At 38.3% G+C, this 72,089-nt stretch overlaps 2 protein-coding genes and 1 non-coding gene across 3 annotated transcripts; 2 read left to right on the forward strand and 1 right to left on the reverse strand.

Moving 5' to 3' along the window:
* The first annotated feature begins 18,162 nt into the window (after positions 1–18,162).
* On the forward strand, positions 18,163–27,687 carry LOC147942394 (uncharacterized). Its single transcript, XM_087456044.1, has 6 exons — positions 18,163–18,793; positions 19,637–20,500; positions 20,554–20,699; positions 20,898–21,163; positions 21,233–21,591; positions 27,566–27,687. Exons 1-6 carry the CDS (start codon positions 18,163–18,165, stop codon positions 27,685–27,687), a joined length of 2,388 nt encoding a protein of 795 aa, XP_087312170.1.
* Positions 27,688–30,165: 2,478 nt separating this feature from the next.
* LOC147942395 (uncharacterized) lies at positions 30,166–32,267 on the reverse strand. The gene is made up of 2 exons (XM_087454050.1): positions 30,672–32,267; positions 30,166–30,369 (listed from the first exon to the last, which is right to left on the reverse strand). Exons 1-2 carry the CDS (start codon positions 31,672–31,674, stop codon positions 30,362–30,364), a joined length of 1,011 nt encoding a protein of 336 aa, XP_087310176.1. The 5' UTR covers positions 31,675–32,267; the 3' UTR covers positions 30,166–30,361.
* Positions 32,268–67,405: 35,138 nt separating this feature from the next.
* Positions 67,406–67,512, forward strand: LOC147942396 (small nucleolar RNA R71). Its single transcript, XR_015560528.1, has one exon. It is a non-coding gene; the product is annotated as a small nucleolar RNA R71 (small nucleolar RNA).
* Positions 67,513–72,089: the final 4,577 nt, after the last annotated feature.

Genomic DNA, 72,089 nt, shown 5'->3' on the forward strand with positions numbered 1-72,089 from the left:
ACTTAGCCGGTTTGAGATGAGGGTGAAGGATCCAGCACTTGTCCTTCATGTGTCCCTTCTTCTTGCAATGGTCGCACACCATTGTTTTCCGGTCATCTTGCTTGTAGACTCCTTTGTTCGCGGTAGCCAAGTCGTCCTTTCCACAAAAGAGACCAAGTGAACCTTGTTCCTTTTGCACTTGAGAACACACGTCTTCAAGAGTAGGTAGCTTGTCTCCACGGAGGATGTGCTTAATCAGGTCATTGAACGCCGGATTGAGAGTGAGCAGGAGACCAAACACCTTGTCTTGCTCCTTTCGTTCATTGAGGATGGCCGGATCGATAGTACTTGGCCGGAGCATCTCCAACTCGGCCCACAATGACCGGAACTTCCCAAAATGCTTGGTAAACTCCAAGTCTTCTTGATGGAGACCGTTGATAGCCTTCTTGACCTCAAATACCCGAGTCAAGTTGGTCACGTTCCCATACACATTCGCTAGCGTCTCCCATAGTTCTTTGGCCGTCTCGCAGTACGAGTAGGCTTCAAGAATCGGTGCGTCTAGCGAGTTTTGGAGAATGGCAAGCACGGTCTGATCTTCTTGGAACCACTTGACTTCCTTCTCGAGATCAGCCTCCTTGTCTTCTTCCGTTCCTTCTTTACCGTCCTCCTTAGTGGCTTTCTTGGGGAGTTGGTCCGTTTCTACATGGATCCAAAGTCCTCGGCCACTGAGAGCGGTCTTTGTGGTTCTTTTCCACAACAGGTAGTTTGCTCCTTTGAGCACCACCGGGGTAACAATAGGCTTGTTGTTGTCCATTGTTAGGTAGAGTAGCGAGAAAAACGATAGAGTAGCGGATAGAATGAAGCGCGAATGAGTGAGTAGAATGAAGAATAGAGTAAAGGAGTAGTATACGAGTAGAGAATGCAAAGTAGAATCAAATAAGAACAAGAAAAAGAAGAGGAGAAAGTTTATAGAACCATGGATCAATAAACTTGCTCTGATACCATGTTGGTTTAAATTGAGTATGCGGAAGCAAATTAGAGAGAATGTGAGGTAAAATGAGAGCTTGTATTAGAATAGCTTTTACAATGTCGGCCAAAGGCCTTAAATAGAATGAAAACTAGGTTAACACTCCCACCAACTCGACAACTTGTAGATAGAGACATGAAGAGAGAGAAGGGAGCGATCCCAAGATAGAAAGCGACGTGACCTTGTCTCCCTAAGGGAAGCTATCTCGTGACTCTTATCCTCCAACGGTCACATTCTTCTTCGAGATCCTTCTAATGGGCTTGGTATTGTTTCCAACCCCAAGCCTTCTCATTTCTCTCAATAGGCCTCAACCTTAAGGGTGGCCATTAGGACGATCGTACGGACGTCCGTACGGACAACCTCCAAGTCTTAAGTAACATGGTCAATAGAAAGAGTAACATAGCTGTTTACTGCTTCAAATCAAAGTTTTCTCTCGGTTTTAGCATGTTTTCTTGGTTTAAGCTTGTTTTGGGATAAAACGGGTTTAATTTTTGTCTAAACACTACAAATTCATCCTGAGCTCTTACAATTAGTCAAATGCATTGAATGGTCACACATTCTGACCATAGAAACAGTAACAAAGCTGTTTACTTCTTCGAATCAATGTTTTCTCAGATTTAGCCTATTTCGGGACAAAATGGGTAAAAGTGGTATCTAAACACTCCGAATTCAACCCGAACTCCTATAATTAGTCAAATTCATTGGATTGTTACATATTTTGACCCTAGAAAGAGTAATATAGCTGTTTACTGCTTCGAATCAATGTTTTCTCTCGGTTTTAGCCTGTTTTCTCGGTTTAAGCGTGTTTTGGGATAAAACAGGTTTAAGTGTTGTCTAAACACTCCAACTTCAACCGGAACTCTTACAATTAGTCAAATTCATTGGATTGTCACACATTTTGACCCTAGAAACAGTAACAAAGCTGTTCACTCCTTTGAATCAGTGTTTTTTCGGTTTTAGCCTGTTTCGGGACAAAATGGGTAAAAGTGGTGTTTAAACACTCCAAATTCAACCCGAACTCTTATAATTAGTCAAATGCATTGTATTGTTACATATTTTGACCCTACAAAGAGTAACATAGCTGTTTACTGCTTCAAATCAATGTTTTCTCTCGGTTTTAGCATGTTTTCTTGGTTTAAGCTTGTTTTGGGATAAAACGGGCTTAAGTGTTGTCTAAACACTCCAAATTGATCCAGAACTCTTACAATTAGTCGAATGCATTGCATGGTCACACATTCTGACCATAGAAACAGTAACAAAGCTGTTTACTTCTTCGAATCAATGTTTTCTCAGATTTAGCCTGTTTCGGGACAAAATGGATAAAAGTGGTGTCTAAACACTCCAAATTCAACCCGAACTCTTATAATTAGTCAAATTCATTCGATTGTTATATATTTTGACCCTAGAAAGAGTAATATAGCTGTTTACTGCTTCGAATCAATGTTTTCTCTCGGTTTTAGCCTGTTTTCTTGGTTGAAGCGTGTTTTGGGATAAAACGGGTTTAAGTGTTGTCTAAACACTCCAAATTCATCCAGAACTCTTACAATTAGTCAAATTCATTGGATTGTCACACAATTTGACCCTAGAAACAGTAACAAAGCTGTTCACTCCTTTGAATCAGTGTTTTTTCGGTTTTAGCCTGTTTCGGGACAAAATGGGTAAAAGTGGTGTTTAAACACTCCAAATTCAACCCGAACTCTTATAATTAGTCAAATGCATTGGATTATTACATATTTTGACCCTAGAAAGAGTAACATAGCTGTTTACTGCTTCAAATCAATGTTTTCTATCGGTTTTAGCATGTTTTCTTGGTTTAAGCTTGTTTTGGGATAAAACGGGTTTAAGTGTTGTCTAAACACTAAAAATTCATCCCGAGCACTTAGAATTAGTCAAATGCATTGTTAGCATTGCTGTTTACTGCTTCGAATCAATGTTTCTCTCAGTTTTAGCCTGTTTTCTCGGTTTAAGCCTGTTTGGGATAAAACGGGCTTAATTTTTGTCTTAACACTACAAATTCATCCTGAGCTCTTACAATTAGTCAAATGCATTGAATGGTCACACATTCTGACCATAGAAACAGTAACAAAGCTGTTTACTTCTTCGAATCAATGTTTTCTCAGATTTAGCCTGTTTCGGGACAAAATGGGTAAAAATGGTATCTAAACACTCCGAATTCAACCCGAACTCTTATAATTAGTCAAATTCATTGGATTGTTACATATTTTGACCCTAGAAAGAGTAATATAGCTGTTTACTGCTTCGAATCAATGTTTTCTATCGATTTTAGCATGTTTTCTTGGTTTAAGCTTGTTTTGGGATAAAACGGGTTTAAGTGTTGTCTAAACACTACAAATTCATCCCAAGCTCTTACAATTAGTCAAATGCATTGGTAACATAGCTGTTTACTGCTTCGAATAAATGCTTCTTTCGGTTTTAGCCTGCTTTCTTGGTTTAAGCCTGTTTGGGATAACACGGGCTTAATTTTTGTCTAAACACTACAAATTCATCCTGAGCTCTTACAATTAGTCAAATGCATTGGATTGTCACACATTTTGACCCTAGAAACAGTAACAAAGCTGTTCACTGCTTCGAATCAATGTTTTCTCGGTTTTAGCCTGTTTCGGGACAAAATGGGTAAAAGTGGTGTTTAAACACTCAAAATTCAACCTGAACTCTTATAATTAGTTAAATGCATTGGATTGTTACATATTTTGACCCTAGAAAGAGTAACATAGCTGTTACTGCTTCAAATCAATGTTTTCTCTCGGTTTTAGCATGTTTTCTTGGTTTAAGCTTGTTTTGGGATAAAACGGGTTTAATTTTTGTCTAAACACTACAAATTCATCCTGAGCTCTTACAATTAGTCAAATGCGTTGAATGGTCACACATTCTGACCATAGAAACAGTAACAAAGCTGTTTACTTCTTCGAATCAATGTTTTCTCAGATTTAGCCTGTTTCGGGACAAAATGGGTAAAAGTGGTATCTAAACACTCCGAATTCAACCCGAACTCTTATAATTAGTCAAATTCATTGGATTGTTACATATTTTGACCCTAGAAAGAGTAATATAGCTGTTTACTGCTTCGAATCAATGTTTTCTCGGTTTTAGCGTGTTTTGGGATAAAACGGGTTTAAGTGTTGTCTAAACACTCCAACTTCAACCGGAACTCTTACAATTAGTCAAATTCATTGGATTGTCACACATTTTGACCCTAGAAACAGTAACAAAGCTGTTCACTCCTTTGAATCAGTGTTTTTTCGGTTTTAGCCTGTTTCGGGACAAAATGGGTAAAAGTGGTGTTTAAACACTCCAAATTCAACCCGAACTCTTATAATTAGTCAAATGCATTGTATTGTTACTTATTTTGACCCTAGAAAGAGTAACATAGCTGTTTACTGCTTCAAATCAATGTTTTCTCTCGGTTTTAGAATGTTTTCTTGGTTTAAGCTTGTTTTGGGATAAAACGGGCTTAAGTGTTGTCTAAACACTCCAAATTCATCCGGAACTCTTACAATTAGTCGAATGCATTGCATGGTTACACATTCTGACCGTAGAAACAGTAACAAAGCTGTTTACTTCTTCGAATCAATGTTTTCTCAGATTTAGCCTGTTTCGGGACAAAATGGATAAAAGTGGTGTCTAAACACTCCAAATTCAACCCGAACTCTTATAATTAGTCAAATTCATTCGATTGCTATATTTTTTGACCCTAGAAAGAGTAATATAGCTGTTTACTGCTTCGAATCAATGTTTTCTCTCGGTTTTAGCCTGTTTTCTTGGTTTAAGCTTGTTTTGGGATAAAACGGGTTTAAGTGTTGTCTAAACACTACAAATTCATCCCAAGCTCTTACAATTAGTCAAATGCATTGGTAACATAGCTGTTTACTGCTTCGAATCAATGTTTCTCTCGGTTTTAGCCTGCTTTCTTGGTTTAAGCCTGTTTGGGATAACACGGGCTTAATTTTTGTCTAAACACTACAAATTCATCCTGAGCACTTACAATTAGTCAAATGCATTGGATTGTCACACATTTTGACCCTAGAAACAGTAACAAAGCTGTTCACTGCTTCGAATCAATGTTTTCTCGGTTTTAGCCTGTTTCGGGACAAAATGGGTAAAAGTGGTGTTTAAACACTCAAAATTCAACCTGAACTCTTATAATTAGTTAAATGCATTGGATTGTTACATATTTTGACCCTAGAAAGAGTAACATAGCTGTTTACTGCTTCAAATCAAAGTTTTCTCTCGGTTTTAGCATGTTTTCTTGGTTTAAGCTTGTTTTGGGATAAAACGGGTTTAATTTTTGTCTAAACACTACAAATTCATCCTGAGCTCTTACAATTAGTCAAATGCATTGAATGGTCACACATTCTGACCATAGAAACAGTAACAAAGCTGTTTACTTCTTCGAATCAATGTTTTCTCAGATTTAGCCTATTTCGGGACAAAATGGGTAAAAGTGGTATCTAAACACTCCGAATTCAACCCGAACTCCTATAATTAGTCAAATTCATTGGATTGTTACATATTTTGACCCTAGAAAGAGTAATATAGCTGTTTACTGCTTCGAATCAATGTTTTCTCTCGGTTTTAGCCTGTTTTCTCGGTTTAAGCGTGTTTTGGGATAAAACAGGTTTAAGTGTTGTCTAAACACTCCAACTTCAACCGGAACTCTTACAATTAGTCAAATTCATTGGATTGTCACACATTTTGACCCTAGAAACAGTAACAAAGCTGTTCACTCCTTTGAATCAGTGTTTTTTCGGTTTTAGCCTGTTTCGGGACAAAATGGGTAAAAGTGGTGTTTAAACACTCCAAATTCAACCCGAACTCTTATAATTAGTCAAATGCATTGTATTGTTACATATTTTGACCCTACAAAGAGTAACATAGCTGTTTACTGCTTCAAATCAATGTTTTCTCTCGGTTTTAGCATGTTTTCTTGGTTTAAGCTTGTTTTGGGATAAAACGGGCTTAAGTGTTGTCTAAACACTCCAAATTGATCCAGAACTCTTACAATTAGTCGAATGCATTGCATGGTCACACATTCTGACCATAGAAACAGTAACAAAGCTGTTTACTTCTTCGAATCAATGTTTTCTCAGATTTAGCCTGTTTCGGGACAAAATGGATAAAAGTGGTGTCTAAACACTCCAAATTCAACCCGAACTCTTATAATTAGTCAAATTCATTCGATTGTTATATATTTTGACCCTAGAAAGAGTAATATAGCTGTTTACTGCTTCGAATCAATGTTTTCTCTCGGTTTTAGCCTGTTTTCTTGGTTGAAGCGTGTTTTGGGATAAAACGGGTTTAAGTGTTGTCTAAACACTCCAAATTCATCCAGAACTCTTACAATTAGTCAAATTCATTGGATTGTCACACAATTTGACCCTAGAAACAGTAACAAAGCTGTTCACTCCTTTGAATCAGTGTTTTTTCGGTTTTAGCCTGTTTCGGGACAAAATGGGTAAAAGTGGTGTTTAAACACTCCAAATTCAACCCGAACTCTTATAATTAGTCAAATGCATTGGATTATTACATATTTTGACCCTAGAAAGAGTAACATAGCTGTTTACTGCTTCAAATCAATGTTTTCTATCGGTTTTAGCATGTTTTCTTGGTTTAAGCTTGTTTTGGGATAAAACGGGTTTAAGTGTTGTCTAAACACTAAAAATTCATCCCGAGCACTTAGAATTAGTCAAATGCATTGTTAGCATTGCTGTTTACTGCTTCGAATCAATGTTTCTCTCAGTTTTAGCCTGTTTTCTCGGTTTAAGCCTGTTTGGGATAAAACGGGCTTAATTTTTGTCTTAACACTACAAATTCATCCTGAGCTCTTACAATTAGTCAAATGCATTGAATGGTCACACATTCTGACCATAGAAACAGTAACAAAGCTGTTTACTTCTTCGAATCAATGTTTTCTCAGATTTAGCCTGTTTCGGGACAAAATGGGTAAAAATGGTATCTAAACACTCCGAATTCAACCCGAACTCTTATAATTAGTCAAATTCATTGGATTGTTACATATTTTGACCCTAGAAAGAGTAATATAGCTGTTTACTGCTTCGAATCAATGTTTTCTATCGATTTTAGCATGTTTTCTTGGTTTAAGCTTGTTTTGGGATAAAACGGGTTTAAGTGTTGTCTAAACACTACAAATTCATCCCAAGCTCTTACAATTAGTCAAATGCATTGGTAACATAGCTGTTTACTGCTTCGAATAAATGCTTCTTTCGGTTTTAGCCTGCTTTCTTGGTTTAAGCCTGTTTGGGATAACACGGGCTTAATTTTTGTCTAAACACTACAAATTCATCCTGAGCTCTTACAATTAGTCAAATGCATTGGATTGTCACACATTTTGACCCTAGAAACAGTAACAAAGCTGTTCACTGCTTCGAATCAATGTTTTCTCGGTTTTAGCCTGTTTCGGGACAAAATGGGTAAAAGTGGTGTTTAAACACTCAAAATTCAACCTGAACTCTTATAATTAGTTAAATGCATTGGATTGTTACATATTTTGACCCTAGAAAGAGTAACATAGCTGTTACTGCTTCAAATCAATGTTTTCTCTCGGTTTTAGCATGTTTTCTTGGTTTAAGCTTGTTTTGGGATAAAACGGGTTTAATTTTTGTCTAAACACTACAAATTCATCCTGAGCTCTTACAATTAGTCAAATGCGTTGAATGGTCACACATTCTGACCATAGAAACAGTAACAAAGCTGTTTACTTCTTCGAATCAATGTTTTCTCAGATTTAGCCTGTTTCGGGACAAAATGGGTAAAAGTGGTATCTAAACACTCCGAATTCAACCCGAACTCTTATAATTAGTCAAATTCATTGGATTGTTACATATTTTGACCCTAGAAAGAGTAATATAGCTGTTTACTGCTTCGAATCAATGTTTTCTCGGTTTTAGCGTGTTTTGGGATAAAACGGGTTTAAGTGTTGTCTAAACACTCCAACTTCAACCGGAACTCTTACAATTAGTCAAATTCATTGGATTGTCACACATTTTGACCCTAGAAACAGTAACAAAGCTGTTCACTCCTTTGAATCAGTGTTTTTTCGGTTTTAGCCTGTTTCGGGACAAAATGGGTAAAAGTGGTGTTTAAACACTCCAAATTCAACCCGAACTCTTATAATTAGTCAAATGCATTGTATTGTTACTTATTTTGACCCTAGAAAGAGTAACATAGCTGTTTACTGCTTCAAATCAATGTTTTCTCTCGGTTTTAGAATGTTTTCTTGGTTTAAGCTTGTTTTGGGATAAAACGGGCTTAAGTGTTGTCTAAACACTCCAAATTCATCCGGAACTCTTACAATTAGTCGAATGCATTGCATGGTCACACATTCTGACCGTAGAAACAGTAACAAAGCTGTTTACTTCTTCGAATCAATGTTTTCTCAGATTTAGCCTGTTTCGGGACAAAATGGATAAAAGTGGTGTCTAAACACTCCAAATTCAACCCGAACTCTTATAATTAGTCAAATTCATTCGATTGCTATATTTTTTGACCCTAGAAAGAGTAATATAGCTGTTTACTGCTTCGAATCAATGTTTTCTCTCGGTTTTAGCCTGTTTTCTTGGTTTAAGCGTGTTTTGGGATAAAACGGGTTTAAGTGTTGTCTAAACACTCCAAATTCATCCAGAACTCTTACAATTAGTCAAATTCATTGGATTGTCACACAATTTGACCCTAGAAACAGTAACAAAGCTGTTCACTCCTTTGAATCAGTGTTTTTTCGGTTTTAGCCTGTTTCGGGACAAAATGGGTAAAAGTGGTGTTTAAACACTCCAAATTCAACCCGAACTCTTATAATTAGTTAAATGCATTGGATTATTACATATTTTGACCCTAGAAAGAGTAACATAGCTGTTTACTGCTTCAAATCAATGTTTTCTCTCGGTTTTAGCATGTTTTCTTGGTTTAAGCTTGTTTTGGGATAAAACGGGTTTAATTTTTGTCTAAACACTACAAATTCATCCTGAGCTCTTACAATTAGTCAAATGCATTGAATGGTCACAAATTCTGACCATAGAAACAGTAACAAAGCTGTTTACTTCTTCGAATCAATGTTTTCTCAGATTTAGCCTGTTTCGGGACAAAATGGGTAAAAGTGGTATCTAAACACTCCGAATTCAACCCGAACTCTTATAATTAGTCAAATTCATTGGATTGTTACATATTTTGACCCTAGAAAGAGTAATATAGCTGTTTACTGCTTCGAATCAATGTTTTTTCTCGGTTTTAGCCTGTTTTCTCGGTTTAAGCGTGTTTTGGGATAAAACAGGTTTAAGTGTTGTCTAAACACTCCAACTTCAACCGGAACTCTTACAATTAGTCAAATTCATTGGATTGTCACACATTTTGACCCTAGAAACAGTAACAAAGCTGTTCACTCCTTTGAATCAGTGTTTTTTCGGTTTTAGCCTGTTTCGGGACAAAATGGGTAAAAGTGGTGTTTAAACACTCCAAATTCAACCCGAACTCTTATAATTAGTCAAATGCATTGTATTGTTACATATTTTGACCCTACAAAGAGTAACATAGCTGTTTACTGCTTCAAATCAATGTTTTCTCTCGGTTTTAGCATGTTTTCTTGGTTTAAGCTTGTTTTGGGATAAAACGGGCTTAAGTGTTGTCTAAACACTCCAAATTGATCCAGAACTCTTACAATTAGTCGAATGCATTGCATGGTCACACATTCTGACCATAGAAACAGTAACAAAGCTGTTTACTTCTTCGAATCAATGTTTTCTCAGATTTAGCCTGTTTCGGGACAAAATGGATAAAAGTGGTGTCTAAACACTCCAAATTCAACCCGAACTCTTATAATTAGTCAAATTCATTCGATTGTTATATATTTTGACCCTAGAAAGAGTAATATAGCTGTTTACTGCTTCGAATCAATGTTTTCTCTCGGTTTTAGCCTGTTTTCTTGGTTGAAGCGTGTTTTGGGATAAAACGGGTTTAAGTGTTGTCTAAACACTCCAAATTCATCCAGAACTCTTACAATTAGTCAAATTCATTGGATTGTCACACAATTTGACCCTAGAAACAGTAACAAAGCTGTTCACTCCTTTGAATCAGTGTTTTTTCGGTTTTAGCCTGTTTCGGGACAAAATGGGTAAAAGTGGTGTTTAAACACTCCAAATTCAACCCGAACTCTTATAATTAGTCAAATGCATTGGATTATTACATATTTTGACCCTAGAAAGAGTAACATAGCTGTTTACTGCTTCAAATCAATGTTTTCTATCGGTTTTAGCATGTTTTCTTGGTTTAAGCTTGTTTTGGGATAAAACGGGTTTAAGTGTTGTCTAAACACTAAAAATTCATCCCGAGCACTTAGAATTAGTCAAATGCATTGTTAGCATTGCTGTTTACTGCTTCGAATCAATGTTTCTCTCAGTTTTAGCCTGTTTTCTCGGTTTAAGCCTGTTTGGGATAAAACGGGCTTAATTTTTGTCTTAACACTACAAATTCATCCTGAGCTCTTACAATTAGTCAAATGCATTGAATGGTCACACATTCTGACCATAGAAACAGTAACAAAGCTGTTTACTTCTTCGAATCAATGTTTTCTCAGATTTAGCCTGTTTCGGGACAAAATGGGTAAAAATGGTATCTAAACACTCCGAATTCAACCCGAACTCTTATAATTAGTCAAATTCATTGGATTGTTACATATTTTGACCCTAGAAAGAGTAATATAGCTGTTTACTGCTTCGAATCAATGTTTTCTATCGATTTTAGCATGTTTTCTTGGTTTAAGCTTGTTTTGGGATAAAACGGGTTTAAGTGTTGTCTAAACACTACAAATTCATCCCAAGCTCTTACAATTAGTCAAATGCATTGGTAACATAGCTGTTTACTGCTTCGAATAAATGCTTCTTTCGGTTTTAGCCTGCTTTCTTGGTTTAAGCCTGTTTGGGATAACACGGGCTTAATTTTTGTCTAAACACTACAAATTCATCCTGAGCTCTTACAATTAGTCAAATGCATTGGATTGTCACACATTTTGACCCTAGAAACAGTAACAAAGCTGTTCACTGCTTCGAATCAATGTTTTCTCGGTTTTAGCCTGTTTCGGGACAAAATGGGTAAAAGTGGTGTTTAAACACTCAAAATTCAACCTGAACTCTTATAATTAGTTAAATGCATTGGATTGTTACATATTTTGACCCTAGAAAGAGTAACATAGCTGTTACTGCTTCAAATCAATGTTTTCTCTCGGTTTTAGCATGTTTTCTTGGTTTAAGCTTGTTTTGGGATAAAACGGGTTTAATTTTTGTCTAAACACTACAAATTCATCCTGAGCTCTTACAATTAGTCAAATGCGTTGAATGGTCACACATTCTGACCATAGAAACAGTAACAAAGCTGTTTACTTCTTCGAATCAATGTTTTCTCAGATTTAGCCTGTTTCGGGACAAAATGGGTAAAAGTGGTATCTAAACACTCCGAATTCAACCCGAACTCTTATAATTAGTCAAATTCATTGGATTGTTACATATTTTGACCCTAGAAAGAGTAATATAGCTGTTTACTGCTTCGAATCAATGTTTTCTCGGTTTTAGCGTGTTTTGGGATAAAACGGGTTTAAGTGTTGTCTAAACACTCCAACTTCAACCGGAACTCTTACAATTAGTCAAATTCATTGGATTGTCACACATTTTGACCCTAGAAACAGTAACAAAGCTGTTCACTCCTTTGAATCAGTGTTTTTTCGGTTTTAGCCTGTTTCGGGACAAAATGGGTAAAAGTGGTGTTTAAACACTCCAAATTCAACCCGAACTCTTATAATTAGTCAAATGCATTGTATTGTTACTTATTTTGACCCTAGAAAGAGTAACATAGCTGTTTACTGCTTCAAATCAATGTTTTCTCTCGGTTTTAGAATGTTTTCTTGGTTTAAGCTTGTTTTGGGATAAAACGGGCTTAAGTGTTGTCTAAACACTCCAAATTCATCCGGAACTCTTACAATTAGTCGAATGCATTGCATGGTCACACATTCTGACCGTAGAAACAGTAACAAAGCTGTTTACTTCTTCGAATCAATGTTTTCTCAGATTTAGCCTGTTTCGGGACAAAATGGATAAAAGTGGTGTCTAAACACTCCAAATTCAACCCGAACTCTTATAATTAGTCAAATTCATTCGATTGCTATATTTTTTGACCCTAGAAAGAGTAATATAGCTGTTTACTGCTTCGAATCAATGTTTTCTCTCGGTTTTAGCCTGTTTTCTTGGTTTAAGCGTGTTTTGGGATAAAACGGGTTTAAGTGTTGTCTAAACACTCCAAATTCATCCAGAACTCTTACAATTAGTCAAATTCATTGGATTGTCACACAATTTGACCCTAGAAACAGTAACAAAGCTGTTCACTCCTTTGAATCAGTGTTTTTTCGGTTTTAGCCTGTTTCGGGACAAAATGGGTAAAAGTGGTGTTTAAACACTCCAAATTCAACCCGAACTCTTATAATTAGTTAAATGCATTGGATTATTACATATTTTGACCCTAGAAAGAGTAACATAGCTGTTTACTGCTTCAAATCAATGTTTTCTCTCGGTTTTAGCATGTTTTCTTGGTTTAAGCTTGTTTTGGGATAAAACGGGTTTAATTTTTGTCTAAACACTACAAATTCATCCTGAGCTCTTACAATTAGTCAAATGCATTGAATGGTCACAAATTCTGACCATAGAAACAGTAACAAAGCTGTTTACTTCTTCGAATCAATGTTTTCTCAGATTTAGCCTGTTTCGGGACAAAATGGGTAAAAGTGGTATCTAAACACTCCGAATTCAACCCGAACTCTTATAATTAGTCAAATTCATTGGATTGTTACATATTTTGACCCTAGAAAGAGTAATATAGCTGTTTACTGCTTCGAATCAATGTTTTTTCTCGGTTTTAGCCTGTTTTCTCGGTTTAAGCGTGTTTTGGGATAAAACGGGTTTAAGTGTTGTCTAAACACTCCAACTTCAACCGGAACTCTTACAATTAGTCAAATTCATTGGATTGTCACACATTTTGACCCTAGAAACAGTAACAAAGCTGTTCACTCCTTTGAATCAGTGTTTTTTCGGTTTTAGCCTGTTTCAGGACAAAATGGGTAAAAGTGGTGTTTAAACACTCCAAATTCAACCCGAACTCTTATAATTACATATTTTGACCCTAGAAAGAGTAACATAGCTGTTTACTGCTTCAAGTCAATGTTTTCTATCGGTTTTAGCATGTTTTCTTGGTTTAAGCTTGTTTTGGGATAAAACGGGTTTAAGTGTTGTCTTAACACTACAAATTCATCCCAAGCTCTTACAGTTAGTCAAATGCATTGGTAACATAGCTGTTTACTGCTTCGAATCAATGTTTCTCTCGGTTTTAGCCTGCTTTCTTGGTTTAAGCCTGTTTGGGATAACACGGGCTTAATTTTTGTCTAAACACTACAAATTCATCCTGAGCACTTACAATTAGTCAAATGCATTGGATTGTCACACATTTTGACCCTAGAAACAGTAACAAAGCTGTTCACTGCTTCGAATCAATGTTTTCTCGGTTTTAGCCTGTTTCGGGACAAAATGGGTAAAAGTGGTGTTTAAACACTCAAAATTCAACCTGAACTCTTATAATTAGTTAAATGCATTGGATTGTTACATATTTTGACCCTAGAAAGAGTAACATAGCTGTTTACTGCTTCAAATCAAAGTTTTCTCTCGGTTTTAGCATGTTTTCTTGGTTTAAGCTTGTTTTGGGATAAAACGGGTTTAATTTTTGTCTAAACACTACAAATTCATCCTGAGCTCTTACAATTAGTCAAATGCATTGAATGGTCACACATTCTGACCATAGAAACAGTAACAAAGCTGTTTACTTCTTCGAATCAATGTTTTCTCAGATTTAGCCTATTTCGGGACAAAATGGGTAAAAGTGGTATCTAAACACTCCGACTTCAACCCGAACTCTTATAATTAGTCAAATTCATTGGATTGTTACATATTTTGACCCTAGAAAGAGTAATATAGCTGTTTACTGCTTCGAATCAATGTTTTCTCTCGGTTTTAGCCTGTTTTCTCGGTTTAAGCGTGTTTTGGGATAAAACAGGTTTAAGTGTTGTCTAAACACTCCAACTTCAACCGGAACTCTTACAATTAGTCAAATTCATTGGATTGTCACACATTTTGACCCTAGAAACAGTAACAAAGCTGTTCACTCCTTTGAATCAGTGTTTTTTCGGTTTTAGCCTGTTTCGGGACAAAATGGGTAAAAGTGGTGTTTAAACACTCCAAATTCAACCCGAACTCTTATAATTAGTCAAATGCATTGTATTGTTACATATTTTGACCCTACAAAGAGTAACATAGCTGTTTACTGCTTCAAATCAATGTTTTCTCTCGGTTTTAGCATGTTTTCTTGGTTTAAGCTTGTTTTGGGATAAAACGGGCTTAAGTGTTGTCTAAACACTCCAAATTGATCCGGAACTCTTACAATTAGTCGAATGCATTGCATGGTCACACATTCTGACCATAGAAACAGTAACAAAGCTGTTTACTTCTTCGAATCAATGTTTTCTCAGATTTAGCCTGTTTCGGGACAAAATGGATAAAAGTGGTGTCTAAACACTCCAAATTCAACCCGAACTCTTATAATTAGTCAAATTCATTCGATTGTTATATATTTTGACCCTAGAAAGAGTAATATAGCTGTTTACTGCTTCGAATCAATGTTTTCTCTCGGTTTTAGCCTGTTTTCTTGGTTGAAGCGTGTTTTGGGATAAAACGGGTTTAAGTGTTGTCTAAACACTCCAAATTCATCCAGAACTCTTACAATTAGTCAAATTCATTGGATTGTCACACAATTTGACCCTAGAAACAGTAACAAAGCTGTTCACTCCTTTGAATCAGTGTTTTTTCGGTTTTAGCCTGTTTCGGGACAAAATGGGTAAAAGTGGTGTTTAAACACTCCAAATTCAACCCAAACTCTTATAATTAGTCAAATGCATTCTATTGTTACATATTTTGACCCTAGAAAGAGTAACATAGCTGTTTACTGCTTCAAATCAATGTTTTCTATCGGTTTTAGCATGTTTTCTTGGTTTAAGCTTGTTTTGGGATAAAACGGGTTTAAGTGTTGTCTAAACACTAGAAATTCATCCCGAGCTCTTAGAATTAGTCAAATGCATTGGTAGCATAGCTGTTTACTGCTTCGAATCAATGTTTCTCTCGGTTTTAGCTTGTTTTCTCGGTTTAAGCCTGTTTGGGATAAAACGGGCTTAATTTTTGTCTAAACACTACAAATTCATCTGAGCTATTACAATTAGTCAAATGCATTGAATGGTCACACATTCTGACCATAGAAACAGTAACAAAGCTGTTTACTTCTTCGAATCAATGTTTTCTTAGATTTAGCCTGTTTCGGGACAAAATGGGTAAAAGTGGTGTTTAAACACTCCAAATTCAACCCGAACTCTTATAATTAGTCAAATGCATTGGATTGTTACATATTTTGACCCTAGAAAGAGTAACATAGCTGTTTACTGCTTCAAATCAATGTTTTCTCTCGGTTTTAGCATGTTTTCTTGGTTTAAGCTTGTTTTGGGATAAAACGGGGTTAAGTGTTGTCTAAACACTCCAAATTGATCCGGAACTCTTACAATTAGTCGAATGCATTGCATGGTCACACATTCTGACCATAGAAACAGTAACAAAGCTGTTTACTTCTTCGAATCAATGTTTTCTCAGATTTAGCCTGTTTCGGGACAAAATGGATAAAAGTGGTGTCTAAACACACCAAATTCAACCCGAACTCTTATAATTAGTCAAATTCATTCGATTGTTATATATTTTGACCCTAGAAAGAGTAATATAGCTGTTTACTGCTTCGAATCAATGTTTTCTCTCGGTTTTAGCCTGTTTTCTTGGTTTAAGCGTGTTTTGGGATAAAACGGATTTAAGTGTTGTCTAAACACTCCAAATTCATCCAGAACTCTTACAATTAGTCAAATTCATTGGATTGTCACACAATTTGACCCTAATAACAGTAACAAAGCTGTTCACTCCTTTGAATCAGTGTTTTTTCGGTTTTAGCCTGTTTCGGGACAAAATGGGTAAAAGTGGTGTTTAAACACTCCAAATTCAACCCGAACTCTTATAATTAGTCAAATGCATTGGATTATTACATATTTTGACCCTAGAAAGAGTAACATAGCTGTTTACTGCTTCAAATCAATGTTTTCTATCGGTTTTAGCATGTTTTCTTGGTTTAAGCTTGTTTTGGGATAAAACGGGTTTAAGTGTTGTCTAAACACTAAAAATTCATCCCGAGCTCTTAGAATTAGTCAAATGCATTGGTAGCATAGCTGTTTACTGCTTCGAATCAATGTTTCTCTCGTTTTTAGCCTGTTTTCTCGGTTTAAGCCTGTTTGGGATAAAACGGGCTTAATTTTTGTCTAAACACTACAAATTCATCCTGAGCTCTTACAATTAGTCAAATGCATTGAATGGTCACACATTCTGACCATAGAAACAGTAACAAAGCTGTTTACTTCTTCGAATCAATGTTTTCTCAGATTTAGCCTGTTTCGGGACAAAATGGGTAAAAGTGGTGTTTAAACACTCCAAATTCAACCCGAACTCTTATAATTAGTCAAATGCATTGGATTGTTACATATTTTGACCCTAGAAAGAGTAACATAGCTGTTACGTCTTCAAATCAATGTTTTCTCTTGGTTTTAGCATGTTTTCTTGGTTTAAGCTTGTTTTGGGATAAAACGGGCTTAAGTGTTGTCTAAACACTCCAAATTCATCCGGAAATCTTACAATTAGTCAAATGCATTGGATTGTCACACATTTTGACCCTAGAAACAGTAACAAAGCTGTTCACTGCTTCGAATCAATGTTTTCTTGGTTTTAGCCTGCTTCGGGACAAAATTATGAACACACACACCCCTGTCCGTACGTCCGTACGTCCGTACGTCTGTACAACTAACACATTGGGCCGTCCGTACCATTTAAGGGCCTTGCAAGTCCAACCCATTGAAGACAGCCTCTAACAGTCACAAGACTTCGAGAACCTCCCCATTTAGCCGTTGGCGGCATTGTGCAAGTGGATGTGCAAGTGGGAAGTCAAAGGAAGAATCACATGTGCTATTAAGGAGATGTCACTTTCAGTGTGTGTATTTGTGCATAGCATCTTAGTAGAATATTCTCTTTGTATATGACTATATTTAGATTGTAACCATGAACTAAATCAAGTAAGAAGGTCTTTTCTTCTTCTACACTTTCTCGCTTACACTCTCTCTCTCTCTCCCACTCGTTTACTCACTTAACTAAACTCAAACTCACTTGTTCTACACTCTCGATCTCCTCATTCTCTTTTGTGTCTAAACTTACATGGTATCAGAGCAACATTGTTCCTAGTTACACACTCATCACAAACTTCCGCTTTATTGTTCCTCTTGTGTTGGTTTCAAAGGCTAAACACTCTTCTCTTTAACCGTTGGGTAATACTATAAACCGGTGGACAAAACTCCATGGAAGGCACCAAGACCTTGATTGTTCCAGTTACTCTCAAAGGGGAGAACTACTTGTTATGGGCAAGAACCACAAAGACGGCACTATGCGGCCGAGGGCTTTGGACCCATATTACCACAAGTGAGGCTCCCAAGGAAGAGCCTACCAAAGACGGCAAAGAAGCGGTCACAAGTGGTGAAGACAAATGGTTTCAAGAAGACCAAAGTGTGCTTGCCATCATCCAAAACTCATTTTGATGCTCCAATACTCGAAGCCTATTCATATTGTGAGACGGCCAAGGATCTATGGGACACATTGCAAAATGTGTTCGGTAACACCACCAATTTGAACCGAGTCTTTGAGATCAAGAGGGCCATTAACAAACTTAGCCAAGAAGACATGGAGTTCACAAAACACTTTGGAAAGTTTCGGTCTCTTTGGGCTGAGCTTGAAATGCTTAGGCCGGCGACGCTTGATCCGGCCATCTTGAACGAGAGGCGCGAGCAAGACAAGGTGTTCGGCCTCCTTCTCACACTGAATCCATCTTACAATGATCTCATAAAACATATCTTGAGGTCCGACAAGCTTCCTAGCCTAGATGAGGTGTGCAGCCAGATACAAAAGGAGCATGGCTCCATGGGGCTATTTGGAAATAAAGGTGAACTTGTAACCGCAAATAAGGTGGAGGCAGCGGCTGCAAACAAAGGATACTACCGACATGATGACAAAAATCCTCCAGTATGTGACCATTGTAAGAAGCCCGGCCACTTCAAGAGCCGCTGCTGGATCCTTCATCCCCACCTTAGAGTCAACCGAGGCATGACCAACCGTGGAGGTCCAAAGGCTCACCAAGCGGCTATAGTGGGGGAAGTGACAAAAACGGACACAAACCACCGAGTTATTGAAGGGAATGGTACTGCACTAGCCTCATCCTCGGAGCTGGTGAAGAGGTCAGACCTGGACGCCCTCATCAAAGCCATCAAGGAGGCCTCCGGTAACTCATTTCTTGCCTTAAAACCGGATAAACCCCTTATAGTAGATTCAGGGGCATCTCATCACATGATTAGTGATCCTAAGCTGATTAGTGACATTGAACCTGCCTTAGGGAATGTGACTATTGCAAATGGTGAAAAAGTACCGGTTAAGGGAATAGGAAACTTAAAATTATTTGATAAAGTATCTAAGGCCTTTTACATGCCTAGTTTCACATCTATCTTGCTATCAGTTAAGAGAGCTACCACTGATTTAAATTGCTATACAACATTTGGTACTAATAAGGTTTATTTTCAGGATATTGAGACAAGTAAAGTTCTTGGCCAAGGAGGATCTAAGGATGATCTCTATGTGCTTGAGGATTTGAACCTATCTTCTTCTTCATCATCTTGTTTTAATTCGGTTATTGTTAAACCTAATGATCCTATTTGGCATGCTAGACTAGGACACCCTCACGTTCGAGCTCTAGAACTTATGTTTCCAAATATTTCTTTCAAAAATGCTGAATGTGAAGCATGTATCCTTGGTAAACATTGCAAATCGGTTTTTTCTAAGTCTTTGACTATTTATGAAAATTGCTTTGATCTTGTTCATTCTGATGTATGGACATCTCCATGCTTATCTAGAGAAAATCAAAAGTATTTTGTTACTTTTATTGATGAAAAGTCTAAGTATACTTGGCTAACCTTGCTCCCTTCTAAGGATAGAGTTCTTGAAGCATTTATTAGTTTCCAAAATTATGTGACTAACCATTATAATGCAAAGATTAAAATATTGAGATCAGATAATGGGGGAGAATACACAAGTCATGCCTTTAAACAACATCTCACCAAATTTGGTATAATTCATCAAACCAGTTGCCCTTACACTCCACAACAAAATGGTGTTGCGGAAAGGAAGAACAGGCACCTAATGGAAGTGGCTCGGTCCATGATGTTTCACACTAATGTCCCAAAACGTTTTTGGAGTGATGCTGTCCTTGCGGCGTGTTATCTCATCAATCGCATACCCACAAGGATTTTACAAGACGTCTCTCCATTTGAGGTATTAAACAAAGAAAAACCTACGTTTGACCACTTAAGAGTATTTGGTTGTACTTGCTTTGTGTTGAGACCAGGTGAATTACGCGACAAACTTGAGGCCAAGAGCACCAAGGCAATGTTCATTGGCTATTCGACAACACAAAAAGGGTATAAGTGCTATGATCATGAAGCCAAAAGGGTCTTAGTATCTCGGGATGTGAAGTTCTTGGAGCATCAAGGATACTACAACAAGAAAAACTGGGACGACCTACGAGACTTGTCAAACCCTCCATCCGATCGGGCAACAAACCTCCGGATCATACTCGAACGGCTAGGCGTCACAAACGATCAGAACGATCGGGACGCCCCTATCTCACCCGAGCCAAACCCACCAAGAGAACCTGAGCCACCTATAGAAAGCAGCTCCAGCGAGTCTAACAATCACCCAACGCCAATGGCCCCATTACATCATGAAGCGACTCCCTCGGAGAATCTTGAGGATGCGGTTCATCCGGACGAGACAAATGAAAACCATGTCAATGAATACGAGGGTGATGACATTGAGGAAGTCATTCCCTTGAGACGCAGCCAAAGACTCAAGTTTCCCCCGTCTAACTGGCAAAACACGCGTGTGTACTACAACAATGCCGCCGTAGCACATCCGATTCAAGCGGTGTGCACGTTGGCTCACTTACCGGTGGAACACCAAGCCTTCCTTGGCCAAATTGATAAGCATTGGATCCCACAAACATATGATGAGGCTAAGGAGCACAAGGTATGGTGTGATGCGGTTCATGCTGAGAGAGTAACTATGGAGAAAAACCACACATGGGATGAAGCCGAGTTACCCAAAGGGAAGAAGGCGGTCACCTCACGATGGATCTTCACCATTAAATACAGGAGTGATGGGGAGATTGAACGCCATAAGGCCGCCTCGTCGCACGTGGGTTTACACAAACGTATGGGGAGGACTATCTTGATACGTTTGCTCCGGTGGCCAAACTACACACAGTTCGAGTAGTTCTATCCTTGGCCACCAACTTGGATTGGGAGCTTTGGCAAATTGACGTTAAGAATGCGTTCTTACAAGGTGAACTAGAGGATGAGGTGTACATGAGGCCACCACCTGGCCTAGAAGACACCATTGGACCTGGGAAAGTCTTTAAGCTCAACAAGGCCATATATGGTTTAAAACAATCTCTAAGAGCATGGTACCACAAACTAAGCACTACATTGATTGGGAGAGGCTTCCGCAAATTAGAAGCTGATCACACCCTCTTCACACTACCAAGTGATAAAGGTATTATAGTCATTCTAGTATATGTTGATGATATCATCATATCTGGAAGTGACAAGGTAGGGATTCAAGACACCAAAGATTTCCTAAAATCAGTATTTGATATTAAAGACCTTGGAGAACTTAAGTATTTCCTTGGGATAGAGGTATGTAGGACTAATGAGGGATTATTCTTATCACAAAGAAAATATGCACTTGATCTCTTAGCTGAAGCAGGAAAACTTGGTTCAAAGGCTGTGACAACACCACTTGAAGAAAACTATAAAGCAGGAGGAAAGGGGGAGCTTGAGGCGGCTCCATTTGAAGATGTCACACGATATCGACGGCTAGTAGGTAAGCTTATATACCTTACTATTACTCGACCTGACATTTGTTTTGCTGTGAACCATGCTAGCCAGCATATGCAAAACCCAACTGTCCATCATTGGAACATGGTGAACCGGATCCTCAAATACATCAAAGGTGCACCTGGACAAGGAATCTGGATGGGACACAATGAGAACACGGAACTAGTAGGATATTGTGATGCTGATTACGCCGACAACCGCGAAGACCGTAGATCAACCACCGGATATTGCACATTCCTAGGAGGCAATCTTGTCACATGGAAAAGCAAGAAACAAAAGGTGGTATCCCTGTCAAGTGCTGAAGCGGAGTATAGGGCCATGAGGAAGCTAACTACAGAATTGATGTGGCTGAAAGCATTATTGAAGGATCTTGGAGTTGAGTCATCAAAACCTATCACAATGCACTGTGACAATGAAGCTGCTATTCACATAGCCACAAACTCGGTGTTTCACGAGAGGACAAAACACATTGAGGTCGATTGTCACAAGGTGCGAGAACAGATTCAGCTTGGTGTCACTCTCCCATGTCACACCAACAGCAAAGAACAACTAGCTGATATCCTTACAAAGGCAGCCAGCCCACAAGTATGTGAGTACATTCACTCCAAACTTGGCCTCAAAGATCTCACTCGGCCATGAGTATCTACACATGACACCTACACTCTTTTTCCCTTGAGTATAGTTTTTCCCAAGAGGTTTTCTATACTAAGGTTTTTAATGAGGTGGGTGTGCATGAGTCCAATCTTGATCAATGCTCATGATCAAGCTTGAGGGGGAGTATGAACACACACACCCCTGTCCGTACGTCCGTACGTCCGTACGTCCGTACAACTAACACATTGGGCCGTCCGTACCATTTAGGGGCCTTGCAAGTCCAACCCATTGAAGACAGCCTCCAACGGTCACAAGACTTCGAGAACCTCCCCATTTAGCCGTTGGCGGCATTGTGCAAGTGGATGTGCAAGTGGGAAGTCAAAGGAAGAATCACATGTGCTATTAAGGAGATGTCACTTTCAGTGTGTGTATTTGTGCATAGCATCTTAGTAGAATATTCTCTTTGTATATGACTATATTTAGATTGTAAACATGAACTAAATCAAGTAAGAAGGTCTTTTCTTCTTCTACACTTTCTCGCTTACACTCTCTCTCTCTCTCCCACTCGTTTACTCACTTAACTAAACACAAACTCACTTGTTCTACACTCTCGATCTCCTCATTCTATTTTGTGTCTAAACTTACAAAAATGGGTAAAAGTGGTGTTTAAACACTCAAAATTCAACCCGAACTCTTATAATTAGTTAAATGCATTGGATTGTTACATATTTTGACCCTAGAAAGAGTAACATAGCTGTTTACTGCTTCAAATCAAAGTTTTCTCTCGGTTTTAGCATGTTTTCTTGGTTTAAGCTTGTTTTGGGATAAAATGGGTTTAATTTTTGTCTAAACACTACAAATCCATCCTCAGCTCTTACAATTAGTAAAATGCATTGAATGGTCACACATTCTGACCATAGAAACAGTAACAAAGCTGTTTACTTCTTCAAATCAATGTTTTCTCAGATTTAGCCTGTTTCGGGACAAAATGGATAAAAGTGGTGTCTAAACACTCCAAATTCAACCCGAACTCTTATAATTAGTCAAATTCATTGGATTGTTACATATTTTGACCCTAGAAAGAGTAATATAGCTGTTTACTGCTTCGAATCAATGTTTTCTCTCGGTTTTAGTCTGTTTTCTCGGTTTAAGCGTGTTTTGGGATAAAACGGGTTTAAGTGGTCTAAACACTCCAACTTCAACCGGAACTCTTACAATTAGTCAAATTCATTGGATTGTCACACATTTTGACCCTAAAAACAGTAACAAAGCTGTTCACTCCTTTGAATCAGTGTTTTTTCGGTTTTAGCCTGTTTCGGCACAAAATGGGTAAAAGTGGTGTTTAAACACTCAAAATTCAACCCGAACTCTTATAATTAGTTAAATGCATTGGATTGTTACATATTTTGACCCTAGAAAGAGTAACATAGCTGTTTACTGCTTCAAATCAAAGTTTTCTCTCGGTTTTAGCATGTTTTCTTGGTTTAAGCTTGTTTTGGGATAAAACGGGTTTAATTTTTGTCTAAACACTACAAATTCATCCTCAGCTCTTACAATTAGTAAAATGCATTGAATGGTCACACATTCTGACCATAGAAACAGTAACAAAGCTGTTTACTTCTTCAAATCAATGTTTTCTCAGATTTAGCCTGTTTCGGGACAAAATGGATAAAAGTGGTGTCTAAACACTCCAAATTCAACCCGAACTCTTATAATTAGTCAAATTCATTGGATTGTTACATATTTTGACCCTAGAAAGAGTAATATAGCTGTTTACTGCTTCGAATCAATGTTTTCTCTCGGTTTTAGCCTGTTTTCTCGGTTTAAGCGTGTTTTGGGATAAAACGGGTTTAAGTGGTCTAAAAACTCCAACTTCAACCGGAACTCTTACAATTAGTCAAATTCATTGGATTGTCACACATTTTGACCCTAGAAACAGTAACAAAGCTGTTCACTCCTTTGAATCAGTGTTTTTTCGGTTTTAGCCTGTTTCGGCACAAAATGGTTAAAAGTGGTGTTTAAACACTCCAAATTCAACCCGAACTCTTATAATTAGTCAAATGCATTGTATTGTTACATATTTTGACCCTAGAAAGAGTAACATAGCTGTTTACTGCTTCAAATCAATGTTTTCTCTCGGTTTTAGCATGTTTTCTTGGTTTAAGCTTGTTTTGGGATAAAACGGGCTTAAGTGTTGTCTAAACACTCCAAATTCATCCGGAACTCTTACAATTAGTCGAATGCATTGCATGGTCACACATTCTGACCGTAGAAACAGTAACAAAGCTGTTTACTTCTTCGAATCAATGTTTTCTCAGATTTAGCCTGTTTCGGGACAAAATGGATAAAAGTGGTGTCTAAACACTCCAAATTCAACCCGAACTCTTATAATTAGTCAAATTCATTCGATTGTTACATATTTTGACCCTAGAAAGAGTAATATAGCTGTTTACTGCTTCGAATCAATGTTTTCTCTCGGTTTTAGCCTGTTTTCTTGGTTTAAACGTGTTTTGGGATAAAACGGGTTTAAGTGTTGTCTAAACACTCCAAATTCATCCAGAACTCTTACAATTAGTCAAATTCGTTGGATTGTTACACAATTTGACCCTAGAAACAGTAACAAAGCTGTTCACTCCTTTGAATCAGTGTTTTTTCGGTTTTAGCCTGTTTCGGGACAAAATGGGTAAAAGTGGTGTTTAAACACTCCAAATTCAACCCGAACTCTTATAATTAGTCAAATGCATTGGATTATTACATATTTTGACCCTAGAAAGAGTAACATAGCTGTTTACTGCTTCAAATCAATGTTTTCTCTCGGTTTTAGCATGTTTTCTTGGTTTAAGCTTGTTTTGGGATAAAACGGGTTTAATTTTTGTCTAAACACTACAAATTCATCCTGAGCTCTTACAATTAGTAAAATGCATTGGTAGCATAGCTGTTTACTGCTTCGAATCAATGTTTCTCTCGGTTTTAGCCTGTTTTCTTGGTTTAAGCCTGTTTGGGATAAAACGGGCTTAATTTTTGTCTAAACACTACAAATTCATCCTGAGCTCTTACAATTAGTCAAATGCATTGAATGATCACACATTCTAACCATAGAAACAGTAACAAAGCTGTTCACTCCTTCGAATCAGTGTTTTTTCGGTTTTAGCCTGTTTCGGAGCAAAATTGGCAAAAATGGTGTTTAAACACTCCAAATTCAACCCGAACTCTTATAATTAGTCAAATGCATTTGATTGTTACATATTTTGACCCTAGAAAGAGTAACATAGCTGTTACTGCTTCAAATCAATGTTTTCTCTCGGTTTTAGCATGTTTTCTTGGTTTAAGCTTGTTTTGGGATAAAACGGGTTTAAGTGTTGTCTAAACACTCCAAATTCATCCGGAACTCTTACAATTAGTCAAATTCATTGGATTAACACACATTTTGACCCTAGAAACAGTAACAAAGCTGTTCACTGCTTCGAATCAGTGTTTTTTTCGGTTTTAGCCTGTTTCGGGACAAAATGGGTAAAAGTAGTGTTTAAACACTCCAAATTCAAACCGAACTCTTATAATTAGTCAAATGCATTGGATTGTTACATATTTTGACCCTAGAAAGAGTAACATAGCTGTTACTTCTTCAAATCAATGTTTTCTCTCGGTTTTAGCATGTTTTCTTGGTTTAAGCTTGTTTTGGGATAAAACGGGCTTAAGTGTTGTCTAAACACTCCAAATTCATCCGGAACTCTTACAATTAGTCAAATGCATTGGATTGTCACACATTTTGACCCTAGAAACAGTAACAAAGCTGTTCACTGCTTCGAATCAATGTTTTCTCGGTTTTAGCCTGTTTCGGGACAAAATGGGTAAAAGTGGTGTTTAAACACTCAAAATTCAACCCGAACTCTTATAATTAGTCAGATGCATTGGATTGTTACATATTTTAACCCTAGAAAGAGTAACATAGCTGTTTACTGCTTCAAATCAAAGTTTTCTCTCGGTTTTAGCATGTTTTCTTGGTTTAAGCTTGTTTGGGGATAAAACGGGTTTAAGTGTTGTCTAAACACTACAAATTCATCCCGAGCTCTTACAATTAGTCAAATGCATTGTTAACATGGCTGTTTACTGCTTCGAATCAAAGTTTCTCTCGGGTTTAGCCTGTTTTCTCGGTTTAAGCATGTTTGGGATAAAACGGGCTTAATTTTTGTCTAAACACTACAAATTCATCCTGAGCTCTTACAATTAGTCAAATGCATTGAATGGTCACACATTCTGACCATAGAAACAGTAACAAAGCTGTTTACTTCTTCGAATCAATGTTTTCTCAGATTTAGCCTGTTTCGGGACAAAATGGGTAAAAGTGGTATCTAAACACTCCAAATTCAACCCGAACTCTGATAATTAGTCAAATTCATTGGATTGTTACATATTTTGACCCCAGAAAGAGTAATATAGCTGTTTACTGCTTCGAATCAATGTTTTCTCAAGGTTTTAGCCTGTTTTCTCGGTTTAAGCGTGTTTTGGGATAAAACGGGTTTAAGTGTTGTCTAAACACTCCAAATTCATCCGGAACTCTTACAGTTAGTCAAATTCATTGGATTGTCACACATTTTGACCCTAGAAACAGTAACAAAGCTGTTCACTCCTTTGAATCAGTGTTTTTTTCGGTTTTAGCCTGTTTCGGGACAAAATGGGTAAAAGTGGTGTTTAAACACTCCAAATTCAACCTGAACTCTTATAATTAGTCAAATGCATTGTATTGTTACATATTTTGACCCTAGAAAGAGTAACATAGCTGTTTACTGCTTCAAATCAATGTTTTCTCTCGGTTTTAGCATGTTTTCTTGGTTTAAGCTTGTTTTGGGATAAAACGGGTTTAAGTGTTGTCTAAACACTACAAATTCATCCCGAGCTCTTAGAATTAGTCAAATGCATTGGTAACATCGCTGTTTACTGCTTCGAATCAATGTTTCTCTCGGTTTTAGCCTGTTTTCGCGGTTTAAGCCTGTTTGGGATAAAACGGGCTTAATTTTTGTCTAAACACTACAATTCACCCTTGTAAATTATAGAAGATCTAAGTCGGAAATATGTGAAGAACCATGTTTAGAGATGGAGTGAAAACGGTGGAAATGTATTGGAGAGAAAGAAAAAAACAATGAGGGGGCTGGATCGATTTATATAGAACATGCTCTAGGTTTAAATGGGTTATGCACAAAGACATAATTGCATCCTCATTCAACCTTGTACAAATCGAATCCTAGGCCACCTCATGCCAGCTCATAAACGGTCACAAAGAAAGGAGACAAAGGTACACTCACTACAAGACAAACTACTTTATAACGCACCTTGACCCGAGCTGTCCTTTAGTCAATATAGCCGTTGGCCCTTTCTTATCTTCTCTTCTCCTTTTATTAACTTAACTTATTACTCAAGTAACTATATTTACTATATAACTATTACTTAGTTAATAATAAATATCTTCTTGTTCAACACTCCCCCTCAAGTTCATACCACAACATTCATTGTGTATGAACTTGGCACTTGCAAGAACAACCTCATTAAAAACCTATGTTTGGAAAACCACATGGGACAAAACCAAACATAGGGAAAAAGAGTATTGTTCCTACAAGTTAGGAAGTCTCTCTCAAGGGTGTGTGAGGTCTACAAGACCAAGTTTGCCATGGATAAATTGGCAAACTTGGTTGCTTGCTGCCTTGGTGAAGATGTCGGCCAATTGGTCCGAACTCTTAGTGTAACAAGGAAGTATTGTACCGTCTTCGATCTTCTCCCTTGTCTTGTGGCAGTCCGTCTCTATGTGCTTGGTCCTCTCGTGGAACACCGGGTTGGTAGCTATATGAATGGCTGCTTGGTTGTCACAATGGAAGGTGATCGGCGTCTTTTGCTCGATCCCAAAGTCCTTAAGTAGAGCCTTCAGCCATGTTAACTCATTGGTGAGCTTCTTCATAGCCTTATACTCCGCCTCAGCACTCGAACAAGACACTACCTTTTGCTTCTTCGTCTTCCAAGTCACAAGATTGCCACCAATGAAAGTGCAAAAGCCGGTTGTGGACTGCCTTGTGTTGCGATCTCCATTGTAATCTGCATCACAATATCCCACAATCTTCGTGCTTGAGTTTCTGCCCATCCATATGCCTTCATGTGTTGAGCCACCTGATTCACAGCGAAAGAGAGATCAGGCCTAGTGTAGGTTAAGTAGATAAGCTTACCTACCAGCCTTCGGTATTGCTCTGGACAGTGGTATGGTGTGTCGTCTTGCTCCCCCTTTCGATTGACCTTATAGCCTTGTTCCAATGGTGTTTCAGCCGGTTTAGCTCCAAGTTTTCCTGTAAGCTTCAAGAGATCGAGGGCATATTTCCTTTGTGAGAGAAACAATCCCTCCTTTGATCTACACACCTCAATCCCTAGAAAGTACTTCAAAACACCCAAGTCTTTAATGTCAAAAGCGGAATGCAAAGTCGACTTAGTAGCTTGGATCCCTTCTTTGTTACTTCCCGAGATAATCAAATCATCAACATAGATCAATACCACCACGATTCCTTGACTATCTTGCTTAGTAAACAAAGTATGATCCGAATGTGACCTCTTGAAGCCATTAGCCAAGAGTGTAGAACTTAGCTTGTGATACCAAGCTCTTGGGGACTGTTTAAGACCATAGATCGCTTTACGAAGCCTCAAGACTTTTCCCGGAGCAACCATGTCTTCTAAGCCCGGAGGAGGTGCCATATAGACTTCTTCTTCTAACTCCCCCTGAAGGAAAGCATTCTTGACGTCCATTTGCCACAACTCCCAATCCAAATTAACAGCCAAAGACAAAACAACCTTCACCGTGTGTTGTTTGGCTACCGGAGCAAATGTTTCCCTATAGTCATCCCCATAGGTTTGTGTAAACCCTCTTGCAACCAGCCTAGCCTTATACCTCTCAATCTCACCATCACTCTTGTATTTGATAGTGAAGACCCACTTTGAGCTAACACACTTCTTTCCCTTTGGGAGCTCTTCTTCATCCCATGTATGATTCCGAACCATAGCTTGTACTTCATTATCTACAGCATTAGTCCATTCCTCCCTCTCCTTAGCCTCTTCATAGCTTTGTGGTATTGATTCTTTATCCAACTTGCTAATAAAGGCTTGATGGTCTTCGGGTAAGAGGGCAATCAAACATGTAGCTTGTATTGGATGAGCCACTGCTTGGCAATTGTAATAGACTCTAGTATTCTTCCAATTAGAAGGGGATTTCTTCTCTCTTGTACTCTTTCTTGGATTTTCCCTAGTGTAGACCGGATCTGGTGTGACTTGTGGTGCTTGATAGGTATCATCATCGCTTGGAGACTCAACAATAACTTCTCCTTCACTAGACTGACCCTTCTCTACCACTTCTTCACTAGACTCCTCTCTCCTAACACTTTCTTGGTGATCATCCAAAAGATTCTGAGGTGCATTGTTCTCACTTTCTCTGACTTCATTCAAATCCTCATTTGGTGGTGGTGAAGCTTCCTTTTCTGCCTGAGGAGAGCTTGCATTTCCCAAATGCTCCAGAATGCGTCTAAGGCTCGCGGCTCGATCTGAGGTCGAGTTAGGTAGGTCTTTCACACTTTCCCAACTCTTTTCCCCAAAATATGCCTTGTCTTCCATAAACTTGACATCCCTTGATACATAATATCGGTTGGTGACTGGATCAAAACAGTTGTAGCCTCTCTGAGTTGTGGAATATCCAATGAATACACACTTATTACTCTTAGGCTCCAGCTTGTTCCTTAAGTCACCTGGGACAAATACAAAACAAAGGCTTCCAAATACTTTTAAATGATCAAGGATTCGATTTGTTTAGTATTTGGAAAGGAGATTTGTCATCAAGGATACGGATTGGTGTTCGATTGATGAGATAGCATGCAATCATCACTACATCTCCCCAAAAGCGTTTAGGCATATGCTTCTAAAACAACATAGCTCTTGCCACTTCCATTAAATGCCTATTCTTTCTCTCAGCAACTCCATTTTGTTGAAGGTTGTATGGGCAGCTGGTTTGGTGAAGAATTCTGCATTTATCCAAGTGTTCTTTAAGCTTGTTGCTTGTATATTCACCTCCATTATCTGTTCTAAGAATCTTAATCTTTGCATCAAAATAATTAGTCACATAGTTTTGGAAGTTTATGAATGCATCATAGACTCTATCCTTAGATGGCATCAAAGTTACCCAAGTATACTTAGATTTCTCATCTATGAATGTGACAAAATACTTATGGTTATCTCTAGATGCACAAGGTGAAGACCAAACATCAGAATGCACAAGATCAAAGCAATTTTCATAAATCGCACTAGATTTAGGAAAAACAGCTTTGCAATGTTTGCCTAGAATGCATGCTTCACAATTTGAGCAATCATAAGAAAAACCAGGCATTAATAAACTTAAAGCTCGAGAATGTGGATGGCCAAGTCTCTCATGCCACAATACAACCGAAGTCTTAACAGAGTTTGCACAGATAGAAGAAACATTATTCTTAGAAACAGAATTTAAAGAGATGTCTTGAAACACATATAAGTCATCCTTGGTGCTTCCTTGCCCAAACACTTTTCCACTCTCAATATCCTGCAACTTCACGTCATTAGGACTAAAAATAGCTAAACAATTCAAGTCCTTAGTCGTTTTCTTAAAAGAAAGAAGATTTGAAGTGAACTTAGGCATATAGAAAGCACTAGATTTCTTATCAAACAGATTAATGCAACCTACACCCTCTATTGGCACGTTATGACCATTTGCAACCTTAACATTCCCTAAAGCCGGTTTAATGTTCTCTAACAACTTAGGATTACTAATCATATGGTGAGAAGCTCCTGAGTCCAAAACTAATGAATTCAAATCACTAGAATTAGAAGTAAAGAGAGAGATACCGCCGGGATGTAATTTGGACGCAATGGATTGAAGGAGGCTCTCTAGATCAGCTTTGTTCATCACAATGGTCTCTTGAGAGGTGGAAGCCGAGTTCTTGTCTTGTGTAGCTTGTAACGCCTTCTCATGATGACCATATTGTACAATAGCTCTTTCGCCATTCTCGGAACCTTCACTTGCATCTGCCATGTTCGCCTTGGCCTTGTCCTTTTTGAACTTGTCCGGATTCAAATGAGGGTGAAGTATCCAGCATTTATCCTTGAGATGGCCCTTCTTCTCACAGTGTTCGCAAACCAATGTCTTCTTGTCTCCTTGCTTCACAAAGCCCACTTTGTTAGCCGTTGGTAGACTCGCATTCTTGTTGCCAAACAACTCATGAGTGCCATACTCCTTTTGTATCTTAGCACATGCTTGCTCGAGAGTAGGGCTCTTGTCTTCCCTCAGGATGTGTTGGATTACATCCGTATAGCTTTGGTTTAGTGACAGCAACAACCCGAACACGCGATCTTGCTCTCTACGCTCCTTGAGTGTCTTCGCATCAGTGGTGAAAGGCCTTAACATCTCTAGCTCAGCAACCAAAGACCTATACTTCCCAAAGTGAGTGTTGAAATCACTCTCTTCTTGGCTCAGACTACCGAGAGCTTTCTTAAGACCATAAACCCGAGTCAAGTTGGACTCGTTGCCAAACAGGCTTGTAAGAGTATCCCAAAGCTCCTTAGAAGTCTCACAGTATGAGTAACCTTCTAGTATAGACGCTTCTAGAGAGCAATGAAGGGCGCTAAGAACATTCAGATCAAACTGCTTCCAAGTGCCTTCTTCCAAGCTCGAATCACTCGCCTTTAGCTCCTCGTAAGTGGACTCAATGTGCTTTGTGAGCTTTCTCCCTCCTAGCACATTCAAAGTGGTCCACTTCCACAAAAGGAAGTTATTCCCATTCAGAGTAACCGGAAATTTCAAGTCTTTGAAGGTGTCATTCACCTTACCACCATAAACCGTAACGGACATCTTCTTCGATTAAGTGAAGCTCTAATCTTGACTTTGAACCGTTCAAAACTCAGAAATAGACCCCTCAATCGAAACGCAACTAACCCTCAGTGTCTATTCTACCAAACCCCTGAACCTTAACCTGATTCCGTAAGCTAAGAATACCGATAAGAGAAGATAAAGACCAGACCTTTGAATAACACTACCCAAGTTCTGATTAGCTTCAGCTCCTTAGATCTTTCTCGATATTTCTACTTAAACCCACTAAGAAGCAGCTTTAGAAACCTAAAAGACTCAAGCTTTAAACCAGAAAAGACCTTTCACAGATTAGTCGCAAGATGAAAGCTTTTACGAAACGAACCAGTAACGATCGAACCAGAGAAAAGAATCGGACAGAGAAGAAGAATCGAACGAGAACGAGAAATAAGACTTAATAATCGAGAGTTGCTCTGATACCATGTAAATTATAGAAGATCTAAGTCGGAAATATGTGAAGAACCATGTTTAGAGATGGAGTGAAAACGATGGAAATGTATTGGAGAGAAAGAAAAAAACAATGAGGAGGCTGGATCGATTTATATAGAACATGCTCTAGGTTTAAATGGGTTATGCACAAAGACATAATTGCATCCTCATTCAACCTTGTACAAATCGAATCCTAGGCCACCTCATGCCAGCTCATAAACGGTCACAAAGAAATGAGACAAAGGTACACTCACTACAAGACAAACTACTTTATAACGCGCCTTGACCCGAGCTGTCCTTTAGTCAATATAGCCGTTGGCCCTTTCTTATCTTCTCTTCTCCTTTTATTAACTTAATTTATTACTCAAGTAACTATATTTACTATATAACTATTACTTAGTTAATAGTAAATATCTTCTTGTTCAACAACCCTGAGCTCTTACAATTAGTCAAATGCATTGAATGGTCACACATTCTGACCATAGAAACAGTAACAAAGCTGTTTACTTCTTCGAATTAATGTTTTCTCAGATTTAGCCTGTTTCGGGACAAAATGGGTAAAAGTGGTGTCTAAACACTCCAAATTCAACCCGAACTCTTATAATTAGTTAAATTCATTGGATTGTTACATATTTTGACCCTAGAAAGAGTAATATAGCTGTTTACTGCTTCGAATCAATGTTTCTCTCGGTTTTAGCCTGTTTTCTCGGTTTAAGCATGTTTTGGGATAAAACGGGTTTAAGTGTTGTCTAAACACTCCAAATTCATCCGGAACTCTTACAATTAGTCAAATTCATTGGATTGTCACACATTTTGACCCTAGAAACAGTAACAAAGCTGTTCACTCTTTTGAATCAGTGTTTTTTTGGTTTTAGCCTGTTTCGGGACAAAATGGGTAAAAGTGGTGTTTAAACACTCCAAATTCAACCCGAACTCTTATAATTAGTCAAATGCATTGGATTGTTACATATTTTGACCCTAGAAAGAGTAACATAGCTGTTTACTGCTTCAAATCAATGTTTTCTCTCGGTTTTAGCATGTTTTCTCGGTTTAAGCTTGTTTTGGGATAAAACGGGCTTAAGTGTTGTCTAGACACTCCAAATTCATCCGGAACTCTTACAATTAGTCAAATGCATTGGATTGTCACACATTTTGACCCTAGAAACAGTAACAAAGCTGTTCACTGCTTCGAATCAATGTTTTCTCGGTTTTAGCCTGTTTCGGGACAAAATGGGTAAAAGTGGTGTTTAAACACTCCAAATTCAACCCGAACTCTTATAATTAGTCAAATGCATTGGATTGTTACATATTTTGACCCTAGAAAGAGTAACATAGCAGTTTACTACTTCAAATCAAAGTTTTCTCTCGGTTTTAGCATGTTTTCTTGGTTTAAGCTTGTTTTGGGATAAAACGGGTTTAAGTGTTGTCTAAACACTAAAAATTCATCCCGAGCTCTTACAATTAGTCAAATGCATTGTTAACATAGCTGTTTACTGCTTCGAATCAATGTTTCTCTCGGTTTTAGCCTGTTTTCTCGGTTTAAGCGTGTTTTGGGATAAAACGGGTTTAAGTGTTGTCTAAACACTCCAAATTCATCCGGAACTCTTAAAATTAGTCAAATTCATTGGATTGTCACACATTTTGACCCTAGAAACAGTAACAAAGCTGTTCACTGCCTCGAATCAATGTTTTCTCGGTTTTAGCCTGTTTCGGGACAAACTGGGTAAAAGTGGTGTTTAAACACTCCAAATTCAACCCGAACTCTTATAATTAGTCAAATGCATTGGATTGTTACATATTTTGACCCTAGAAAGTGTAACATAGCTGTTTACTGCTTCAAATCAATGTTTTCTCTCGGTTTTAGCATGTTTTCTTGGTTTAAGCTTGTTTTGGGATAAAACGGGTTTAAGTGTTGTCTAAACACTACAAATTCATCCCGAACTTTTAGAATTAGTCAAATGCATTGGTAACATAGCTGTTTACTGCTTCGAATCAATGTTTCTCCCGATTTTAGCCTGTTTTCTCGGTTTAAGCCTGTTTGGGATAAAACAAGCTTAATTTTTGTCTAAACACTACAAATTCATCCTGAGCTCTTACAATTAGTCAAATGCATTGAATGATCACACATTCTCACCATAGAAACAGTAACAAAGCTGTTTACTTCTTCGAATCAATGTTTTCTCAGATTTAGCCTGTTTCGGGACAAAATGGGTAAATGTGGTGTCTAAACACTCCAAATTCAACCCGAACTCTTATAATTAGTCAAATGCATTGGATTGTTACATATTTTGACCCTAGGAAGAGTAACATAGCTGTTTACTGCTTCGAATCAATGTTTCCTCTCGGTTTTAGCATGTTTTCTAGGTTTAAGCTTGTTTTGGGATAAAACGGGCTTAAGTGTTGTCTAAACACTCCAAATTCATCCGGAACTCTTACAATTAGTCAAATGCATTGGATTGTCACACATTTTGACCCTAGAAACAGTAACAAAGCTGTTCACTGCTTCGAATCAATGTTTTCTCGGTTTTAGCCTGTTTCGGGACAAAATGGGTAAAAGTGGTGTTTAAACACTCCAAATTCAACCCGAACTCTTATAATTAGTCAAATGCATTGGATTGTTACATATTTTGACCCTAGAAAGAGTAACATAGCTGTTTACTGCTTCAAATCAATGTTTTCTCTTGGTTTTAGCATGTTTTCTTGGTTTAAGCTTGTTTTGGGATAAAACGGTCTTAAGTGTTGTCTAAACACTCCAAATTCATCCGGAACTCTTACAATTAGTCAAATGCATTGGATTGTCACACCTTTTGACCCTAGAAACAGTAACAAAGCTGTTCACTGCTTCGAATCAATGTTTTCTCGGTTTTAGCCTGTTTCGGGACAAAATGGGTAAAAGTGGTGTTTAAACACTCCAAATTCAACCCGAACTCTTATAATTAGTCAAATGCATTGGATTGTTACATATTTTGACCCTAGAAAGAGTAACATAGCTGTTTACTACTTCAAATCAAAGTTTTCTCTCGGTTTTAGCATGTTTTCTTGGTTTAAGCTTGTTTTGGGATAAATCGGGTTTAAGTGTTGTCTAAACACTACAAATTCATCCCGAGCTCTTACAATTAGTCAAATGCATTGTTAACATAGCTGTTTACTGCTTCGAATCAATGTTTCTCTCGGTTTTAGCCTGTTTTCTCGGTTTCAGCGTGTTTTGGGATAAAACGGGTTTAAGTGTTGTCTAAACACTCCAAATTCATCCGGAACTCTTACAATTAGTCAAATTCATTGGATTGTCACACATTTTGACCCTAGAAACAGTAACAAAGCTGTTCACTGCTTCGAATCAATGTTTTCTCGGTTTTAGCCTGTTTCGGGACAAACTGGGTAAAAGTGGTGTTTAAACACTCCAAATTCAACCCGAACTCTTATAATTAGTAAAATGCATTGGATTGTTACATATTTTGACCCTAGAAAGAGTAACATAGCTGTTTACTGCTTCAAATCAATGTTTTTTCTCGGTTTTAGCATGTTTTCTTGGTTTAAGCTTGTTTTGGGATAAAACGGGTTTAAGTGTTGTCTAAACACTACAAATTCATCCCGAACTTTTAGAATTAGTCAAATGCATTGGTAACATAGCTGTTTACTGCTTCGAATCAATGTTTCTCTCGATTTTAGCCTGTTTTCTCGGTTTAAGCCTGTTTGGGATAAAACGAGCTAAATTTTTGTCTAAACACTACAAATTCATCATGAGCTCTTACAATTAGTCAAATGCATTGAATGATCACACATTCTGACCATAGAAACAGTAACAAAGCTGTTTACTTCTTCGAATCAATGTTTTCTCAGATTTAGCCTGTTTCGGGACAAAATGGGTAAATGTGGTGTCTAAACACTCCAAATTCAACCCGAACTCTTATAATTAGTCAAATGCATTGGATTGTTACATATTTTGACCCTAGGAAGAGTAACATAGCTGTTTACTGCTTCGAATCAATGTTTTCTCTCGGTTTTAGCATGTTTTCTAGGTTTAAGCTTGTTTTGGGATAAAACAGGCTTAAGTGTTGTCTAAACACTCCAAATTCATCCGGAACTCTTACAATTAGTCAAATGCATTGGATTGTCACACATTTTGACCCTAGAAACAGTAACAAAGCTGTTCACTGCTTCGAATCAATGTTTTCTCGGTTTTAGCCTGTTTCGGGACAAAATGGGTAAAAGTGGTGTTTAAACACTCCAAATTCAACCCGAACTCTTATAATTAGTCAAATGCATTGGATTGTTACATATTTTGACCCTAGGAAGAGTAACATAGCTGTTTACTGCTTCGAATCAATGTTTTCTCTCGGTTTTAGCATGTTTTCTAGGTTTAAGCTTGTTTTGGGATAAAACGGGCTTAAGTGTTGTCTAAAAACTCCAAATTCTTCCGGAACTCTTACAATTAGTCAAATGCATTGGATTGTCACACATTTTGACTTAGAAACAGTAACAAAGCTGTTCACTGCTTCGAATCAATGTTTTCTCGGTTTTAGCCTGTTTTGGGACAAAATAGGTAAAAGTGGTGTTTAAACACTCCAAATTCAACCCGAACTCTTATAATTAGTCAAATGCATTGTATTGTTATATATTTTGACCCTAGAAAGAGTAACATAGCTGTTTACTGCTTCAAATCAATGTTTTCTCTCGGTTTTAGCATGTTTTCTTGGTTTAAGCTTGTTTTGGGATAAAACGGGTTTAAGTGTTGTCTAAACACTACAAATTCATCCCGAGCTCTTAGAATTAGTCAAATGCATTGTTAACATAGCTGTTTACTGCTTCGAATCAATGTTTCTCTCGGTTTTAGCCTGTTATCTCGGTTTAAGCGTGTTTTGGGATAAAACGGGTTTAAGTGTTGTCTAAACACTCCAAATTCATCCGGAACTCTTACAATTAGTCAAATTCATTGGATTGTCACACATTTTGACCCTAGAAACAGTAACAAAGCTGTTCACTCTTTTGAATCAGTGTTTTTTTGGTTTTAGCCTGTTTTGGGACAAAATGGGTAAAAGTGGTGTTTAAACACTCCAAATTCAACCCGAACTCTTATAATTAGTCAAATGCATTGGATTGTTACATATTTTGACCCTAGAAAGAGTAACATAGCTGTTTACTGCTTCAAATCAATGTTTTCTCTCGGTTTTAGCATGTTTTCTTGGTTTAAGCTTGTTTTGGGATAAAACGGGCTTAAGTGTTGTCTAGACACTCCAAATTCATCCGGAACTCTTACAGTTAGTCAAATTCATTGGATTGTCACACATTTTGACACTAGAAACAGTAACAAAGCTGTTCACTGCTTCGAATCAATGGTTTCTCGGTTTTAGCCTGTTTCGGGACAAACTGGGTAAAAGTGGTGTTTAAACACTCCAAATTCAACCCGAACTCTTATAATTAGTAAAATGCGTTGGATTGTTACATATTTTGACCCTAGAAAGAGTAACATAGCTGTTTACTGCTTCAAATCAATGTTTTCTCAGATTTAGCCTGTTTCGGGACAAAATGGGTAAATGTGGTGTCTAAACACTCCAAATTCAACCCGAACTCTTATAATTAGTCAAATGCATTGGATTGTTACATATTTTGACCCTAGGAAGAGTAACATAGCTGTTTACTGCTTCGAATCAATGTTTCCTCTCGGTTTTAGCATGTTTTCTAGGTTTAAGCTTGTTTTGGGATAAAACGGGCTTAAGTGTTGTCTAAACACTCCAAATTCATCCGGAACTCTTACAATTAGTCAAATGCATTGGATTGTCACACATTTTGACCCTAGAAACAGTAACAAAGCTGTTCACTGCTTCGAATCAATGTTTTCTCGGTTTTAGCCTGTTTCGGGACAAAATGGGTAAAAGTGGTGTTTAAACACTCCAAATTCAACCGAACTCTTATAATTAGTCAAATGCATTGGATTGTTACATATTTTGACCCTAGAAAGAGTAACATAGCTGTTTACTGCTTCAAATCAATGTTTTCTCTCGGTTTTAGCATGTTTTCTTGGTTTAAGCTTGTTTTGGGATAAAACGGTCTTAAGTGTTGTCTAAACACTCCAAATTCATCCGGAACTCTTACAATTAGTCAAATTCATTGGATTGTCACACATTTTGACCCTAGAAACAGTAACAAAGCTGTTCACTCTTTTGAATCATTGTTTTTTTGGTTTTAGCTTGTTTCGGGACAAAATGGGTAAAAGTGGTGTTTAAACACTCCAAATTCAACCCGAACTCTTATAATTAGTCAAATGCATTGGATTGTTACATATTTTGACCCTAGAAAGAGTAACATAGCTGTTTACTGCTTCAAATCAATGTTTTCTCTCGGTTTTAGTATGTTTTCTTGGTTTAAGCTTGTTTTGGGATAAAACGGGCTTAAGTGTTGTCTAGACACTCCAAATTCATCCGGAACTCTTACAATTAGTCAAATGCCTTGGATTGTCACACATTTTGACCCTAGAAACAGTAACAAAGCTGTTCACTGCTTCGAATCAATGTTTTCTCGGTTTTAGCCTGTTTCGGGACAAAATGGGTAAAAGTGGTGTTTAAACACTCCAAATTCAACCCGAACTCTTATAATTAGTCAAATGCATTGGATTGTTACATATTTTGACCCTAGAAAGAGTAACATAGCTGTTTACTACTTCAAATCAAAGTTTTCTCTCGGTTTTAGCATGTTATCTCGGTTTAAGCGTGTTTTGGGATAAAACGGGTTTAAGTGTTGTCTAAACACTCCAAATTCATCCGGAACTCTTACAATTAGTCAAATTCATTGGATTGTCACACATTTTGACCCTAGAAACAGTAACAAAGCTGTTCACTCTTTTGAATCAGTGTTTTTTTGGTTTTAGCCTGTTTTGGGACAAAATGGGTAAAAGTGGTGTTTAAACACTCCAAATTCAACCCGAACTCTTATAATTAGTCAAATGCATTGGATTGTTACATATTTTGACCCTAGAAAGAGTAACATAGCTGTTTACTGCTTCAAATCAATGTTTTCTCTCGGTTTTAGCATGTTTTCTTGGTTTAAGCTTGTTTTGGGATAAAACGGGCTTAAGTGTTGTCTAGACACTCCAAATTCATCCGGAACTCTTACAGTTAGTCAAATTCATTGGATTGTCACACATTTTGACACTAGAAACAGTAACAAAGCTGTTCACTGCTTCGAATCAATGGTTTCTCGGTTTTAGCCTGTTTCGGGACAAACTGGGTAAAAGTGGTGTTTAAACACTCCAAATTCAACCCGAACTCTTATAATTAGTAAAATGCGTTGGATTGTTACATATTTTGACCCTAGAAAGAGTAACATAGCTGTTTACTGCTTCAAATCAATGTTTTCTCAGATTTAGCCTGTTTCGGGACAAAATGGGTAAATGTGGTGTCTAAACACTCCACATTCAACCCGAACTCTTATAATTAGTCAAATGCATTGGATTGTTACATATTTTGACCCTAGGAAGAGTAACATAGCTGTTTACTGCTTCGAATCAATGTTTCCTCTCGGTTTTAGCATGTTTTCTAGGTTTAAGCTTGTTTTGGGATAAAACGGGCTTAAGTGTTGTCTAAACACTCCAAATTCATCCGGAACTCTTACAATTAGTCAAATGCATTGGATTGTCACACATTTTGACCCTAGAAACAGTAACAAAGCTGTTCACTGCTTCGAATCAATGTTTTCTCGGTTTTAGCCTGTTTCGGGACAAAATGGGTAAAAGTGGTGTTTAAACACTCCAAATTCAACCGAACTCTTATAATTAGTCAAATGCATTGGATTGTTACATATTTTGACCCTAGAAAGAGTAACATAGCTGTTTACTGCTTCAAATCAATGTTTTCTCTCGGTTTTAGCATGTTTTCTTGGTTTAAGCTTGTTTTGGGATAAAACGGTCTTAAGTGTTGTCTAAACACTCCAAATTCATCCGGAACTCTTACAATTAGTCAAATTCATTGGATTGTCACACATTTTGACCCTAGAAACAGTAACAAAGCTGTTCACTCTTTTGAATCAGTGTTTTTTTGGTTTTAGCTTGTTTCGGGACAAAATGGGTAAAAGTGGTGTTTAAACACTCCAAATTCAACCCGAACTCTTATAATTAGTCAAATGCATTGGATTGTTACATATTTTGACCCTAGAAAGAGTAACATAGCTGTTTACTGCTTCAAATCAATGTTTTCTCTCGGTTTTAGTATGTTTTCTTGGTTTAAGCTTGTTTTGGGATAAAACGGGCTTAAGTGTTGTCTAGACACTCCAAATTCATCCGGAACTCTTACAATTAGTCAAATGCCTTGGATTGTCACACATTTTGACCCTAGAAACAGTAACAAAGCTGTTCACTGCTTCGAATCAATGTTTTCTCGGTTTTAGCCTGTTTCGGGACAAAATGGGTAAAAGTGGTGTTTAAACACTCCAAATTCAACCCGAACTCTTATAATTAGTCAAATGCATTGGATTGTTACATATTTTGACCCTAGAAAGAGTAACATAGCTGTTTACTACTTCAAATCAAAGTTTTCTCTCGGTTTTAGCATGTTATCTCGGTTTAAGCGTGTTTTGGGATAAAACGGGTTTAAGTGTTGTCTAAACACTCCAAATTCATCCGGAACTCTTACAATTAGTCAAATTCATTGGATTGTCACACATTTTGACCCTAGAAACAGTAACAAAGCTGTTCACTCTTTTGAATCAGTGTTTTTTTGGTTTTAGCCTGTTTTGGGACAAAATGGGTAAAAGTGGTGTTTAAACACTCCAAATTCAACCCGAACTCTTATAATTAGTCAAATGCATTGGATTGTTACATATTTTGACCCTAGAAAGAGTAACATAGCTGTTTACTGCTTCAAATCAATGTTTTCTCTCGGTTTTAGCATGTTTTCTTGGTTTAAGCTTGTTTTGGGATAAAACGGGCTTAAGTGTTGTCTAGACACTCCAAATTCATCCGGAACTCTTACAGTTAGTCAAATTCATTGGATTGTCACACATTTTGACACTAGAAACAGTAACAAAGCTGTTCACTGCTTCGAATCAATGGTTTCTCGGTTTTAGCCTGTTTCGGGACAAACTGGGTAAAAGTGGTGTTTAAACACTCCAAATTCAACCCGAACTCTTATAATTAGTAAAATGCGTTGGATTGTTACATATTTTGACCCTAGAAAGAGTAACATAGCTGTTTACTGCTTCAAATCAATGTTTTCTCAGATTTAGCCTGTTTCGGGACAAAATGGGTAAATGTGGTGTCTAAACACTCCAAATTCAACCCGAACTCTTATAATTAGTCAAATGCATTGGATTGTTACATATTTTGACCCTAGGAAGAGTAACATAGCTGTTTACTGCTTCGAATCAATGTTTCCTCTCGGTTTTAGCATGTTTTCTAGGTTTAAGCTTGTTTTGGGATAAAACGGGCTTAAGTGTTGTCTAAACACTCCAAATTCATCCGGAACTCTTACAATTAGTCAAATGCATTGGATTGTCACACATTTTGACCCTAGAAACAGTAACAAAGCTGTTCACTGCTTCGAATCAATGTTTTCTCGGTTTTAGCCTGTTTCGGGACAAAATGGGTAAAAGTGGTGTTTAAACACTCCAAATTCAACCCGAACTCTTATAATTAGTCAAATGCATTGGATTGTTACATATTTTGACCCTAGAAAGAGTAACATAGCTGTTTACTGCTTCAAATCAATGTTTTCTCTCGGTTTTAGCATGTTTTCTTGGTTTAAGCTTGTTTTGGGATAAAACGGTCTTAAGTGTTGTCTAAACACTCCAAATTCATCCGGAACTCTTACAATTAGTCAAATGCATTGGATTGTCACACCTTTTGACCCTAGAAACAGTAACAAAGCTGTTCACTGCTTCGAATCAATGTTTTCTCGGTTTTAGCCTGTTTCGGGACAAAATGGGTAAAAGTGGTGTTTAAACACTCCAAATTCAACCCGAACTCTTATAATTAGTCAAATGCATTGGATTGTTACATATTTTGACCCTAGAAAGAGTAACATAGCTGTTTACTACTTCAAATCAAAGTTTTCTCTCGGTTTGAGCATGTTTTCTTGGTTTAAGCTTGTTTTGGGATAAAACGGGCTTAAGTGTTGTCTAAACACTCCAAATTCATCCGGAACTCTTACAATTAGTCAAATGCATTGGATTGTCACACATTTTGACCCTAGAAACAGTAACAAAGCTGTTCACTGCTTCGAATCAATGTTTTCTCGGTTTTAGCCTGTTTCGGGACAAAATGGGTAAAAGTGGTGTTTAAACACTCCAAATTCAACCCGAACTCATATAATTAGTCAAATGCATTGGATTGTTACATATTTTGACCCTAGAAAGAGTAACATAGCTGTTTACTGCTTCAAATCAATGTTTTCTCTCGGTTTTAGCATGTTTTCTTGGTTTAAGCTTGTTTTGGGATAAAACGGTCTTAAGTGTTGTCTAAACACTCCAAATTCATCCGGAACTCTTACAATTAGTCAAATGCATTGGATTGTCACACCTTTTGACCCTAGAAACAGTAACAAAGCTGTTCACTGCTTCGAATCAATGTTTTCTCGGTTTTAGCCTGTTTCGCGACAAAATGGGTAAAAGTGGTGTTTAAACACTCCAAATTCAACCCGAACTCTTATAATTAGTCAAATGCTTTGGATTGTTACATATTTTGACCCTAGAAAGAGTAACATAGCTGTTTACTACTTCAAATCAAAGTTTTCTCTCGGTTTTAGCATGTTTTCTTGGTTTAAGCTTGTTTTGGGATAAATCGGGTTTAAGTGTTGTCTAAACACTACAATTTCATCCTGAGCTCTTACAATTAGTCAAATGCATTGTTAACATAGCTGTTTACTGCTTCGAATCAATGTTTCTCTCGGTTTTAGCCTGTTTTCTCGGTTTAAGCGTGTTTTGGGATAAAACGGGTTTAAGTGTTGTCTAAACACTCCAAATTCATCCGGAACTCTTACAATTAGTCAAATTCATTGGATTGTCACACATTTTGACCCTAGAAACAGTAACAAAGCTGTTCACTGCTTCGAATCAATGTTTTCTCGGTTTTAGCCTGTTTCGGGACAAACTGGGTAAAAGTGGTGTTTAAACAGTCCAAATTCAACCCGAACTCTTATAATTAGTAAAATGCATTGGATTGTTACATATTTTGACCCTAGAAAGAGTAACATAGCTGTTTACTGCTTCAAATCAATGTTTTCTCTCGGTTTTAGCATGTTTTCTTGGTTTAAGCTTGTTTTGGGATAAAACGGGTTTAAGTGTTGTCTAAACACTACAAATTCATCCCGAACTTTTAGAATTAGTCAAATGCATTGGTAACATAGCTGTTTATTGCTTCGAATCAATGTTTCTCTCGATTTTATCCTGTTTTCTCGGTTTAAGCCTGTTTGGGATAAAACGAGCTAAATTTTTGTCTAAACACTACAAATTCATCCTGAGCTCTTACAATTAGTCAAATGCATTGAATGATCACACATTCTGACCATAGAAACAGTAACAAAGCTGTTTACTTCTTCGAATCAATGTTTTCTCAGATTTAGCCTGTTTCGGGACAAAATGGGTAAATGTGGTGTCTAAACACTCCAAATTCAACCCGAACTCTTATAATTAGTCAAATGCATTGGATTGTTACATATTTTGACCCTAGGAAGAGTAACATAGCTGTTTACTGCTTCGAATCAATGTTTTCTCTCGGTTTTAGCTTGTTTTCTCGGTTTAAGCGTGTTTTGGGATAAAATGGGTTTAAGTGTTGTCTAAACACTCCAAATTCATCCGGAAGTCTTACAATTAGTAAAATTCATTGGATTGTCACACAATTTGACCCTAGAAACAGTAACAAAGCTGTTCACTGCTTCGAATCAATGGTTTCTCGGTTTTAGCCTGTTTCGGGACAAACTGGGTAAAAGTGGTGTTTAAACACTCCAAATTCAACCCGAACTCTTATAATTAGTAAAATGCGTTGGATTGTTACATATTTTGACCCTAGAAAGAGTAACATAGCTGTTTACTGCTTCAAATCAATGTTTTCTCAGATTTAGCCTGTTTCGGGACAAAATGGGTAAATGTGGTGTCTAAACACTCCAAATTCAACCCGAACTCTTATAATTAGTCAAATGCATTGGATTGTTACATATTTTGACCCTAGGAAGAGTAACATAGCTGTTTACTGCTTCGAATCAATGTTTTCTCTCGGTTTTAGCATGTTTTCTAGGTTTAAGCTTGTTTTGGGATAAAACGGGCTTAAGTGTTGTCTAAAAACTCCAAATTCTTCTGGAACTCTTACAATTAGTCAAATGCATTGGATTGTCACACATTTTGACTTAGAAACAGTAACAAAGCTGTTCACTGCTTCGAATCAATGTTTTCTCGGTTTTAGCCTGTTTTGGGACAAAATAGGTAAAAGTGGTGTTTAAACACTCCAAATATTGACCATGTTACTTAAGACTTGGAGGTTGTCCGTACGGACGTCCGTACGATCGTCCTAATGGCCACCCTTAAGGTTGAGGCCTATTGAGAGAAATGAGAAGGCTTGGGGTTGGAAACAATACCAAGCCCATTAGAAGGATCTCGAAGAAGAATGTGACCGTTGGAGGATAAGAGTCACGAGATAGCTTCCCTTAGGGAGACAAGGTCACGTCGCTTTCTATCTTGGGATCGCTCCCTTCTCTCTCTTCATGTCTCTATCTACAAGTTGTCGAGTTGGTGGGAGTGTTAACCTAGTTTTCATTCTATTTAAGGCCTTTGGCCGACATTGTAAAAGCTATTCTAATACAAGCTCTCATTTTACCTCACATTCTCTCTAATTTGCTTCCGCATACTCAATTTAAACCAACATGGTATCAGAGCAAGTTTATTGATCCATGGTTCTATAAACTTTCTCCTCTTCTTTTTCTTGTTCTTATTTGATTCTACTTTGCATTCTCTACTCGTATACTACTCCTTTACTCTATTCTTCATTCTACTCACTCATTCGCGCTTCATTCTATCCGCTACTCTATCGTTTTTCTCGCTACTCTACCTAACAATGGACAACAACAAGCCTATTGTTACCCCGGTGGTGCTCAAAGGAGCAAACTACCTGTTGTGGAAAAGAACCACAAAGACCGCTCTCAGTGGCCGAGGACTTTGGATCCATGTAGAAACGGACCAACTCCCCAAGAAAGCCACTAAGGAGGACGGTAAAGAAGGAACGGAAGAAGACAAGGAGGCTGATCTCGAGAAGGAAGTCAAGTGGTTCCAAGAAGATCAGACCGTGCTTGCCATTCTCCAAAACTCGCTAGACGCACCGATTCTTGAAGCCTACTCGTACTGCGAGACGGCCAAAGAACTATGGGAGACGCTAGCGAATGTGTATGGGAACGTGACCAACTTGACTCGGGTATTTGAGGTCAAGAAGGCTATCAACGGTCTCCATCAAGAAGACTTGGAGTTTACCAAGCATTTTGGGAAGTTCCGGTCATTGTGGGCCGAGTTGGAGATGCTCCGGCCAAGTACTATCGATCCGGCCATCCTCAATGAACGAAAGGAGCAAGACAAGGTGTTTGGTCTCCTGCTCACTCTCAATCCGGCGTTCAATGACCTGATTAAGCACATCCTCCGTGGAGACAAGCTACCTACTCTTGAAGACGTGTGTTCTCAAGTGCAAAAGGAACAAGGTTCACTTGGTCTCTTTTGTGGAAAGGACGACTTGGCTACCGCGAACAAAGGAGTCTACAAGCAAGATGACCGGAAAACAATGGTGTGCGACCATTGCAAGAAGAAGGGACACATGAAGGACAAGTGCTGGATCCTTCACCCTCATCTCAAACCGGCTAAGTTCAAGGCGCATATCTCGCAAGAAGGACCAAGCGGCCAAGGTTTCGGTGCAGCAAACCAAGGCAACGCGGCGGCTACGGCCATGGCGGCTTCTCTTGGAGATCTTGTGAGGAAATCAGACCTGGAGGCCCTCATCAAGTCCATCGCAGCCCTAAAGGAATCTGGTATCACTTTCTTCGCTTCACAACCTAGTAAAACGCTTGTTGTAGACTCGGGTGCTTCTCATCACATGATAAGTAACCCGAGCCTTATACACAACATAAAGCCGACTGTGGGAAATGTGATTATTGCAAATGGGGATAGGATACCAGTTAAAGGTGTAGGAGATTTAAAGTTGTTTGATAAGAACTCAAAGGCCTTCTTCATGCCTACTTTTACTTCTAACCTATTATCGGTTAAGAGAGCTACAACCGATTTGAATTGTTATACCATATTTGGTCCTAACAGTGTGCATTTTCAGGATATTGAGACTGGCAAGATTCTTGGAGGTGGAGATGCTAAGGGAGATCTCTATGTCCTAGAGAAAAACTCATCAAGTTCACCTAATATGTTTTCTTTTAAATCGGACCTTAGTAGTATTTCAAGTGAAGTGTGGCATGCTAGACTAGGCCACCCTCACTCTAGAGCTTTTCAATTAATGTTGCCTAAATTTTCTTTTGATAGTTCGAGTTGTGAACCTTGTATTCTTGGCAAACATTGCAAATCGGTTTTCCCTAAATCTACTACCATTTATGAACATTGTTTTGACTTAGTACATTCTGATGTTTGGACCTCACCATGCCTATCTAGAGACAATAACAAGTATTTTGTGACTTTTATTGATGAAAAATCAAAATATACTTGGCTCACATTGTTACCATCTAAAGATAGGGTTTATGATGCATTTGTTAATTTTCAGAATTATGTTACTAATCATTTCAATGCAAAAATAAAGGTACTAAGATCAGATAATGGGGGAGAGTACATCAGTCATAGACTCAAAGATCATTTGTCCAAACACGGCATTCTACAACAAACGAGTTGTCCATATACGCCCCAACAGAATGGCGTGGCCGAGAGGAAGAACCGGCACCTTATGGAAGTGGCGAGGTCGATGATGTTCCAAACCAATGTCACCAAACGATTCTGGGGAGATGCTGTCATGACGGCTTGCTACTTGATTAATAGGACTCCTACCAAAGTTCTACAAGACAAATCTCCATATGAGGTACTCAATCAATTTAAACCATCTTTGGATCACTTACGCGTTTTCGGGTGTGTATGCTTTGTTTTGGTTCCAGGGGAACAAAGGACTAAGCTCGACGCCAAAAGCACCAAATGTATGTTCATTGGCTACTCGACAAGTCAGAAGGGCTATAAGTGCTATGATCCAGCTGCTGGTCGCCTACATATCTCTCGAGAAGTGCGGTTCCTTGAACACCAAGGATACTATGCGACAAAGGATTGGGACAGTCTCAAGGATCTCTCTCGGTCCAACTCTGATCGTTCGGCCAACCTACGGTTCCTCCTCGATCACCTCGGCATCACCACTCCATCAAGCCCGTCGAGCCATGCTCAGCCTACTCCGACCTCACATGAACCGGATGTACCCGCTATCTCACCCGTAGAAGAAGAAGTTCAAGAAAATGCCTCCGTGCCGCTTGTTCCTCCTCCGGCTGAACCATGTGCCGAGCCTACTCATGAGGACAATGATCATCTCGTGACCTCAACCGATGCTCTCCCACGGGAATCTATGGTTGCTCTTCCCCGGCGAAGTCAACGTCTAAAGTTTCATCCTTCGACATGGAAAGATAAGCGGGTCTACTACAACAATCAGGCCGTGGCCCATCCTATCCAAGCGGTGTGTTCACTTGACCTGGTTCCTCAGGAACACGCTGCCTTCCTCACCAAGATTGATGCTCAATTCGTTCCTCAAACCTATGATGAAGCCAAAGAGCACAAAGAGTGGTTAGCGGCGGTTGATGCTGAGACCGATGCTATGATCCGGAACCACACTTGGGACGAAGCGGATCTTCCCAAGGGAAAGAAGGTGGTCAGCTCAAAATGGGTCTTCACAATTAAGTACCTGAGCAATGGCGACGTGGAGCGCTATAAGGCTCGCCTTGTGGCTCGCGGTTTCACACAAACATACGGTACCGACTATACGGACACGTTTGCCCCGGTCGCCAAGCTGCACACCGTTCGTGTCGTTCTCTCCTTGGCTACAAACCTCTCGTGGGACCTTTGGCAGATGGACGTCAAGAATGCCTTCCTTCAGGGGGAGCTTGAAGAAGAAGTGTATATGCACCCACCTCCGGGCTTCGAACATCTTGTGGCTCCGGGCAAAGTTCTCTGCCTTCGCAAGGCCATCTACGGCCTCAAACAATCCCCTCGGGCGTGGTACCACAAACTCAGCTCGACACTTCGCACCAATGGTTTTCGACGCTCGGAAGCCGACCACACATTGTTCACTCTACGGACTGCCGGCGGTCGCGTCGTGGTGCTCGTCTATGTCGATGATATAATCATCACTGGCAATGACAAGGAAGGTATTTCCACTACCAAGACTCTCCTTCACTCAGCCTTTGACATCAAGGACCTCGGCGAACTGAAATATTTTCTTGGGATTGAAATCTCCCGATCGCCGGAAGGACTCTTTCTCTCCCAACGGAAGTACACGCTGGACTTGCTCAAGGAAACTGGTAAGCTGGGGGCTAAACCGGTCTCTACGCCACTAGAAGAAGGCTACCAGGTCAAGCGAAAGGGGGAGATGAAGACGTTACCGAACAAGTTGGCTGAGCCATATGAGGACGTGGGCAGATATAGGCGGCTGGTTGGGAAGCTGATTTACCTCACCATCACACGGCCGGATCTGTGCTATGCTGTGAACCAAGTAAGCCAGCACATGAAAGCACCAACAAACTTTGATTGGAACACTGTTGAGAGGATCCTATGCTATCTAAAGGGAAGCCCTGGCCGCGGCATTTGGATGGGAAAGAACAACAATACCGAGCTTGTTGGCTATTGCGACGCGGATTATGCGGGCGACACAACCGATAGAAGGTCTACAACAGGATACTGTACGTTTGTTGGTGGGAACCTAGTCACTTGGAAGTCGAAGAAGCAGAAGGTGGTGTCTCAATCAAGTGCCGAGTCAGAATATAGGGCCATGAAGAAGCTCACAAACGAGCTAACTTGGCTCAAAGGTCTTCTCAAGGACCTTGGAGTGGAGATAGATGAACCCATCACTATGCACTGTGACAACAAGGCTGCAATACATATAGCAACCAACTCTGTTTTCCATGAGAGGACCAAACATATCGAAGTAGACTGCCACACAGTGCGAGAGAAGATTGAAGAAGGGGTTGTCTTACCGTGTCACACGCCGAGCAAGGACCAACTGGCCGATATTTTCACAAAAGCCACTAGTCCACAGATTTGCGAGTATATCTCTAGCAAACTTGGACTAGTCGATCCTACACATCCATGAGAAGACTTCTCTAACCCGTGGAGAGCACACTCTTTTCCTTGATATGGTTTTGTCCCATGTGGTTTTCCATATTAAGGTTTTTAACGAGGTGGTCTTGTGCGGGTTCCAAGCTTAGCCGTTTCACTTGGCTAAGCTTGAGGGGGAGTATTGACCATGTTACTTAAGACTTGGAGGTTGTCCGTACGGACGTCCGTACGATCGTCCTAATGGCCACCCTTAAGGTTGAGGCCTATTGAGAGAAATGAGAAGGCTTGGGGTTGGAAACAATACCAAGCCCATTAGAAGGATCTCGAAGAAGAATGTGACCGTTGGAGGATAAGAGTCACGAGATAGCTTCCCTTAGGGAGACAAGGTCACGTCGCTTTCTATCTTGGGATCGCTCCCTTCTCTCTCTTCATGTCTCTATCTACAAGTTGTCGAGTTGGTGGGAGTGTTAACCTAGTTTTCATTCTATTTAAGGCCTTTGGCCGACATTGTAAAAGCTATTCTAATACAAGCTCTCATTTTACCTCACATTCTCTCTAATTTGCTTCCGCATACTCAATTTAAACCAACACCAAATTCAACCTGAACTCTTATAATTAGTCAAATGCATTGTATTGTTATATATTTTGACCCTAAAAAGAGTAACATAGCTGTTTACTGCTTCAAATCAATTTTTTCTCTCGGTTTTAGCATGTTTTCTTGATTTAAGCTTGTTTTGGGATAAAACGGGTTTAAGTGTTGTCTAAACACTACAAATTCATCTCGAGCTCTTAGAATTAGTCAAATGCATTGTTAACATAGCTGTTTACTGCTTCGAATCAATGTTTCTCTCGGTTTTAGCCTGTTATCTCGGTTTAAGCGTGTTTTGGGATAAAACGGGTTTAAGTGTTGTCTAAACACTCCAAATTCATCCGGAACTCTTACAATTAGTCAAATTCATTGGATTGTCACACATTTTGACCCTAGAAACAGTAACAAAGCTGTTCACTCTTTTGAATCAGTGTTTTTTTGGTTTTAGCCTGTTTTGGGACAAAATGGGTAAAAGTGGTGTTTAAACACTCCAAATTCAACCCGAACTCTTATAATTAGTCAAATGCATTGGATTGTTACATATTTTGACGCTAGAAAGAGTAACATAGCTGTTTACTGCTTCAAATCAATGTTTTCTCTCGGTTTTAGCATGTTTTCTTGGTTTAAGCTTGTTTTGGGATAAAGCGGGCTTAAGTGTTGTCTAGACACTCCAAATTCATCCGGAACTCTTACAATTAGTCAAATTCATTGGATTGTCACACATTTTGACCCTAGAAACAGTAACAAAGCTGTTCACTGCTTCGAATCAATGTTTTCTCGGTTTTAGCCTGTTTCGGGACAAACTGGGTAAAAGTGGTGTTTAAACACTCCAAATTCAACCCGAACTCTTATAATTAGTAAAATGCATTGGATTGTTACATATTTTGACCCTAGAAAGAGTAACATAGCTGTTTACTGCTTCAAATCAATGTTTTCTCAGATTTAGCCTGTTTCGGGACAAAATGGGTAAATGTGGTGTCTAAACACTCCAAATTCAACCCGAACTCTTATAATTAGTCAAATGCATTGGATTGTTACATATTTTGACCCTAGGAAGAGTAACATAGCTGTTTACTGCTTCGAATCAATGTTTCCTCTCGGTTTTAGCATGTTTTCTAGGTTTAAGCTTGTTTTGGGATAAAACGGGCTTAAGTGTTGTCTAAACACTCCAAATTCATCCGGAACTCTTACAATTAGTCAAATGCATTGGATTGTCACACATTTTGACCCTAGAAACAGTAACAAAGCTGTTCACTGCTTCGAATCAATGTTTTCTCGGTTTTAGCCTGTTTCGGGACAAAATGGGTAAAAGTGGTGTTTAAACACTCCAAATTCAACCCGAACTCTTATAATTAGTCAAATGCATTGGATTGTTACATATTTTGACCCTAGAAAGAGTAACATAGCTGTTTACTGCTTCAAATCAATGTTTTCTCTCGGTTTTAGCATGTTTTCTTGGTTTAAGCTTGTTTTGGGATAAAACGGTCTTAAGTGTTGTCTAAACACTCCAAATTCATCCGGAACTCTTACAATTAGTCAAATGCATTGGATTGTCACACCTTTTGACCCTAGAAACAGTAACAAAGCTGTTCACTGCTTCGAATCAATGTTTTCTCGGTTTTAGCCTGTTTCGGGACAAAATGGGTAAAAGTGGTGTTTAAACACTCCAAATTCAACCCGAACTCTTATAATTAGTCAAATGCATTGGATTGTTACATATTTTGACCCTAGAAAGAGTAACATAGCTGTTTACTACTTCAAATCAAAGTTTTCTCTCGGTTTTAGCATGTTTTCTTGGTTTAAGCTTGTTTTGGGATAAAACGGGTTTAAGTGTTGTCTAAACACTACAAATTCATCCCGAGCTCTTACAATTAGTCAAATGCATTGTTAACATAGCATTTTACTGCTTCGAATCAATGTTTCTCTCGGTTTTAGCCTGTTTTCTCGGTTTAAGCGTGTTTTGGGATAAAACGGGTTTAAGTGTTGTCTAAACACTCCAAAGTCATCCGGAACTCTTACAATTAGTCAAATTCATTGGATTGTCACACATTTTGACCCTAGAAACAGTAACAAAGCTGTTTATGCTTCGAATCAATGTTTTCTCGGTTTTAGCCTGTTTCGGGACAAACTGGGTAAAAGTGGTGTTTAAACACTCCAAATTCAACCCGAACTCTTATAATTAGTAAAATGCATTGGATTGTTACATATTTTGACCCTAGAAAGAGTAACATAGCTGTTTACTGCTTCAAATCAATGTTTTCTCTCGGTTTTAGCATGTTTTCTTGGTTTAAGCTTGTTTTGGGATAAAACGGGTTTAAGTGTTGTCTAAACACTACAAATTCATCCCGAACTTTTAGAATTAGTCAAATGCATTGGTAACATAGCTGTTTACTGCTTCGAATAAATGTTTCTCCTGATTTTAGCCTGTTTTCTCGGTTTAAGCCTGTTTGGGATAAAACGAGCTTAATTTTTGTCTAAACACTACAAATTCATCCTGAGCTCTTACAATTAGTCAAATGCATTGAATGATCACACATTCTGACCATAGAAACAGTAACAAAGCTGTTTACTTCTTCGAATCAATGTTTTCTCTCGGTTTTAGCATGTTTTCTAGGTTTAAGCTTGTTTTGGGATAAAACGGGCTTAAGTGTTGTCTAAACACTCCAAATTCTTCCGGAACTCTTACAATTAGTCAAATGCATTTGATTGTTACACATTTTGACCCTAGAAACAGTAACAAAGCTGTTCACTGTTTCGAATCAATGTTTTCTCGGTTTTAGCCTGTTTCGGGACAAAATAGGTAAAAGTGGTGTTTAAACACTCCAAATTCAACCCGAACTCTTATAATTAGTCAAATGCATTGTATTGTTATATATTTTGACCCTAGAAAGAGTAACATAGCTGTTTACTGCTTCAAATCAATGTTTTCTCTCGGTTTTAGCATGTTTTCTTGGTTTAAGCTTGTTTTGGGATAAAACGGGTTTAAGTGTTGTCTAAACACTACAAATTCATCCCCAGCTCTTAGAATTAGTCAAATGCATTGTTAACATAGCTGTTTACTGCTTCGAATCAATGTTTCTCTCGGTTTTAGCCTGTTATCTCGGTTTAAGCGTGTTTTGGGATAAAACGGGTTTAAGTGTTGTCTAAACACTCCAAATTCATCCGGAACTCTTACAATTAGTCAAATTCATTGGATTGTCACACATTTTGACCCTAGAAACAGTAATAAAGCTGTTCACTCTTTTGAATCAGTGTTTTTTTGGTTTTAGCCTGTTTCGGGACAAAATGGGTAAAAGTGGTGTTTAAACACTCCAAATTCAACCCGAACTCTTATAATTAGTCAAATGCATTGGATTGTTACATATTTTGACCCTAGAAAGAGTAACATAGCTGTTTACTGCTTCAAATCAATGTTTTCTCTCGTCTTTAGCATGTTTTCTTGGTTTAAGCTTGTTTTGGGATAAACCGGGCTTAAGTGTTGTCTAGACACTCCAAATTCATCCGGAACTCTTACAATTAGTCAAATGCATTGGATTGTCACACATTTTGACCCTAGAAACAGTAACAAAGCTGTTCACTGCTTCGAATCAATGTTTTCTCAGATTTAGCCTGTTTCGGGACAAAATGGGTAAATGTGGTGTCTAAACACTCCAAATTCAACTCGAACTCTTATAATTTGTCAAATGCATTGGATTGTTACATATTTTGACCCTAGGAAGAGTAACATAGCTGTTTACTGCTTCGAATCAATGTTTTCTCTCGGTTTTAGCATGTTTTCTAGGTTTAAGCTTGTTTTGGGATAAAACGGGCTTAAGTGTTGTCTAAACACTCCAAATTCATCCGGAACTCTTACAATTAGTCAAATGCATTGGATTGTCACACATTTTGACCCTAGAAACAGTAACAAAGCTGTTCACTGCTTCAAATCAATGTTTTCTCGGTTTTAGCCTGTTTCGGGACAAAATGGGTAAAAGTGGTGTTTAAACACTCCAAATTCAACCCGAACTCTTATAATTAGTCAAATGCATTGGATTGTTACATATTTTGGCCCTAGAAAGAGTAACATAGCTGTTTACTACTTCAAATCAAAGTTTTCTCTCGGTTTTAGCATGTTTTCTTGGTTTAAGCTTGTTTTGGGATAAAACGGGTTTAAGTGTTGTCTAAACACTACAAATTCATCCCGAGCTCTTACAATTAGTTAAATGCATTGTTAACATAGCTGTTTACTGCTTCGAATCAATGTTTCTCTCGGTTTTAGCCTGTTTTCTCGGTTTAAGCCTGTTTGGGATAAAACGGGCTTAATTTTTGTCTAAACACTACAAATTCATCCTGAGCTCTTACAATTAGTCAAATGCATTGAATGGTCACACAATCGGACCATAGAAACAGTAACATTGCTGTTTACTTCTTCGAATCAATGTTTTCTCTGATTTAGCCTGTTTCGGGACAAAATGGATAAAGTGGTGTCTAAACACTCCAAATTCAACCCGAACTCTTATAATTAGTCAAATTCATTGGATTGTTATATATTTTGACCCTAGCAAGAGTAATATAGCTGTTTACTGCTTCGTATCAATGTTTTCTCTCGGTTTTAGGCTGTTTTCTCGGTTTAAGCGTGTTTTGGGATAAAACGGGTTTAAGTGTTGTCTAAACACACCAAATTCATCCGGAACTCTAACAATTAGTAAAATTTATTGGATTGTCACACATTTTGACCCTATAAGCAGTAAAAATCTGTTCACTCCTTCGAACCAGTGTTTTTCTGTTTTAGCCTGTTTCGGGACAAAATTGGTAAAAGTGGTGTTTAAACACTCCAAATTCAACATGAGCTCTTACAATTAGTCAAATGCATTGAATGATCACACATTCTGACCATAGAAACAGTAACAAAGCTGTTTACTTCTTCGAATCAATGTTTTCTCAGATTTAGCCTGTTTCGGGACAAAATGGGTAAATGTGGTGTCTAAACACTCCAAATTCAACCCGAACTCTTATAATTAGTCAAATGCATTGGATTGTTACATATTTTGACCCTAGGAAGAGTAACATAGCTGTTTACTGCTTCGAATCAATGTTTTCTCTCGGTTTTAGCATGTTTTCTAGGTTTAAGCTTGTTTTGGGATAAAACGGGCTTAATTGTTGTCTAAACACTCCAAATTCATCCGGAACTCTTACAATTAGTCAAATGCATTGGATTGTCACACATTTTGACCCTAGAAACAGTAACAAAGCTGTTCACTGCTTCGAATCAATGTTTTCTCGGTTTTAGCCTGTTTCGGGACAAAATGGGTAAAAGTGGTGTTTAAACACTCCAAATTCAACCCGAACTCTTATAATTAGTCAAATGCATTGGATTGTTACATATTTTGACCCTAGGAAGAGTAACATAGCTGTTTACTGCTTCGAATCAATGTTTTCTCTCGGTTTTAGCATGTTTTCTAGGTTTAAGCTTGTTTTGGGATAAAACGGGCTTAAGTGTTGTCTAAAAACTCCAAATTCTTCTGGAACTCTTACAATTAGTCAAATGCATTGGATTGTCACACATTTTGACTTAGAAACAGTAACAAAGCTGTTCACTGCTTCGAATCAATGTTTTCTCGGTTTTAGCCTGTTTTGGGACAAAATAGGTAAAAGTGGTGTTTAAACACTCCAAATTCAACCTGAACTCTTATAATTAGTCAAATGCATTGTATTGTTATATATTTTGACCCTAAAAAGAGTAACATAGCTGTTTACTGCTTCAAATCAATTTTTTCTCTCGGTTTTAGCATGTTTTCTTGATTTAAGCTTGTTTTGGGATAAAACGGGTTTAAGTGTTGTCTAAACACTCCAAATTCATCCGGAACTCTTACAATTAGTCAAATTCATTGGATTGTCACACATTTTGACTCTAGAAACAGTAACAAAGCTGTTCACTTTTTTGCATCAGTGTTTTTTTGGTTTTAGCCTGTTTCGGGACAAAATGGGTAAAAGTGGGGTTTAAACACTCCAAATTCAACCCGAACTCTTATAATTAGTCAAATGCATTGATTGTTACATATTTTGACCCTAGAAAGAGTAACATAGCTGTTTACTGCTTCAAATCAATGTTTTTTTATCGGTTTTAGCATGTTTTCTTGGTTTAAGCTTGTTTTGGGATAAAATGGGTTTAAGTGTTGTCTAAACACTACAAATTCATCCCGAGCTCTTAGAATTAGTCAAATGCATTGGTAACATAGCTGTTTATTGCTTCGAATCAATGTTTCTCTCGGTTTTAGCCTGTTTTCTCGGTTTAAGCCTGTTTGGGATAAAACGGGCTTAATTTTTGTCTAAACACTACAAATTCATCCTGAGCTCTTACAATTAGTCAAATGCATTGAATGGTCACACAATCGGACCATAGAAACAGTAACATTGCTGTTTACTTCTTCGAATCAATGTTTTCTCTGATTTAGCCTGTTTCGGGACAAAATGGATAAAGTGGTGTCTAAACACTCCAAATTCAACCCGAACTCTTATAATTAGTCAAATTCATTGGATTGTTATATATTTTGACCCTAGCAAGAGTAATATAGCTGTTTACTGCTTCGTATCAATGTTTTCTCTCGGTTTTAGGCTGTTTTCTCGGTTTAAGCGTGTTTTGGGATAAAACGGGTTTAAGTGTTGTCTAAACACACCAAATTCATCCGGAACTCTAACAATTAGTAAAATTTATTGGATTGTCACACATTTTGACCCTATAAGCAGTAAAAATCTGTTCACTCCTTCGAACCAGTGTTTTTCTGTTTTAGCCTGTTTCGGGACAAAATTGGTAAAAGTGGTGTTTAAACACTCCAAATTCAACCCGAACTCTTATAATTAGTCAAATGCATTGGATTGTTACATATTTTGACCCTAGAAAGAGTAACATAGCTGTTTACTGCTTCAAATCAAAGTTTTCTCTCGGTTTTAGCATGTTTTCTTGGTTTAATCCTGTTTTAGGATACAACGGGTTTAAGTGTTGTCTAAACACTCCAAATTCATCCCGAACTCTTACAATTAGTCAAATGCATTGGATTGTCACATATTTTGACCCTAGAAACAGTAACAAAGCTGTTCACTGCTTCGAATCAATGTTTTCTCGGTTTTAGCCTGTTTTGGGACAAAATGGGTAAAAGTGGTGTTTAAACACTCCAAATTCAACCCGAACTCTTATAATTAGTCAAATGCATTGGATTGTTACATATTTTGACCCTAGAAAGAGTATCATAGCTGTTTACTGCTTCAAATCAAAGTTTTCTCTCGGTTTTAGTATGTTTTCTTGGTTTAAGCTTGTTTTGGGATAAAACGGGTTTAAGTGTTGTCTAAACACTACAAATTCATCCCGAGCTCTTAGAATTAGTCAAATGCATTGGTAACATCGCTTTTTACTGCTTCGAATCAATGTTCCTCTCGGTTTTAGCATGTTTTCTTGGTTTAAGCTTGTTTTGGGATAAAACGGGTTTAAGTGTTGTCTAAACACTCTAAATTCATCCCGAACTCTTACAATTAGTCAAATGCAATGTTAACATAGCTGTTTACTGCTTCGAATCAATGTTTCTCTCGGTTTTAGCCTGTTTTCTCGGTTTAAGCGTGTTTTGGGATAAAACGGGTTTAAGTGTTGTCTAAACACTCCAAATTCATCCGGAACTCTTACAATTAGTCAAATGCATTGGATTGTCACACATTTTTACCCTAGAAACAGTAACAAAGCTGTTCACTGCTTCGAATCAATGTTTTCTCGGTTTTAGCCTGTTTCGGGACAAAATGGGTAAAAGTGGTGTTTAAACACTCCAAATTCAACCCGAACTCTTATAATTAGTCAAATGCATTGTATTGTTACATATTTTGACCCTAGAAAGAGTAACATAGCTGTTTACTGCTTCGAATCAATGTTTCTCTCGGTTTTAGCCTGTTTTCTTGGTTTAAGCCTGTTTGGGATAAAACGAGCTTAATTTTTGTCTAAACACTACAAATTCATCCTGAGCTGTTACAATTAGTCAAATGCATTGAATGATCACACATTCTGATCATAGAAACAGTAACAAAGCTGTTTACTTCTTCGAATCAATGTTTTCTCAGATTTAGCCTGTTTCGGGACAAAATGGGTATAATTGGTGTCTAAACACTCCAAATTCAACCCGAACTCTTATAATTAGTCAAATGCATTGGATTGTTACATATTTTGACCCTAGAAAGAGTAACATAGCTGTTTACTGCTTCAAATCAATGTTTTCTATCGGTTTTAGCATGTTTTCTTGGTTTAAGCTTGTTTTGGGATAAAACGGGTTTAAGTGTTGTCTAAACACTACAAATTCATCCCGAGCTCTTAGAATTAGTCAAATGCATTGGTAACATAGCTGTTTACTGCTTCGAATCAATGTTTCTCTCGGTTTTAGCCTGTTTTCTCGGTTTAAGTCTGTTTGGGATAAAACGGGCTTAATTTTTGTCTAAACACTACAAATTCATCCTGAGCTCTTACAATTAGTCAAATGCATTGAATAGTCACACATTCGGACCATAGAAACAGTAACATTGCTGTTTACTTCTTCGAATCAATGTTTTCTCTGATTTAGCCTGTTTCGGGACAAAATGGATAAAGTGGTGTCTAAACACTCCAAATTCAACCCGAACTCTTACAATTAGTCAAATTCATTGGATTGTTACATATTTTGACCCTAGAAAGAGTAATATAGCTGTTTACTGCTTCGTATCAATGTTTTCTCTCGGTTTTAGCCTGTTTTCTCGGTTTAAGCGTGTTTTGGGATAAAACGGGTTTAAGTGTTGTCTAAACACTCCAAATTCATCCGGAACTCTTAAAATTAGTCAAATTCATTGGATTGTCACACATTTTTACCCTAGAAACTGTAACAAATCTGTTCACTCCTTTGAATCAGTGTTTTTTCGGTTTTAGCCTGTTTCGGGACAAAATGGGTAAAAGTGGTGTTTAAACACTCCAAATTCAACCAGAACTCTTATAATTAGTCAAATGCATTGGATTGTTACCTATTTTGACCCTAGAAAGAGTAACATAGCTGTTTACTGCTTCAAATCAATGTTTTCTATCGGTTTTAGCATGTTTTCTTGGTTTAAGCTTGTTTTGGGATAAAACGGGCTTAAGTGTTGTCTAAACACTCCAAATTCATCCCGAACTCTTACAATTAGTCAAATGCATTGAATTGTCACACATTTTGACCCTAAAACAGTAACAAAGCTTTTCACTGCTTCGAATCAATGTTTTCTCGATTTTAGCCTGTTTCGGGACAAAATGGGTAAACGTGGTGTTTAAACACTTCAAATTCAACCCAAACTCTTATAATTAGTCAAATGCATTGGATTGTTACATATTTTGACCCTAGAAAGAGTAACATAGCTGTTTACTGAAACTGACTCTTTTTGTGGTATGGTGAATGATGTATTGAATGATGACTTATGAATGAATGGATGTCAGGGTGTTTCAATTCCCCTTATGCAATTGTAGTATAAGAGGTGTCAATCCAATCTGAGTCTTTGTGAACAATCAAGATGTCTATATGAGTCTAAGTCAAGCCAGATGTAAAGGTTGTTTGTCACTAACAATCCTATAATGAAAATGCAAAGTGCAGAAAGCAAACTACAAGAACTAAGAACTAAATGCAAATGAAACAGAATGATTATAATAGCAAGAACAGAAATAGAAACTATGTTGATGAAGAACTAATGCAAGACAAGTAATGAACAGAAAGCTAAATGAATGCAACAGAAATAAAACAGGAATTAAACAGGACAATCACAAATTATAAACACAAGTTCTGGGGACGAACTCGAGCAAGCACTCGACCGAGTGGGGTCGAGCTAGACTAAACGTGAAAACAGAGCAATACAATAAAAACAGAGCAATGCAAAAACGAATCAAACAACAAGCAAGCAATGATATTTAGACTAAGATATTAATAAACAAAGAAGGCCTTGAGGAGAGATTCATGGGCTGAACTAATCATTGTGGTTATCTAGCTTGGTCAACAAATCTCAAGCAAACTTTGAGCTAATCTCTAGACATACTATTCTAAGACATGTTTAATCCACTCTCATGGCAAGAAACAATCAAACCTATGCATTTCTAGACTTTTTCTCACAAAGTAAAGAATCTACACAAGCAGGCATTAGCAATACATCTCAAACCAAACAAGACCTCTAATCTCTTAGCAAGCCTAATGGTAAGCTCTAGATCTAGCCTTATCTATGCTCCTTAAACATTGGTGTGATGCTAAGATGCTTGAAATCAAACCCTACCTTCTCAGATATAGGATCAGCATTAAGAACATCTAGCCTAGAAGAGATCTACAACAATCAATCTTGACCAAATGAAATAAACCACAAGATCAATCCAGCCTAACCCATCCTCAAGGTCCTAAGCAAACTACTCACAAGAACACATGGTGAAATAAGTCAAAAACCCAAAAAATATTGAAACTTGCATTATTAGAAAGATGAAACAGAGATCTACAATATTGATGAAGAAATGAAACTCGAAATCTTAATATCTTGAAAGTTATGAAACCAACAAAATATAAGAATCTAGTCTTTCTTTCTTAAACAAGTACAAAATCTAAAAATAAAAGAAAGTGCAAAAGGAATAAATCTAAAAAAGGTAAAAACTAGGTTTTAGACTCTCTAAAAAGCTGGCCTCTTTGGTGGCTGCAGGTACAAGGGCTTTATATAGGAGATGAGGTGGAAGCCCTAAAAATACAAAAAGTCAAAGCAGTCAACGGCTCGTTCAACTCGACCAGTGCTCGGTCAACTCGACCAGTGCTCGGTCGAGTGGCTGGTCGAGCTGGCTTCTCTTGTGCATTATCCACTCGGTCGAGTCCTTCTCAGTACACGGTCGAGTGTCTGGTCGAGTGTGTGGTCGAGTTGGACTCTGGACCTTGATTCTTCAGCCTTAACTCTCTTGTTTTCTCCTCATGATTGCTTCACTTCTCCTCAGCATTGCTTCCATGCTCCTTAAGCTCCAAAATCACCTGTTTATGCATGAAAAGATGCAAATGCAATGCAACTATACTCTAATGCATGATTAGTCCTAAAGCTACACAATAATGGCCTAAATGGATAGCAAAAGATGCAAAAGTTGTGAATAAACTAAGGGAAAACAAGGTAAAATATATGAACATCAACACCCCCAAACTTAGTCTTTGCTTGCCCTCAAGCAAATAATCAAGACAAAAGAAGGTAGGTGAGGTTTGAAAGTGGGATCTCAGCTCCTAAAGCTTGCAAATAGACTATCTAGAATCAATGTCCAAGTTACTAGTACTATGATGCAAGTTGAATGAGCTATACTTAAAGACTTTAGACAAGCATATCACAATCTTTATTGATTTGAGCCTTAGACATCCACATGCATTCAAATCAACCATTTCCTTTAACATTCATTAATCAAGAACATGAATCAATTCTATGCAATGCTTTAACTCATTTGGCTTGGAAATAAAGGCTTTGAGACAATGATGGTCTCTTTTTAGAGTAGGGCTTATCAATACCAAGGTTCTCTCATGAAAATGGATTGAGCTTTAGAAGAATGCTAAAGGTAAGAACACCTAGACACATACAAGAATAAAACCTTGTCTACCCAAAGGCTCCCAAAGTGTTTTATCCTAGCAATCTAAACCCAAATGATCCTAGTTCTACCCTTTAACTTCTTCTTTTCTTTTTCACCCTTTTCTCTTTTGGTTTTCAAGTCTTAGGAGATCTTACTTATTTGCTATGGTTCTCTTTTCTTCTTATTTTTAAGACATATAAGCAGTTTGCTAGACTTTCCTTTTCTTTCTTTTCTTTTCTTTAATTAGAACCATTCTCAACATTTTTTACTTCCCATCCTTTCACTAGACTTTTACTTAAACACATTTTCCTCTTAAATACTCTACCCTCTTTTCTTTCTCTTTTTCCTCTTTTCTTTTCATAACAGCCAAGTCCCAAACCCAACAAGTGAACCTCCTAGTCCTATCTAGTTTGAAAAATGCAAACTAGAACTACACAAGGCTTTACTCTTGTCAGTTCAAACCTAACACTTTCTACCAAGCTCAATCCCAAAAATAGGCCTCACACACACAAGAATAAACATGGCTTGAAAGAAGGTTTGGTTTAGGGGTAGGGGAACTGATTCTTAATGAGGAAATCAGCTACTTGGATCAACAAGAGTGGTAAAAAGGAAGAAGATGATCCAAATATGTATATGGTATCCATGAGTTTAAAGCAATGCACACATTGATAATTGAAAGTCAATATTAGGTTCTTATAAATAGGAAATGGTTTCAAATCTCAACATGCTTCAATTTAGACCAAATGCAATGTAGGAATTCAAGGCTTGGTTCAATCTTATGCTTCTAACCACTCAACTAGCATCAAAGTACTATTAACTTAGGCATTGATCCTAGTCTAGTGAATAAACAAGCTAACAAGGGAATACTCATCATAGATCGCTAATGCAAATACTATACAATCCTACATGAAACATGCTAAACAAGATCCTAAAATGCAATGAAAACTACATGAACACTCTTTTTTTTAATAAAGATTTTTTTCAAAAATTTTCAAATTTTTAGGGTTTTTCTATGCCTTAGATGATATGCAGATACTAACATGATGATGCTAAAAATTTGAAATAAGAAAACAAAACACAACATCAAATGCTATCTCAAACCCTCCCCCAAACTTAAATCACACAGTCCTCTGTGTGAAAGAAATTTGATTGAGGATTCAAGATTAAAAACAAATAACAAAACACAACATCAAATGCATTGATATTTACAAGTGAAGGTGATAGTGGTACGTTAGGGATTGTGGAAGTAGTTGTCCACATCCATCTGCATGCTGTCATAGAAGTAGTTGGGGTCTTGTTGATGACTTGGAGGTGGAGATTGGGGCAGCTCGACGATGGGAATCGACCGAGACTCGGTCGAGTACGTGCTCGAGTGGGGGGGTCGAGTACCTTGAAACTTGTTGTTCTCGGGTACTTGAGCTCCTCTTCCTCTGATTTGGCTCATACATTGAAGCCCTAGCTGGTTCCACAGGGTTCGCAACTCTAGAAAGTGGTCTAGTTGAGCTACTCCTTCTCAAAGGTCTTGGTGGTGTAGGTGAAGAATTCCCACTCTTCAACTCAGCTATCTCCTTCTTTAAGCCCTTGATAGACTTAGCCATGTTGGTCACCTTCTTCTTCAGCTTATCAAACCTCTTCCCATGCCATTTGTTCTATTTTTGCAAAAGAGTTAATCTCTTGGTAGTCTCCCTCACTCCTCTACTATCTCTTGGGTTGAGCTCATAATCCTCAAAGTAAAATTGCTCCTCCCCATCAGCCATTTGTGCATTCCCAGCTCCCTCAACTCTAGGTTGAACTATCCCATCAAATAAATGCTCCTCAGCTGGCCAAAAGTCAATGTTGGCTCCTCTTTGAATGGTGGTGAGCTCTTGGTTAGGCAAAATCAGTTGCTTTTTCCCAAGTGTTGGAAGCTCAAAGTTGAAAATGTGATTCCCTTGATGCATCTCTTTGGCTAGGATGAGAGTAGAGGTGAGGTAGCTAGAGTCAATCCATCTTGGTGAAACCCTTTCTCCTCTAAGTGGAACCTTAGCTGCTTGTAGGATTGGAGTAATGATGCCTCCAATGGTTAGTGCTCCTCTTGATCCTTTATTCTCCAGCTTGCCTACCCAACTTCTCAATTGAATCATGTGGTCAATGAGTACCATTGCTAGGTCAGTCTCACAGTGCTCCCAAGAATGATGGTACCATTTCTTGCTTGAAAAATGATTCCATTGAGTGCCAAGTCAATCATCTTTAGCTCTCCCTCATTGATATTCCCAGTTTCCTTCCTAGCAAAGAAGGTGTTGGCAAGAGCCTTGTGGAAGTACCTTAGGACTGGGAATCTTATCCTTGAGCTCTTGGAATTGGAGGATGAGTAGAATTTGTTGTCCTTAATGGTTTCCCACACAGCATAGAGCTCTTCTTTTGGAGTCATCAAACTCCTATTGCTCCCAACCTCAAATCCAAACACATTTGCTATCTTCTTCATTGAAAGATCATACCTCTTCCCCTTGATTGTGAAAGCAATATGACCAGCTCCAAACTCATCATCCTTCCTTGCATATGTGTGCAGCTTGACTGTGGCTAGAAACTCACAACTTTCTTCTTTATACTCGTCCATGCAAAGCCCCATGAACTTGGTTAGGCTGCTCTTCTCAAAAAGGTACTCCACATCTTTATCAATGGCTAGCTTCTCCATGGTCTCCTTGTGTGGATACCTAGTTCCCAGGAACTCCATTCTCATGAAGGCTTCATAAAGTTGCCTCTTTGTCAATCCACAAGATTCTGCTTCTCCATCATCCTCTCCCTCTTCTTCTTCACCTTCTTCTTCACTCTCACTCTCAACCTCCTCTTGTTCAATCTCAACTGCTGGCCTCTTCCCTTTGGCCTTGTTTCTCCTCATGAAATCACTAAGAGTTGGCTCCCTTTCTTCTTCACTTTCAGTCCTCTCAGGATCTTCCTCAACTGACTCTCTCCTTGGACACGGCATCTGGCTCGACCGGCTGCTCGAACCGCCACTCGGTCGAGTGCATGATCAAGTGGGGTGTCGAGTGGCTCTTCTAGCTTCTCCTCTTGATTCAAGGCTAGCATCATGACGTTCCATGGAGTTTGCAGCGGTTTGTTGAGACTTCCTAGTGATCCTTGAAGACATTTTTCAAAAAGAACTGAAGGGAATAGACTCAAAGCTATAAGTTAATAGGTTAGTAACCCAAAAACTTGAAAGAACTAAGCTTGAGCAAAGGATGAACTTTGAGAGAGATTTTATAACTTGAATTTAGTTGTTTTGAGCAAATGAGAGAGTGTGAGAGGTATAATCTCGTGCAAGCTCTATATAAAGAAGCTAAGGGGACAAGGAGACAAGGGTGGAGCGTCCATACCATTCAAATTCGAATTGGGAATCTTTGACTTGCTTTTCGCTGCCACTCGACCCCACACTCGACCAGCACGTGCTCGAGCTCCCTTGACCAAAGTTTGAAAATTCAAAATTTTCTTCTTGTTCTTCCCTCCACTCGATCGTTCTAGAGAACTGATGATCAAATGGGCTTTAGTTAACTTCCAACTCGGTCGAGTACCTCTCGTGGGCTGGTCGAGTGGGCTTGCGAACCTCCTTCTCCAATTCCTAATCTCTCCTTACCCAACTACATTTTCACTAAAAGGCCTGTCCAAAACAAACATAAAAGAAAACACATCAAAACTACAAGGAAAATAAACTTTATTTACAAAGGATACCTTAGGGACTTCCTCCCTAGTGAGCTTGTTTAAAGTCACTAAGCTTGACTTTGGTGTCCTTTTTAGACTTGGTTTAGATACCAAGGAGGTGATGAAATCCTCCCTGGAACCTCTTGATCACTGTGAAGTTGATCCTTGATCACCTCACCCTTAATACACAAACCATATTTCTTCTTGATTTTGAGCCTTGGTCTTGCTTTCCTTAAAGACCTCTTGTTCAGCTTAACTTGGAGATCCTCAACCATACTAGTCAACTCTTGAATTGACCTCTTAAGCTTTTCCATAGAATCATCTTGAAAGGAGAGCTTAGCCTTTGGAGTTGCTTCACCACTTAAGCCTTCTTGACCTCCTTTGTCCTTGATAGTAAAAGGTTGATCATTGATGGAGGGCAGATTGGTTGGGTTATAGATGTCAAATTTCATGGTTATATCTTCAGCAATGTTCAAGGTCACAAGACCCTCTTTGATATCAATAACTGCTCCAACAGTGGCTAAGAATGGCCTTCCAAGAATGATTGGATCTTCAAGTTCCTTGTCCATCTCCAACACCACAAAATCAGTGTGAACCCTTGCCTTCCCTATCTTGACTGGGACATTCTCCAACCTTCCAACTACCTCCTTGTTTGACCCATCAGCTAGGCATATATGAAGGTTGGTGGATTTGAAATCAGTTCTACCAAGCTTTTGTGCTATGGAGTATGGCATCACACTGGTTGAGGCTCCCAAATCACAAAGGCATTGGTTGTAGTGAAGGTAACTGATTGTGCAAGGTAGATAGAATGGTCCTGGATCCTCAAGCTTGATTGGAATGATAACTCCTCCAAGGTCCTCAAGATCCTTCTCATCTTGAGCTTCAGCCCTCTTCTTTGACAAATCAAGCAAAAAATCTTTGTAGAGAGGATATGGAGCATACTGTTCCAAGGCAGGTCCTCTCTCTTCTTCTTGGTAAGCAATGGTGATCTCTTGTATGGCCAACACTTCTTCTTCTTTCTCAATCACAACCACTTCCTTCAAAGCCTTCTCTTCCTCTTGTTGCTTAGCCATCATCTCTTTTCTCTCAATGATTTCCCTAAGCTCCTTAATCTTTTGTGCTTTGAAACGTCCTGGGAATGGAAAAGGTGGCTTGTAAGCAGGAGGAATGTACTTAGCAGGCTTGGCAGCTTCTGAGTCTGCAACTCGATCGACCACTTGAGCATGCACTCGGTCGAGTGGCTGTTCGAGTACCTGGTCGAGTGCAATAGCGGACTCCAGTTGCTTTACACAAACGTCACTTGGGGCTTCAGTAACTAATGAATTCCCCCAAACTTGGACTTCACTGTCCTCAGTGACTTCTTCATCAGAGATATGAATGGCTTTTGCAGTGAACTCCCTTGGATTTTGAACAGCTTTTCCAGGGAGTTGGTTGGGTTTAGGAGCTGAAGTAGAGGCAATGTTACTCTCCATATACTTCACTCTGGAGTTGAGACCTTCAAACTTCATGTTCAGATCATTGTACTGTGATGTGAGCCTTTGATTCAATTCAGCAAACTGTTTGGCTTCCTCAATCTTGCCTTGTGTTTGCCCAATCAACAACTGTTGCATCATTGCTCTTAAGTCTTGTTCCTACCTTGGTTAGTCTGAAACCCTGGTGGGGGACACAATTGGGGCTGGAACACCTTTTTCTGCTGCTTGGGTGCATAGTTGTGCTGTTGTTGTGGCTGAGGAGGTGGATAGACTTGGTCTTGAGGGTTGGCTACATTGGTGCTCCTATAAGAGAGGTTGTTCTGCTTGAAACCTCCACTTTGGTTGTAGCCTTTGTATCCTCCTCCTTGGTTCTGCAGATAACATAACTCAGCAAACTCCCTATCTCCTTCCTAGACTGGAGCTTCTTCTTCACCAATGAAGTGAATGGGTTTTGACTGGCTTAGGAGAATCTTGTCCAGCTTCTCATTGACCATCTTTAAATCCTGCTTGTATTTGTCCTCCTGATCAGTGGAGGGGATCCTCATGGTTCTATCATAATCTTCATTATAATTACCATCTGACTGAGCAAGGTTCTCAACCAATTCCCATCCTTCTTCCACATTCTTGTTGAGGAAGTTGCCATTTGAAGCTGTATCAAGAAGCATTCTTATCTTGGGAAGCACTCCTCTATACAAAGTGCTTAGAAGGGACTCATTGCTGAAGCCATGGTGAGGACACTGAGTTTGGAATCCTTTAAACCTCTCCCAAGCTTCACAAAAGCTCTCATTATTCCTTTGAGCAAACCCAGAAATTTCATTCCTCAACCTAGCAGTCCTTGCATTGGAGAAGTACTTGGCCAGAAAAGCTTTCTTGCATGCATCCCATGTGGTTATAGCTCCAGTAGGAAGAGTCTTCTCCCAAAGGTGAGCTTTGTCTCCAAGAGAAAATGGGAAGAGCCTCAATTTGAATCCATCTTCACTCACTCCATTGATTTTTGTGAGTCCAAATATTCTGTCAAACTCATCAAGGTGATCTAGTGGATTCTCCATTGGCAACCCATGAAATTTGTTGGCTTGTATCATTGAGATCAATCCACTTTTGATCTCAAAGTTATTGTTTGCTACTGAAGGGGGCACAATTCCAGCCCTTTGGTTGTGGGTATTGGGTGCATCTCCTGCACCAATGTGCCTTAGTCTCTGCTCATGGATAGTTGGTTGATCCATGATGTCTTGATCTTCTTGTTGTTGAACTACTCTTCTTTGCTTATGTCTCAAACCCTTTTGTAGCCTGTGGATGTTGTCAATAGGTTGTTGAAGACTGTCTTTGCCTTTTGACCTTGTGTGCATCAACAAACTCGACTACAGACTCGAACAGGTACACGGTCGAGCGCAGGCTCGAGTGGGTGGTCGAGTCGACTGGGAAGTAATGGCTATTTGGATCCGGCTTCTGGCTCGATCAAGTGCTCGATCACAGCTCGGTCGAGTGGGTGGTCGAGTGGGTACCTGAAACTCAAGACAGCCAAGCAAAGGAAGATTCGAGTTCAGTAACTTCACAGGTGTTTAAACGAACTTAATCTTAGACTAAATGTCACATAACAAACTCAAATGGGCAACGACGCCAAATTGAAACTGACTCTTTTGTGGTATGGTGAATGATGTATGGAATGATGACTTATGAATGAATGGATGTCAGGGTGTTTCAATTCCCCTTATGCAATTGTAGTATAAGAGGTGTCAATCCAATCTAAGTGTTTGTGAACAATCAAGATGTGCATATGAGTCTAAGTCAAGCCAGATGTAAAGGTTGTTTGTCACTAACAATCCTATAATGAAAATGCAAAGTGCAGAAAGCAAACTACAAGAACTAAGAACTAAATGCAAATGAAATAGAATGATTATAATAGCAAGAACAGAAATAGAAACTATGTTGATGAAGAACTAATGCAAGACAAGTAATGAACAGAAAGCTAAATGAATGCAACAGAAATAAAACAGAATTAAACAGGACAATCACAAATCATAAACACAAGTTCTGGGGACGAACTCGAGCAAGCACTCGACCGAGTGGGGTCGAGCTAGACTAAATGTGAAAACAGAGCAATACAATAAAAACAGAGCAATGCAAAAACGAATCAAACAACAAGCAAGCAATGATATTTAGACTAAGATATTAATAAACAAAGAAGTCCTTGAGGAGAGATTCATGGGCTGAACTAATCATTGTGGTTATCTAGCTTGGTCAACAAATCTCAAGCAAACTTTGAGCTAATCTCTAGACATACTATTCTAAGACATGTTTAATCCACTCTCATGGCAAGAAACAATCAAACCTATGCATTTCTAGACTTCTTCTCACAAAGTAAAGAATCTACACAAGCAGGCATTAGCAATACATCTCAAACCAAACAAGACCTCTAATCTCTTAGCAAGCGTAATGGTAAGCTCTAGATCTAGCCTTATCTATGCTCCTTAAACATTGGTGTGATGCTAAGATGCTTGAAATCAAACCCTACCTTCTCAGATATAGGATCAGCATTAAGAACATCTAGCCTAGAAGAGATCTACAACAATCAAGCTTGACCAAATCAAATAAACCACAAGATCAATCCAGCCTAACCCATCCTCAAGGTCCTAAGCAAACTACTCACAAGAACACATGGTGAAATAAATCAAAAACCCAGAAAATATTGAAACTTGCATTATTAGAAAGATGAAACAGAGATCTACAATATTGACGAAGAAATAAAACTCGAAATCTTAATATCTTGAAAGTTATGAAACCAACAAAATACAAGAATTTAGTCTTTCTTTCTTAAACAAGTACAAAATCTAAAAATAAAAAAAATCGCAAAAGGAATAAATCTAATAAAGGTAAAAACTAGGTTTTAGACTCTCTAAAAAGCTGGCCTCTTTGGTAGCTGCAGGTACAAGGGCCTTATATAGGAGATGAGGTGGAAGCCCTAAAAATACAAAAAGTCAAAGCAGTCAACGGCTCGGTCAACTCGACCAGTGCTCGGTCGAGTGGCTGGTCGAGCTGGCTTCTCTCGTGCATTATCCACTCGGTCGAGTCCTTCTCAGTACACGGTCGAGTGTCTGGTCGAGTGTGTGGTCGAGTTGGACTCTGGACCTTGATTCTTCAGCCTTAACTCTCTTGTTTTCTCCTCATGATTGCTTCACTTCTCCTCAGCATTGCTTCCATGCTCCTTAAGCTCCAAAATCACCTGTTTATGCATGAAAAGATGCAAATGCAATGCAACTATACTCTAATGCATGATTAGTCCTAAAGCTACACAATAATGGCCTAAATGGATAGCAAAAGATGCAAAAGTTGTGAATAAACTAAGGGAAAACAAGGTAAAATATATGAACATCAACACCCCCAAACTTAGTCTTTGCTTGCCCTCAAGCAAATAATCAAGACAAAAGAAGGTAGGTGAGGTTTGAAAGTGGGATCTCAGCTCCTAAAGCTTGCAAATAGACTATCTAGAATCAATGTCCAAGTTACTAGTACTATGATGCAAGTTGAATGAGCTATACTTAAAGACTTTAGACAAGCATATCACAATCTTTATTGATTTGAGCCTTAGACATCCACATGCATTCAAATCAACCATTTCCTTTAACATTCATTAATCAAGAACATGAATCAATTCTATGCAATGCTTTAACTCATTTGGCTTGGAAATAAAGGCTTTGAGACAATGATGGTCTCTTTTTAGAGTAGGGCTTATCAATACCAAGGTTCTCTCATGAAAATGGATTGAGCTTTAGAAGAATGCTAAAGGTAAGAACACCTAGACACATACAAGAATAAAACCTTGTCTACCCAAAGGCTCCCAAAGTGTTTTATCCTAGCAATCTAAACCCAAATGATCCTAGTTCTACCCATTAACTTCTTCTTTTCTTTTTCACCCTTTTCTCTTTTGGTTTTCAAGTCTTAGGAGATGTTTCTTATTTGATCTTTCTAGTGGGATGGGAGATTCTTACTTATTTGCTATGGTTCTCTTTTCTTCTTATTTTTAAGACATATAAGCAGTTTGCTAGACTTTCCTTTTCTTTCTTTTGTTTTCTTTAATTAGAACCATTCTCAACATTTTTTACTTCCCATCCTTTCACTAGACTTTTACTTAAACACATTTTCCTCTTAAAGACTCTACCCTCTTTTTTTTCTCGTTTTCCTCATTTCTTTTCATAACAGCCAAGTCCCAAACCCAACAAGTGAACCTCCTAGTCCTATCTCGGTTTTAGCATGTTTTCTTGGTTTAAGCTTGTTTTGGGATAAAACGGGTTTAAGTGTTGTCTAAACACTACAAATTCATCCCGAGCTCTTACAATTAGTCAAATGCATTGAATGGTCACACATTCTGACCATAGAAACAGTAACAAAGCTGTTTACTTCTTCGAATCAATGTTTTCTCGGATTTAGCCTCTTTCGGGACAAAATGGGTAAAAGTGGTGTCTAAATACTCCAAATTCAACCCGAACTCTTATAATTAGTAAAATGCATTGGATTGTTACATATTTTGAACCTAGAAAGAGTAATATAGCTGTTTACTGCTTCGAATCAATGTTTTCTCTCGGTTTTAGCCTGTTTTCTCGGTTTAAGCGTGTTTTGGGATAAAACGGGTTTAAGTGTTGTCTAAACACTCCAAATTCATTCGGAACTCTTACAATTAGTAAAATTCATTGGATTGTCACACATTTTGACCCTATAAGCAGTAAAAAGCTGTTCACTCCTTTGAATCAGTGTTTTTTCGGTTTTAGCCTGTTTCGGGACAAAATGGGTAAAAGTGGTGTTTAAACACTCCAAATTCAACCTGAACTCTTATAATTAGTCAAATGCATTGGATTGTTACATATTTTGACCCTAGAAAGAGTAACATAGCTGTTACTGCTTCAAATCAATGTTTTCTCTCGGTTTTAGCATGTTTTCTTGGTTTAAGCTTGTTTTGGGATAAAATGGGCTTAAGTGTTGTCTAAACACTCCAAATTCATCCGGAACTGTTACAATTAGTCAAATGCATTGGTAACATAGCTGTTTACTGCTTCGAATCAATGTTTCTCTCGGTTTTAGCCTATTTTCTCGGTTTAAGCCTGTTTGGGATAAAACGAGCTTAATTTTTGTCTAAACACTACAAATTCATCCTGAGCTCTTACAATTTGTCAAATGCATTGAATGGTCACACATTCGGACCATAGAAACAGTAACAAAGCTATTTACTTCTTTGAATCAATGTTTTCTTGGATTTAGCCTGTTTCGGGACAAAATGGGTAAAAGTGGTATCTAAACGCTCCAAATTCAACCCGAACTCTTATAATTAGTCAAATGCATTGGAATGTTACATATATTGACCCTAGAAAGAGTAACATAGCTGTTTACTGCTTCGAATCAATGTTTCTCTCGG

The sequence above is a fragment of the Camelina sativa genome, chromosome 6 (assembly GCF_030686135.1).
Source record: "Camelina sativa cultivar CO46 ecotype springtype chromosome 6, ASM3068613v1".
NCBI lineage: Eukaryota > Viridiplantae > Streptophyta > Magnoliopsida > Brassicales > Brassicaceae > Camelina > Camelina sativa.

Bases quoted from the DNA above. Each gene is read 5' to 3' on its own strand.
- LOC147942394 (XM_087456044.1), top strand. From the start codon at position 18,163: ATGGGGCTATTTGGAAATAAAGGTGAACTTGTAACCGCAAATAAGGTG. The intron at 20,700-20,897 runs GTCTTTAAGCTC...GGAAGTGACAAG, and splicing joins ACACCATTGGACCTGGGAAA to GTAGGGATTCAAGACACCAA. The intron at 21,592-27,565 runs GTGACAATGAAG...GTCTTGTGGCAG, and splicing joins AAAACCTATCACAATGCACT to TCCGTCTCTATGTGCTTGGT.
- LOC147942395 (XM_087454050.1), bottom strand. From the start codon at position 31,674: ATGTCCGTTACGGTTTATGGTGGTAAGGTGAATGACACCTTCAAAGAC.